Genomic DNA, 62009 nt, shown 5'->3' on the forward strand with positions numbered 1-62009 from the left:
ACCAAAATAAGAGGGATCATGCAAAACGCATGTTATTTTGTATTTAGCGCTGACCTGAATAAGATATTCACGTAAAAGACATTTGCATATAGTCCACAAAAAAAAAAAAAAAAAAAAAAGTTGCATTTATAAAAATGACCCTGTTCAAAAGTTTGTGATTTTGAGATCCATCTTTGCACACTGAGGACAAATGAGAGAGTCATAAGCAACTTTTACAGAAGGTTGAAATGCTCACTGATGCTCCAGAAGGAAATGCGATGCATTAAGAGCCAGGGGTGAAAACTTTTGAACAGAATGAAGATGTGTACATTTTTCTTATTTTGCCTAAATATCATATATATATATATATATACATATACATATACATATACATATATATATATATATATATATATACACATATATACAAATATATATACACATGTTTCTCAGACAAAATAAGTGAAACTGACCCTGATCTTCAATTTCAAAACACATTTATTGCCTTTTAATGTCGCACTGACATTACAAAAAGACAGTACAGGTAAGTGTTAATTTGGTGGTTTCAACAGCATAAACATATGCTTTTGCATTTTTATTGCTACAACAATTGCAAATTGAACAATAAAACAATATGACTGAAACCTTTTCTGAGGTCAACTAAAATGTGTGATTGGTATGAATACACACACTGATTTACAGATGAACAAAACTAAAGAACAGGATGTTCCAACTATTTTGCATAACAAACACAATGTTTTTGATAATCACTATAGAGGGAAACTGATTATTTCAGTTTTAACTGAAAATACAACTAAAACGTGTATAACTTTTGAGCCATCAAACTTTTTTTGATTTTCTTCTCTGCATATAGAGTAGGTAAAACCATCCTTACTCATCACTGTGATTACATTACAGTAAAGTGTATATGCTATTAAAATATGTATGAACTGTATACATTCACAATAATGTAACAGGTGATACAGTGAACACATGAATAACAATGGATAAACACGTAACAGTCCTGACAGCTTTAAATATCTAAATTCACTCTAAATCAAAACAATAAATAGATCATATTCAAATGAGGTCACATTTTGTTTGACATCAGCGGTTACAGTACCCTGTACTGTAATATAGTCTAAATCAGTGGTTCTCAACTCCAGTCCTCAGGGCCCACTGCTCTGCACATTTTGTATGTCTCCCTCATTTAACGCACCTGATTCAGATCATCAGCTCGTTAGGAGAAAGATCCATGAACTGAATTGAGTGTGTCAGATTCAGAAACATACAAAATGTGCAGAGCAGTGGGCCCCGAGGAGTGGAGTTAAGAGCCACTGGTCTAAATAATGTGCTTGTACATAAATAATAGGTATGATTGTTTTATGATTGTTCATCTTCACACTTTACATTCAAACCGGATTGCTTACGGTTTCAGAAGGACGGGCTTAAAAGGTATGGCTTTGTGCTTTTTATGTTTTAAGAGGACGTTTGTCCAAATAGGAAAAATCTGCAGCAGGTCTACTAAAATACTAAGAAACCGGACGGATGATTATGGCAAGAAGTGACAGCTAGCAGGACGGCCTCCTCAGGATCTTGGACAAGCAGTAAACTCGATATACTCGCCATTCTAGAGAACAAACAAAGAATAATGTAATAAAAGCACACTTCCACACTTTAAATGCAAAAACGCAATTTTCGTTGTGGAAAAAGCAGATTGCAGTCACAGTGTGTATTATGACAGTTTAACTGTCCAATATTTTAACATTCATGTAAGTTTTCAACACTATTTTCTGTTTCATTTCTGAAATATTAATGCATCAAAATTGCAGCTTATTCACCCTTCTTTTTTTTCCTCACAATTTATGAATATTAAAATGGTCATACACTGTCCAATCACAGTACAGCACAGTACAGCACGGCTCAATGTAAACTACAACTGCACCTGAACAGTTAAACATCAAGTGTGCTCAATGTTATACAGCTCAACACGCAATTTACCTCCTCCTCATCCTCCTCAAATACTGGCTGCAAGAAAAAGACGAAGGATTTTTTGTTAACTAGAAGCTGTTCATTTTTGTTGCAACTTCACTTACACACCAATCATGCCACAAAGACTGATGTTGTTATGAGCACATTCCTTTGCATCTCTTTATCACAGTGGTGAATGTTTCAATCACAAGACAGGACCATTTCCTCATTGTGTAAATAAAAGTAACATCAAGATGCCTTTCAAACTATTAACTACTGTATGCCAGAACCTGTTGTTTTTCCAATGGGAGATCAACTCACAACCCTTCCACTGAGACATGCACTTCCACATCACTCTGAAGCATGCACATTTTTAAACAGTATACTCTATCCTGTGTGTAGAGAGAGATAATATATATATATATATTTTTTTTTCACATGAAATGAAATAAATATATTGTCATTTTACTCTGAGTAAAATGACAAACTGTTTTTACCTTATTACCCTCATCTGTCTGATGCTGAAAAGTGAAGATAAATAATAAAAATAAATGAATAAAATTAATTGTAGTTACTCCATACATCATCTTAAATGTTTATATTCAGAATACTAAATATGTAATACATATCAGTCTAAATTAAAAAAATATTACCCACTTATCTAATAAATACTTAGAATAGTTCACCCAAAAATGAAAATTCTGTAATTACTCATTCTCAAGTCATTCAAAACATGTAAGACCTTCGTTCATCTTCGGAACACAAATTAAGATATTTTTGATGCAATCCGAGAGCTTTCTGACCCTGCATAGACAGCAACGATACCACATTCAAGACTCAGAATAAAGTTGATATTTTTGTTTTCTTTGCACACAAAAAGTATTCTCATAGCTTCGTAAAAGTAAGGTTGAACCACTGATGTCACACGGATTATTATATACTGATGTCCTTACTACTTTTATGTGTCTTGAACACTGTAGTTGTGTTGCTGTCTATGCAGGGTCAGAAAGCTCACGGATTTCATCAAAAACATCTTAATTTGTGTACTCCCATTTAAAATGAAAACTATGACAAAAAATGTTTGTTGACAAGCTATTTTCCCATGACTAAAACGAGATGAAGACAAAATGACAATATTGTCATTAAATGATAACTATGACTACATCAACATGCAATTTCATTGACAAAAAAAGACAAGACTAAAATGTATTAAAAAAAAAAACACTTTACCAAAAAATCCTTAATTTTGTAAAATATGCAAAATAATGGCAAAATATTACTGCAGACTACTGTATACACCTCTACTACGCAAGCTTCATGTGTGCGGTTGCCAGATATCTAAAGTTCAAATCAAGTGCTTTGTTTATTTTATGCAATCTGGCAACCAAGCGCACAAGCTTTCTCTTTATTGAGGAAGTGTCGCCACCGATGATCTAAAAAACGCCGACAAACAAGCTGGAGTTTAGCAATCTAAATGAAAGGGTCACTCAGCCAGTCTGTGTTCTCTGTCTTTTTTTTGTTTTTGTTTTTTATATAAGTTTAATCATTGTACAGCAGACCTGGGCAAACTCAGTTCTGGATGCTTCAACCCTGATTAAACACAGGTTTACTAGAAATCTACAAACAGGTCATTTTTATCAGGGTTAGAGGTAAACTCTGCAGGGACACCAGCCCTCCAGGACAGAGTTTGCCCAGGCCTGTTGTACAGCATGACGAAAATGGGACGAAGATTTTATTGACTAAAACTAGACTAAATTACTTCAGATTTTCTTTGACTAAAACTAGACTAAAATGCTGAGACTTGGTCAAAAATAGAATAGGATAAGGTTGACTAAACATGACAAAAACTAACAAGGAGATTTAACACAGAACTAAGACTGAGACTAAAATTGAAAAAATGAAAGAAGTCCACTTCCAAAACAAAGATTCACATATCATGTACTCACTCCCTTGTCATTCAAGTTGTTCATGTCTTTCTTTCTTCAGTTGTAAAGAAATTATGTTTTTTGAGGAAAACATTTCTATTTTTCTCCATATAAGGGACTGATATGGTGCCCCGATTTTAAACTTCCAAAATGCAGTTTAAATGTGGCTTCAAACGATCCCAAATGCTGTTGTAAACGATCCCAGCCGAGGAAGAAGGGTCTTCTAGTGAAACGATCGGTGATTTACATTTTAAAAAATACAATTTAAATACTCTTTAATCTCAAACGCTTCTTTAGCTTCCTTGCAATTTCTTTACAACTGAAGAAAGAAAGACATGAACATCTTGGATGACAAGGGGGTGAGTAAATTATCTGTGAATCTTTGTTTTGGAAGTGGACTTCAACCTTTAACTCCTTTAACACTAGAACGACATGAGGGTAATTAATGACAGAATTTTCATTTTTGGGTGAGCTATCCCTTAAATATATATCAGTCTGCAAAATAGTAGCCATATTTAGTGTATTTCGATTGACAAAATTCTTTTGTGGAGTTGACATGCATAACTTTAGTAATGTACATGCTATATAAACAAATTAATAATTCAAGCAGCTTTTTGCATGTAGTTTTAATGGAATACATGCTAAAAACAAAAACAAAAAAAAATCATGCCAACGAACCATTTAAAATAAACCATATATAAAAAGTTTAAATATAAGTTAAAATTTTGAAAAAGTTAAAATTTAATGACTATAAAAATGCCATGTGGTGTAACAATCAAGTAAAAGGTAACAGCATAACTGTGAGTGTTTTTTGTTTGTTTTTTTTTTATGTACTTTCTTTCTTTATATTTCAATGTAATATATGTTTTAAAAAAAACACATAGTACATGTCTGTGACATGTACTCTATGTTTGGCAATATATTAGTTTGTGTTACTTTATGTTTCATACCTGAGTTTGGTACAGAGCAGCCTGCTTTAAGAACTCAACAACCTCCTTACATCCAGTGGCTCTTGCCTAAAGACAACAACACAGAAGACACACTTTATTAGCCAGTGCACTACAAAAAAAAAAAAAAATCTTGCGACCATTCATACAGCTATAGATGTCACTGAAGGCACTAATTGCTTGGTTCTAATTCTTTATTCCATACAAATCTCCATGAACTCACCACTTCAATAGGCGTCTGTCCATCATAACTGCACATGGTCATATCAACCCCAGCTAACTGCCAAATCTCCAATGCTTCTAAGTCCCCACTCGCCGCAAGACTGTAAAATACAGATTAAAAGCTCAAACTGCCAATCAACAATCCAATCATGAAGTTTATAAACTGAAGACGACCAGTTAGGCATGTGGTCAACACATTCTAAAAAACAGATTTCCATCCATTAAACTTTATTTAAATGTACTATTTGCAAATCCACTCTAAGAGTAAGATTAGTAATAAAATTAATAATAAAAACATTGGTAACATTTTACAATATGGTGTCATTTGTTAACATTAATGTATTAACTAACATGAACAAATAACGAACAATACATTTATTGCAGTATTTATTAATCTTTGTTAACGTTAGTTATTAAAAATACAGTTGTTCATGTTTGTTTATATTAGTTTACAGTACACAAACACAACTTGTGATTTTAATAATGCATTAGATTAAATGTTTAAATTCATAAGATTAATACATGCTGTAGAAGTATTGATCATTCTTTGTTCATGTTAACTAAAGTAGTCAAAGTCCCCCTGTAGTAAACATTTTTATCCCTTAAAACTGATCATCAAAATGACATATTTTGAATGTAACTCAACCCCCCCACTACAGGGGGACTTTAACTAATGTTAACTATGAAACCTTATTGTTAAGTGTTACCAAACACTTGTGCTATTTATGAGACCTGCACAGCTCTGTTCCGGCATCCTCCATTTCTTCCCGGGAAAAATGAGCTCCAGTCTTCCTCAGCAGTTTCACAACATCCTTGTGCCTAAAGACATGGGAAAGTTACATAGTGGCTACGTTCACACTGTCAGTTGTTTTGGGTTTTGCCAACCGCATTTACTTACAGGTGTGAGTCTCGAAATGTCCCGTTCACACAGCAGCTTACAGTAGCTTTTTGAATACTGTCTGTATGAACGTGCAACAGGAGTCAAACCCGTATTCCTTACGAGTAACCATAGCATCAGTGACCAAAGTAATATCAAAGACGGCGACGTCTGTAAAACTGACAGTATTACCATTTTCTGACATGACCGTGTCCAGTCAAACCGCGAGTTCATCCATCAAATCATCATTAACCCACAGCAGCTTTTAAAGTCATAGGCAGAGCGCAAAATGGATGGTAGCGGCTCTGGTGGAGACTGGATATAAAACTTTCAGATGACAAGCAGCTCACTTCTCCGTCATTGTAAGTTATCGAAACCACAAATTAAAGCACGCAGCACACAGCAGACGCATGTTTTTGTGTGCGGCAGAGCGGCTCTCTCGCACTGTATGATGTGACAGACAACTAGTTGTCCAGTCCTGTTCCGTTCACACAGTGCGAGTTTTCTGAGAATGCGCTTGTGAGTCCTGAAAATTTACGGGTGTGAGTTCGGTTATAGAATACGGTTGTCACACCCGTAAATAACCGTACTGTGTGTGAACGCAACCATCACATACGGTCGACAACCGTATTCTGCTGCTGTGTGAACGTGGCCATACAGTCTCATACGTCTTTGTTTAACTGACTTCACTTTTAGAATTCACCTTTTGTGTTTCATGGAAGATAGTCATATTGTTTTGGAATGGAGGGTAAGTAAATGCTGTCCTAACCATGAATGTCTACAACCCTGCCAGTACAAATTGTTTGGGTTGCAACCCATCAGTTAAAAACTAGTGGTCTAGTTCATCTTAAAAACTGACTGTATAAATTACACAGCAAATAGTTAAATTAAAACTTTGAAATTATGCCAATTAGTTGTCCCAAAAAGTATTTTGGGACGATAAATCGAGTCAGCATCGATTCGAGATTTTCCGAACAACGCGTTTCTTTCTCAAATCGATTCTGAGCTTAGTTTAGAACAGCAGATGACACTGCTTGCTTTGGAAACAGCCGTGCTCCACTTGTTTCCAAATCCTTACACGCACTTGAACCTAAAATAATAGTTTATGCAATTTGAAAAGGTTAAAGCGAATTACAAGGGTGTTTACAGTTTTTACAATAATCTCGCATCATAAAAGCATTTTGAGCCGAGGTGAAATTACATGACTCCGCCAAACGCACAAGTTCTCTTCAGCACTCTTCTTCATGAGCATTTGAGTGTGCAGATAAAAACTACATAAGACCGCCATCTGCTGTTAAAATCTAAGCTCAGAATCGATTCCAAAGAAAATGACGATGCGTTCGGAAGATTTCAGAATCGATCCAGAAATCTATGCATTTTCCCATCCCTAGTATTTGGATGCTTAAATAATTTTTACCTGAAGCGAACAGCATTACGAAGAGGTGTATCACCAAAGCGATCTTTGGCATAGACGGTGGCCCCTTTACCCAGCAGATATTCCACCACGTTCAGATGCCCCTCACATGCACTGATGTGAAGGGGAGTGCGGCCATCATAATCTGCACAGCTCAAGTCAGTGCCCTTTATAGACATGAAGACATGAATAATGCTCTGTATCTTGTTTGGCACATATATATACATAAACTGACATCAGCTTTGCACCGTTAAAGAAGTTCACTTCCAGAATAAAAACGTACAGATAACTTACTCACCCCATTGTGATCCAAGATGTTCATGTCTATCTTTCTTCAGTCGATAAGAAATTATGTTTTTAGGATTTCTCTCCATATAGTGGACTTCCATGCTGCCCGCATGTTTGAACTTCTAAAATGCAGTTTAAATTCAGCTTCAAAGGGCTCTAAACAATCCAAGCCAAGGAAGAAGGGTTTTATCTAGTGAAACGATTTTTAAATGACAATTCATTTACTTTTTAACCTCAAATGCTCATCTTGTCCAGCTCTAAGTGAACTGTGTATTCCGGTTCAAGACAGTTAGGGTAGGTCAAAAAACTCCCATCCATTTCTCCTCCAACTTCAAATATGTCCTACATCGCTGCAGAAGTACCGACCCAGCGTTTACAAAGTGAACATGCAATGAAGATCAAGCGTTCTTTACGAAAAAAAAGGTAAACGGTGATGTAGGACGATTTTGAAGTTGGATAACAAAATGGGAGTTTTCTGACCTACCCTAACTGTCTTGTCACGGAATACAGAGTTCATGCAGAGCTAGATCAAGACAAGCATTTGAGGTTAAAAACTATAAATTGTAAGTTTTTTTAGAAAATGACAGATTGTTTCACTAGATAAGACCATTCTTCCTCGGCTGATATTGTTTAGAGCCCTTTGAAGCTGCATTTAAACTGCATTTTGGAAGTTCAAACACCATTGAAGTTAAATTCTGGAGAGAAATCCAGAAATGTTTTCCTTCGAAAACCTAATTTCTTTACAACTTTTAACATCTTGGATGACAAGAGGGTGAGTAAATTGTCTGTAAATTTTTGTTCTGGAAGTGAACTTCTCCTTTAATGTAAGCCAGGGGTCACCAAACTTGTTCCTGGAGGGCCATTGTCCTGCGGAGTTTACCACCAACTTTCCTCAACACACCTGCCTGGAAGTTTCAATTATACCTAGCAAGACCTTGATTAGCTGGTTCAGGTGTGTTTGATTAGGGTTGAAGATAAACTCTGCACAGAACCGGCCCTCCAGGACCGGATCTGGTGACCCTTGATGTAAGCTAATGTTTAAATAATTTTCACATTATCTGAACTATTTAAGACACACAGAAGTGTTTTTTTTAATAAGCCACAGAACAAAATTTTTCCTTTCTATTTAATAATCAGTGACACAATGACTTGCTTATCTAACCTTTCTTCACAAGGAAAAACTTTCAGTCGCTCTAAAGAATGTGTGCATATGTCCTTTTAAATGGGTGTCTGAACAGATATCAGTATCTTACCATTTCCCTTATGGCCTCTAAAGCCTCAATGTCTCCAATCTTAGCAGCAACGCAGACCAAAGTAGGCGTTAGTGCATCTCGTATGGCTTCAAGCTCCTGTGGATAATATTAATATTATATAGTAATATTATAGTTCATTCACTAAGAATAAAGGATGTAGTGATATCAAAATCTCAATACAATAATATCACAATATGATATTATTGCGTTATTAAAAAAAAAAAAAAAATGCTTCCTAATTTCTACACCTGAAAGAGATATTTTGTCAGCAATTCATACTGCACTTTTAAGCTTTTATTTTGACGTAAACAGCAGTACAGCTTTTATTTTGATGGAAACTCCAGATTCATGGAAATTAGGCTTACAAAAACGCGTCTCACTACAAATCTAGTGAAATGTTGTAATCATCTGCCACGAAAATAAAGCATAACTGATGGCCAGTGCATTCCTAAACATGTGCTAAACTCACAGTGCATGCAATAAATGAGTTCACTGCATTCATTCACTGTGAACGGAGCCGTTCTGAGGCATGGAAAACACCGGATCATGAGCTGATCGCCCGAACGAAGTGTATGCTTCGATTTGAAACACACAGCACTTGATTTGATGAAGAGATTAAGCCATGTTCTGCTTTTGGTTTTAGTTCATTTGACAGATACTGTGCCAAAGCATAATGGCCCAAACATAACTGTAAAGACTTTTTATGTTAGAATAAGAAGTTTAAATATATTTTAAAAATTACATTTTTTGCCTAGAAGACCTATGGTTTCATATCGTCATGTGACCATGATAATATCAAGACAGTTTTGCTATTGCAATATTGATAATACCGTTACATATCTACTAAGAATAAATCTTAAATTATTTGCAATTGCTAAATTAATTATTAAAATAAAGTTACAGTGCACACATACAAACGGCTTTATTTCTGAATGAATCAGCCGTTTTGAACATCCTGTCCATCTTAAAAAATAAATCCACGTAGGTTTGAAAAAAAAAAAAAAAAATCAACTTAAATGTAAAAGTTCATTTTTGTCTCTACTTTTCACTGCACAGAATATTTCTGAATATTTGTAAGAGCCAGATGTCCACAACAGGCCTAACCCAAGTAAAGTTACCAGCACAAAAACTCAAAATCAAGTCAATATCACACACCCCTACACCTGAGTGCTTGAAGTGCAAAAGAATGTTAGAAACAGAGAAACTGGAGGTTGCATTACCTCTTTACAGCTAATGCTGAGGGACTTGGCGATGACCTGAATAAAGCGACTGTCACTGAGAGAAAGCTTTGCTCCGCCCAGATCAGCCACCATCTCACCACGCAGATTACGACTCAGCATCTTAAAAACAAATAACAGCTTTAATTAAAACAAAGCAACATTAGGCAAATAGGCAACATTAGTTTAGGTTGTAATGTGTCAGATGTTGTGATCCTCCAATTAATAAATTACACTGGTTTAAAAAATTACCTTGAAAAATAAATTGAAATAATCTTAGCATAATTTACTTGATGGTTACACTGCATGACAATCATTTCTTAAAGGGGTCATCGGATGCCCATTTTCCACAAGCTGATATGATTCTTTGGGGTCTTAATGAAAAGTCTATAATATACTTTGGTTAAAAATTCTCAATGGTTGTGTAAAACCATTTTTACCTTGCCAAAATCAGCTTTGCAAAAATCATCCTGTTCTGGTCGAGGCTGCTTTAAATGTTAATGAGCTCTGCTCGCACCCATCCCTCTCTTCTCTCTGTGGAGTGATGAGCCTGTTTACTTTAGCCGCATTTAGCCCCTAAACTTGCTAACTAGCACGTTATTAGGAAAGGTGATTGCAGAGATTCATTAAAAAAATAAATAAATAAAAAAATAAAAATTATACTCACTTCTGCTATAAGTGAAGCTGGATCACGAATGATTTGTGCCAACATAGACAGGAGTAAATGATGACCACTATGTTCATTATTACATCCAGCCAACACCTCAATCGCTCAATCGGAGATATTCTTGTCTAACTTACACCCCTGCTCCAGCATCAAAACAATGGAGGTTGGACTGTGACAGCTGGTCTGAGTTAAAACGCTCATGTCAATCAATTATCGTGGGAGCGGCCTCTGTCGGTGCGACGCCACAAAGACAGGCATCTGAGAATGGCTCGTTTTGAAAAAGGGGATATTATTTTTACAGATTAATTAAAAACCACTGCATGGATTTTTATCATTATAGGATAGATTTTTACATACACTGCAAACACACATTAATGTTCAAACAAGATGAAAAAGTGAACTTAGCATCCGATGACCCCTTTAAAAATCTTGAAGTAGATTTTAAAATGTCTTTTTCCCATACCTTTTTCTTCTCTTCTGTACTGAGGTCTTGTTTTGCCAGCACATAGGAGAGTTTTGAAAGAGCAGCTTCTGGGGTCATATCACACCCAGCGACCAAACCAGCATCACTCAGAGCCTGAGAGGGAATATTAAAGGATTACACACTCCTGGAAAGACCCACATGAGGCCTTTCCCAAACAAACAACCATACCTGGCCAGTGGCGTATGAGGTTGTGACCGAGCCCCTGAGACACTGAGTGCAGTTGATCATGATGAGTCCTCTCTTGGTCGCTTTACGGAACTCATCCAGCAGGTCAGCACGGTTGTCTGGGGCGTTACCACTGCCGTACGTTTCCAATACGATCCCGTCCATAGGAGGCTGCAAGAAGGCCCTGACCTAATGAGAGAGAGGATGTAATAATGAACATGTTTATGTGCTGAATGAAGAGATTTGTCAATAACATGCAGCAAATAAAGGCAGACATTACCACACGGCCTTACAGTATCAGCAGTGATTCCTGGGAAGAGTCGCAGGAGACCCACATTACGGTTCATTTGTGTGTTGACAGTGAATTTGGCGGTTGTATTGGCTCGCCACACAGTATCCCAGTTAACTAAAGAGAAAAAAATAAAGCATAATACTCAAAATGACATGTCTGAATAAAACTAATAAGGGAGTTCACATGAAATGATATACACATTATTTATAGCCTAGTTTTTCTCTGTTCACAAAAGCGCTGCAGGTGCGTGATAGATGTGAATCATCATGTTCTGATGTTTGCTACTTTTTGCGCATGTTTAATCCCTGGAAAACAAATGTTGGTATTTTTAACAGGTCACAGACACTTATTCTTTCTAAAATAATTAAATTCTAATTTTAAATAATCTTGTCGGTTATTGAGCGTCGGTTGTCGGTTAGGAAAAAATAACCGAAATGTTTGTACTTCAACAAAATTAAACATTTCTTTAATTTTTTATTTTTCTTAAAAATGTGTGTATAGTTACTGCATGTGCAGTTTTTATATGAATTATGTTTCATATATGCAACATAATACTAATTGGAAGACAACACAGAATATTTATACTTTGAAATTAAATCTTCACAGTACAAGATCATTAAAGTGAACAGCAAAAATTAAAAAAAAATAAATAAATAAATAAGGATGACCAGTGACAGCACTTAAAACATACATTTCCCTTAAACATTCACATAAGTTTAATAACACATTTGACAGCTATCCAGTGTTGAAATTTAGATTACATCTACTCAACATTTGTTTCTCCCCATGTTTGAGATCTTCGAAGCAGTTTCAATCCATGGAATTAGGCTTACTGACAAAAAAAAAAAAATCTTTTCAAAACCAAGATATTCTGAAATCATGCGTTCTCTTTATGAAAAAAAAAATCTTTCTATTTAATAGACTCAAATGGGACTAAAATGGTGTACAAATATTGGCAGAACTGTAATTACTTTTGATGTCGACTTCAGCATTGGCTAATGGCGGCAGGTTTGGGGAGGTAAATGCGTTAAAACTTCCAGCGTCCACTTTGGTGACACGATTGCCTCTGTACAGCTTATGATGAAAATAGAGGCAAACCTGTAAAGAAAGAAAGAAAACCACTCAATGCAATCAGCTTTATAATAATAATAATAATAATAAGTATCATAAAAGTATTATATTTAGGGGTTCAAGTGCATAGCACTGAAACCCTATTGTAATTGTTAGAATGGTTACGGATCAGCGATCTCCACATAAAACTGATTGTGCAGACCAAACCGTAAGTCAAAGAGACTTGAAACTTGAGGGATGGTAGTACTTATACCGCTGACAACGTGACCCAGGCTCGCCTCAATTGGCCTGACGGGGGCGCTACAGCGATGAAAAGTATAAAATCGCTCATAACTCCCAAACCGTTGCAGACTCAAGTGTCTTATGTCGTTGGAATCCTTGGCTCACGCCAGACAGAACGGCGACGATTCGATTGCGAGCCTGGAGAAAATTTTCATGTATTTTGCATTTTTCGAAAACCTACTTTTGCAAACTAGTCCTAGGTTTTTTGCCCGACTGAAACCAAACCAGTGCAGAAAGATTCTCTGAAGAGTGAATATCAATAACTATCAAAAAAAAAGTTGAACATTCGACTCTCTGTCGCAAAGGGATGCCAAAATGTTCGAAAGGGGCAGGGACAATTTTAGTAAAAAAACTACACTTACGCAAGAGCTCAATCTGAGGTCGCAGGAAAAATATCATGGAGCTTGGACTCTTGGTGGTGCTATAAGACAGAAAAAATCAAAAATGGCTATAGCTGCGCAACCACTCGTCCTATCAACATGAAAATCAGTGTGCACGGTCTTGGTCTGAAGTGCCACAAGTGTCTGACGAAGTTTGAGCACCTGTTAGACAAGGTTAACGGAGGCCGATCGGAACGAAACTTAGTTGGCCTGTTCGACTCACCGCCCCAAAGGTCTGAGAAAAAAACGTTATGCAGTTTTTCACACATATGTGTGATATTTATATCATATGACAGAACTCTGCATTCCGGACAACTTTGCCTCTAGAAACACCGCTGTCAATCAAATCATTTGTTAAATGATTGACAAGATGTAAAAAAAAAGCCTACTTTTGCAAACTAGTCCTAGGTTTATCACTCAATGCGAAAAACAAAACAAAACAAAACAAAAACACTGTGGTACAATTCTCTGGACTCTCTAGGCCAATTACTATCAAAAATGTTGAAATGTACCCTTTGGGAAGCTATAACTGGGTTGTTTAGAGAGGGGGCCTGCCCGAATTTACCCAAAATCCTATAAAGCCTAAAGGAAACTCAAGACTCCATGATATATATATATATATATATATATATATATATAATATATATATATATAATATATATATATATATATATATATATATATTTTTTTTTTTTTTTTTTCATATTTTAAATTAAAACTAATTAATGATGAAATTATGTTCACTATTTTTAACTGCACTAAATATGTGAAAAATGTGTATCTTGCCTTTGTAGCCAAATGCAGCATGTGCAGCTCTCACAGAAAACAAAACAAAACAAAACACTCACCTCAGGGATGACAAACTGTCCTGCAATCAACAACGCCCCCAAGAGGTTGTCCCTCCCATCATTCCTCATTTCATAAATGGGCACCTGCCATATACAAGATGGTTGTGGTGAACAGGATGCTTGTTTATGGACACAAGTTCAAATGGTAAATGTAAAATGTTAGTTGGAAAAAACAGTTTGCTACCAAGAAAGAACGAATTGAGTGAATGATTTTAGGGTGAACTATCCCTTTAAAAAGTGCTACCTGTGAACCGGTGAGGATGACAGGCTTTCCCAGGTTCTCACACATGAAGGATAAGGCAGAGGCGGTGTAAGCCATTGTGTCTGTGCCGTGCAAAATGACAAAACCATCATATTGCTCGTAGTGTTTCTGTCAAAATGAGAGAGAGAGAATAGTTGTATAAATACAATCAAACACCACACAGCTTCCCACAGCAAATTTTAAAACAAAGATGATTAAAAAGGAAGCACCTCAATGTCTTTTCCAACCGTGGCCCAATCATCAGTCGTCATATTGCAGGAGTCAAGGAGGGGTGAATACTCTAAAAGTGTATATACAATCCTCTTATTCTGTTTGGACAGTCTGGGATGGAAAAAAAGAAAGAAAATGTTTTAAAAGCAGCAAAATTTTAATGATTGATGTGCAAGTCACTCAAACACTAAAGCAAAACTTCTTATTTAAACCAGCAAAGGCCAAACACGCGTTAGTTAGCTGGATCAACTAAACTAAGCAAACAACAAATATTTTTTACTGGCAGCAAGAGTTTGGCAGATTTCAAGGGCATCTCCCGTAGTTAAAACAAAAACTGTATGTGCGTCAATAGATGAGTAAATGTTATGAAGCAGCAGATGTCAGACTTTGCTCATCACTCTAGGGGCGGCTCAAGGTAACGAAGAGGGCAGTGCTGGGGGATTTACCACATATAGGAACCAAGAGTGTGCAGATTAGCATGGCCTGTCTTAATTAGAACCACATACAAATTTATGTTGCCTGGTGCTGTTAAAAAAGAAGTCCACTTTTCAAAGTACAAAGATTCACATATAATGTACTCACCCCCTTGTCATCCAAGACGTTCACATCTTTCTTTCTTCAGTCGTAAAGAAATTATGTTTATTGAGGACAACATTTCAGCATTTTTCTCCATATAATGGACTGATATGGTGCCCCGATTTTGAACTTCCAAAATGCAGTTTAAATGCAGCTTCAAAGGATCCCAAATGCAGTTGTAAACAATCCCAGCCGAGAAGGAAGGGTCTTATCCAGCGAAACGATCGGTTATTTTCATAAAAATAATACAATTTATATCATTTTTATTGTCAAATGCTCGTCTTGTCTTATTCTGCCTGTTTTCCAGGTCATGTCACTTAGGGTATGTCGAAAGACTCCCATCTCATGTTCTCCCTCAACTTCAAAATCGTCCTATATTGCTGTTTTACCTTTTTTGTTAAGGGTGTTTGATCTTCTTTGCATGTTCACTTTGTAAAGACTGGGTTGGTACTTCTGCAGCAATGTAGGATGATTTCGAAATAAATAATAAAATAAAATAAAATAATAAATAAAAAATAACTTTAATGAATCGTTTCGCTAGATAAGACCCTTCTTCCTCGGCTGGGATCGTTTACAACCACATTTAGGATCATTTGAAGCCGCATTTAAACTGCATTTTGGAAGTTCAAAACTGGGGCACCATATCAGTCCATTATATGGAGAAAAAATGCTGAAATGTTTTCCTCAAAAAACATAATTTCTTTACGACTGCATAAAGAAAGACATGAAGATCTTGGATGACAAGGGGGTGAGTACATTGTATGTGAATCTTTGTTTTGGAAGTTATGAGTTATAAAGCCCATTAAGATTGGTAAATATGGAGGAAAAAATGTTATATGTTTTTATTTACATTTCTTACAAACCTCTGCAAATATCAGAACAGGGAGAACCATTAAATTACGGTATTTGTAGAAGTAACTTGATTTCAGGTTTGGCATACAAACATTACACATGAGAGTATGTCAGAGATGCACCAATGTAAATAACACATAGCCAGTACAGCACATACAGTCGAGATCAGAAGTTATACACCTTGCAGAATCTGCAAAATGTAAATTATTTTACCAAAATAAGAGGGATCATACAAAATGCATGGTATTTTTTTTTAGTACTGACCTGTATTTTTTTTGAGGAAAACATTTCAGGATTTCACTTCATGTAGTGGACTTCAATGGTGCCCACAAGTTTCAACATCCAAAATGCAGTTTAAATGCAGCTTCAAAGGGCTCTAAACGATCCCAGCCAAGGAATTAATTGTCCGAGGAATAAATCGTCCTACTTCGCTGTTTTACCTTCTTCCGTTTTCCATTCGGCCATTTGACCTTATTTACATGCTTTGTAAACACTTGGTTGGTACTTCTGCAGTGATGTAGGACGATTTTAAAGTTGGAGAAAATGAGATGGGATTTTTATATTGTATTTATTGTGTTTGTGAATTGTGTTTGTAAAGAGAGTGCAGTGTAACGCTGTTATGCAAGAAAAATTTTAGATTTAAAAAGAAAAAAAAAAAATGTATCAATATCAAAGTTAACTGTCTTGTCTTTCAAATTGTGGGTCTCTCTCTTATTAGATCATAAGGGGCGTTCGCATATCTAGTCTCAGTATGACAGCCGCAGTGGACAGATAGGCTACCAAAACGCAAACCAGCGATCTGAATCAATGGCCTCAAGGGTCAGGGATAGGTGACCAGACAACTCGTTTTTCCCAGAACGCTGTTTACAAACAAAAAGGTACAACGATGTCGGACGATTCTGAAGTTGTAGGAGAAAATAACATGGAGTTTTTCAACATACTCTACCTTTTTGAGCCGGAGTACACAGACAATAAACTTGTGGTGATCTGAAGACATGATTTGTAGCAGTGATGGGAAGTTCGGATCATTTTACCGACTCTGACTCTTGAGTCTCGTTCAGCAAAATGAACAAATCTTTTTTCGAGTCTTTCCGTTCATTTTAGCAAAATCAGCGTCACGTGACAGCCCCATAAGATGAACGAATGACTCGAAAAATCCAAAGACTCGAAACAGGTGAATTAATTCCAGTACAGAACCTAATAGGATGCTGCGCATACGCGAATGAACGAATCACTCCCCGAGACGACTCGTTCTTCCCGAGTCACATTAAAGATTCGTTTAAAATGATTGAATCGTTCAAGAACGACCCGTGGACGTGTATACATGAGCTTTTGTGCTTAAAAAGTATACAAATTTTTATTTTTCAAAAACAATGACAGAACGTTTTGCTAGATAAGACCCCCTTTGAAGCTGCATTTAAACTTCATTTTGGAAGTTCAAATTCGGGGCACCAATGAAGTCCATTATATGCAGAGAAATCCTGAAATGTTTTCCTCCAAAAACATAATTTCTGTACGACTACAGACAGAAAGACATGAACATCTTGGATGACAAGGGGGTGAGTAAATTATTTGTAAATTGTTGTTCTGGAAGTGGACTTCTCCTTTAATTTGTATCTCTACACAGAAATGAAAATTGTCATAATTTATTCCAGTTTTGCCAAATTCAATCCTTGATTCAAAATTTGATTCAAAAGACTGAAGTCCACTATATGGAGATAATTCCTGAAACGTTTTCTTTAAAAAACAAAATTTCTTTTCAGCTGAATAAAAAAAAAAAAAGCATGAACATCTTGGTTGACAACGGAGTGAGTACATTATCTGTAAACTTTTGTTCTGGAATTGAAGTACTCCTTTAACTTAAGACTACCTAGAAAGTATATAACACAAATCATGCCAACATATGCAAGTACATATACATCCCACAAGGGCAAACATTATGCTTCCAGTACTACAGCACCTATGCAATAGAGGATCATCTGAGCAAGTGGGCTTCCTGTCAAAATAACACACATTTGGTCGATACATTTTGAGATGTGTAAAAATGAAATAGATAGCATCCTACAAGACACATTTTTTTTTAAGAATTCCTTTTTTATATGTATTTTTAGCCTTTTTTTTTGTTTTGTTTTGTTACACATTCTTCCAAAAATAAAAACATGTGGGCGAGTAAATAATGACTGAACTTTTATTTTAAGAGACAAACCTGTATTTTTGTACATAGTTAAATACAGCTAGTGTCTAGGATAACACCTTCACAAACTTCTAACCTGATCACATAATTGTGTGCACAAGTGTGAGAACCTACGGCAGCACCAGCGTGTTCTCCGGGGGCTTGTAGTATTCATACAGTCTGGTCTGTTGTGCATACAGCTCATCATGAAGAATGGGGAGTTTGCGTAGAGTTTCAACAAGAGCATTTGGTTCTGGAGACAGAACTGCAAATATAAAGAAAAGCCAAATGTTATGAGCAAAGCCATATACACACCGTACAAACTGTCACTAAAAATCTCTTTTAGAAAATTTCTGATGTCCAGAGAGGTAAAACCAATATTGCATCATGCACACCTGTAATGACGGCAGGTGTAAGGCTACAGAAAAAAAGCAGCAGCCTGTCTCTCATATCCAATGATAGAATTTTGGAACAATTTGTGGGGCGAGAACAGGACTTTTAAACATCACCTGACCTTGCAGATCCTGACCTTGAACTTTGATAAACTATTTAACAGAATGGAACTTTTTTGTGTTTGTCTTTCCAAACTACTTAAAAAGCACTATCATTTTTATCAGTGTTTATTTTAGATAAGCTTCTTTTTTTTTTTTAAAGATAAACACTCAAGTTTGTGAACCTATTCAAGCAGTGTTGCACAGGAAATGGTACTAAAGCCCAGACTCAGGAAAGATGAACTACATGTTTACAGAAGGCAAATATTTGAACATACTAAACATAAAATTACTAATAAATTCATAAAAGATGATCTGCTTCAGACCACCTCTGCTTGAATACTGTAAACAAAACTACTATTGAAGCACTCTGCTCATTCCCATTAATTACTTTATATAATCAAGTCAGCATAAATGCATTATGCAGACTTTCAGCTGTGCAATTCATTATCATTTGGATATTTATGTGTGTCTGTGTATAAAAAAAAAATATTTGTTGGTGTTTTTCTATTATAGAAAATGCACAGTTGCAGTTTTAAAAACTTTCAAACCCTTTTCAGTCAAAACCAAAATGTACTACTGAAAAGGTCAAGTTATGAAGTTATATAATTTGCTAATCAATAAAACTACCAGTTACTCCAAATCACCCACCAAATGTATTTATAACATGTTAATGACGAATAGCACGGAATATACAATCTGCTAAATACTTTATATTTAATTCTGGCATGAAAATAAGTAAATAAATAAATAATCCCAGACTACATCAAAGATTACTTATGTAAAGAGAAATTTATTGGTGCACAACCAAGTTGCATTTCCTTTAAGGTAAACAACCACAACAAAAAAGTTAAATAAATAATATATTTTAGTTATAATACACTACCGGTCAAATGTTTTTGAACAGTAAAATGTTTTACGTCTTTTAAAGAATCTTCTGCTTACCAAGTCTGCATTTATCTGTTCCAAAATACAGCAAATAACAACTGCCTATTTTAATACATTTTAAAAAGCAATTTATTCCTGTGATCAAAGCTGAATTTTCAGCATCATTACTCCAGACTTCAGTGTCACAAGATCCTTCAGAAACATTGTAATATGCTGATTTGTTGTTCAAGAAACATTTATTATTATTATTATTATTATTATCACTATTTAAAACAGTTGAGTACTTTTTTCAGGATTATTTGATGAATAGAAAGATCCAAAGCATTTACCCAAAGCAAAATTAGCATTTATCTGAAATACAAAGCTTTTGTAACATTATACACTATACCATTCAAAAGCTTGGAGTCAATATTTTTTTTTTGGAGGTGATAAAGACAATTAAAAACGTTACAGGAGATTTCCATTTCAGATAAATGCTGTTCTTCTGAACTTTCTATTCATCAAAGAAAACTGAAAAAAAGTTCACTCAGCCGTTTTCAACATAATAATAATAATAATGATAATAATAATAATAATAATAATAATAATGTTAATAATAATAATAATAATAACAACATGTTTTGAGCTGCAAATCAGAATAATAATAATAATAATAATAATAATAATAATAATAACAACAACAACATGTTTTGAGCTGCAAATCAGAATATTAAAGTGATTTCTTAAGGATCATGTGACTGGAGTAATGATGTTAAAAATTCAACCATGAAAGCACAGGAATAAATTACATTTTAAAATATATTCAAGTAGAAATCAGTTGTTTTAAATAGTAAAAATATTTCAAAAAGGTTCTGTATCATTTGTTTGCAGATGCCACAGATGATATGTATCACACATAATAGCATTAATACATTTTATGAATAAAATATCCAAATCCATTTAGGGCCACTAAATATTATCATGTGTGTACCCTCACTACTTAAACTGCTGCCCCGACTCTTCATCACTGATGTCGTTGCTGTTTTGAAAAGTGTGAAACAGCATAAAAATAAACCAAGAAACGTGTAATAATATAATTCCGTGTATAATGTGACTGTAGTGTGCAATATCAGACATCATATTTGAACTCTTAAGCAGTCAGGTGCGCGAGCGATGCTGATAGAGTTTACCGTTATTATGATACATCATTCCAATGGTTCCGCCGGTGTTTATGACAAGAACCCTCGCCTCGACATTTGGACTGATGTCAGGAGACTCCGAAGTGCTCGAGAACCTCCTGCGAAACTGACCAGCCGCGCTCCGGCTCAGAGATTTCTGCGACTGAAACGAATCTGGCTGATTTAACCTGGTCAGAGAAAGCGCTCGACTCAGCGAGGTCATGCTGCTTGAGGACGGAGCCGACATAGTGTGCTTCCATTCCGCCATATCTGACTCACGTAACTTTCCTAAAACCCAGCGACGCAGTTTCTTAAAGAGACAGTGTGTTGATATTGGACACTGATAAACGTACAGATGCTGCAGACGTACAAATCAGCTTACACTACCAGTCAAAAGTTTATGAACAGTAAGATTTGTAATGTTTTTAAATAATTCTCTTACAAAGTAAAAACAGTTATATTGTGAAATAGTTGTACTATTAAAAATAACTGCTTTCTATTTAAATATATTTTAAAATGTAATTTATTCCTGTAATCAAAGCTAAATTTTCAGCATCGTTGATTGTCTTCACTGTAACATGATCCTTCAGAAATCAATCTAAAATGCTGATTTGCTGTTCAAGAAACATTCATTATTAATTTGGCTTGAGAAAGCCAACTTACTGATCTACTATTTAAGAATATTATTATTATTATTCTTCAGAGCCAAATTTCGGTATCTATCTCCTCCTAGAGATTTCAAGCTAGAACCACCAAACTCGGCCCAGACCTTCAGACTGGTCTGACTCGGTGTGCTGTATCTTTTCAGACTGATCCGGCTTACGGTTTTCGTAAACCAGACTATCAAAACCACCAAAAATCCCATAGACTTACATTGACAGACTGTTCAAATGAGCCAACACTCTTCAAACTCCAACTGACAAAATTCAAATCTAAACTCCCAGAATCCCTTGAGGCTCAATCAAGCTTCCCTTCTATGTACTATTTCTAATCCATTTAGACTCATTTAAGCTTCCACTCTAATATTTCTAATATTTCTAGCTATCTAAATCATGCCAGCAACATGCTAGTAACATGCTAATCATGTTAAGAACATGCTAATCATGTTAGAAACATGCTAGTAACATGCTAATCATGTTAGAAACATGTTAGCAACATGCTAGTAACTTGTTAATCATGTTAGCAACATGCTAGTAACTTGTTAATCATGCTAGTAACATGCTAATCATGCTAACAAAATGCTAGTAACTTGGTAATAATGCTAGCAACGTGCTAGTTACATGCTAATCATACTGGAAACATGCTAACAACAAGCTAATCATGCTAGCAGCATGCTATTCATGTTAGAAACATGCTAACAACATGCTAATATAATGCTAATTGTGCTAGCAACATGCTACATGTTAATCATGTTAGAAACATGTTAGCAACATGCTAGTAACTTGCTAATCATGGTAGCAAAATGCCAATCATGTTAACAACATGCTAGTAATATGCTAATCATGCTAGAAACATGTTAACAACATGTTAATCAGGCTAGAAACATGCTAGTAACTTGCTAATAATGCTGACAACATTCTAGTAATTTGCTAATTATGCTAACAACATGCTAATCATGCTGACAACATTCTAGTAATTTGCTAATTATGCTAACAACATGCTAATCATGCTAGCAGCATGCTATTCATGTTAGAAACATGCTAACAACATGCTAATATAATGCTAATTGTGCTAGCAACATGCTACATGCTAATCATGTTAGAAACATGTTAGCAACATGCTAGTAACTTGCTAATCATGGTAGCAAAATGCCAATCATGTTAACAACATGCTATTAATATGCTAATCATGCTAGAAACATGTTAACAACATGCTAATCAGGCTAGAAACATGCTAGTAACATGCTAATCATGTGCGAAACATGCTATCAACATGCTAATCAGGCTAGAAACATGCTAGTAACTTGCTAATCATGCTAACAACGTTCTAGTAATTTGCTAATTATGCTAACAACATGCTAATCATGCTAACAACATTGTAATCAGCCTATAAAAATACAAGCAACAAGCTAATCATGCTAAAACATGTTAACAACATGTTAAATCATGTAAGCAATGTGTTAAATCATGCTAGCCGCTTTCATACCTTTACAACTGCTTCAAACTTTCAGGCTAGGCTTTCTCAAGCCAACTTAAAGTTTGTTCTCAAACTTTACTCATCTAGTTATTATTATTATTATCAATATTTAAATCAGCTGAGTATTTAAATATTGAATTTAAATATATTGAAATAAAAAGCTTTGGAGCCAGTATATGTTTGTTGTTGTTGCTGTTTTGTTTAGTTTTTTGTTGTTTTGTTTGTTTATCAAGGATGCTTTAAATCGATCAAAAGTGATGATAAAGACATTTATAATGTTACAAAAGATTTCTATTCCAGATAAATGCTGTCAGTTCTTTTGAACTTCCTATTCATCTAGGAAATTCTACTCAGCAGTTTTCAACATAGTAACAATAATGAATGTTTTCTGAGCAACAAATCAGAATATTCTCTGAACTCTGAAGGATCACGTGGCTGGAGTAATGATCCAAAAAATTCAGCTTTGAATTTACAGGAATAAATTACATTTTAAGATATATTCAAATAGAAAACAATTATTTTAAACAATAAAAATATTTCATGTTTTGCTGTACTTTGGATCAAACAAATGCAGGTTTGGTGAGCAGAAAAGAAACATTCTTTAAAAAACATTCAAAATCTTGTTCAGAAGCTTTTGACTGATAGTGCATGTGACACGAGACAAAAAGGTGTTGTTATTAGCACAATTAATTGCAAATTAATATGAAATAAACCTAATAACAACAATAAATAATAACACTTGTTTTCTAAAACCTTAGACTTACCAGGTCATAACTATCCATTGTAGCTAAAGTTCATTAATGAATTACCAACTTTTATTCATCTAGCCTCATTGGCCTTGACCACACACACTTAAATATTATATTTACACTCTTATTTGTTGCCATATTGCAAATATGTGTTTTCTGACCAATAAGAGAACACCACATAACCAACCATTGGTTCCTTAAACATATTGAATATTTTATTATCTGGTTCTCAGAACACTGGTTCTGAGATTCATTTTTGATTAGCCAGTTGCTTTTTCTTAATCAGATCTTAATATGCCTGTTGTATGTTATTCGGGTAATTCATTGACTTTGCTGAGCAGCAATCCAACAGTGTTCATATTCAGACAAACAACACTAGGACTTTTTATTGTTTCTCTCACTGTCCGTGTTTGTGCCAGACTGTATATTAAATGTAATTTATTATGGAGGTTACATTGTTACACCAGTAGGTGGTGACAAGTGACTGTCTTCAGAAGTCAATATGGGTCTTAGTAGGTAAGCGTTATTTATTTATTATTTATTTATATGTATGTATGTATGTATTTGCTGGAAGTCGGTGGTCACAAAAATGGTTTGGTTACCAATACACTTAAAAATATATTCAGTTGTGTTTCATAGAAGAAATAAAGTCAGTTTTGTAATGACATTGTGTTTGGAAATAATGACACATAAACTATCCCATTATCACTTTCATGAGCACTGTCGACGGTTTTTATCTCAATTCACAACAACCATCTTACAATTTATTGGCTGAGATTTTTTTAAATTCACTTTTATCGTAAATTTGTCATATGTTATTGCTGATAACAGTACAGTAACAACTAATACTGTCGCTATTGCCCCCTTTTTTAAGTTTTGGATCGTGTGATATTGACTAATACATGTGTATTTTAAATCTGTTTAACAGTTAATGACGTTTGCCAAGACCTTTATTATGATAGTCGGGCTGCAACGGCCATTTCCGCTGGTTCGCGTTGACGTAGTCAGTTTCACACTGAACTCGGCTGATTTTAGGAGTGAACACCGGGGTTGAGACTGCTAGAGAATGGTGGGCCTCCGCAGGTAACTAAAACGCATTTAGTCTTTCTAAAATGAATGAAAAGAACCTGTTATTGGTTCTATTTTACATAACCTGTCGAAAATATGTGTAAAAAGTGTGTGGTGGCGATTTTCTGTGGGTTGTTCGGCCGGCTAAGCTAGCAGGCTAAGTTGCTCTTTTCTGGCACTCCCTCTGAGCATCTCTTGTCTCTCAGGGGCACGTGAGACACTATTCGAATTCAGGACGGTTGAAATCGACGCGGCTCCGCTTCAGACGGTCCAGATGACAGACCCACCGGCCGGCCAAATGAACGCTTGTCCGCCGAGGCTCTGAACGTCTTCAGCTGCTATCCGGTTACATTTTGGGGGAAGGACGTGAAAGAGCCCCCGAGACGGACATTCACACGCCAAGAGGAAGTCTTGAAAGACCGCAGGCTCTTAAAGAGGCCTCACAGCACTTAGCAGACACACAGGAAAAGCGCTGAAAAATCGCTGCTTTTGTCGCCTTTCTGTGGATTATTATCGAGGGTGGCGTTTTTTAAAGTGGTACCACCCTACAACTGAACCAAAAGCCGTGAAAATCGAGCTTTGACCTTTTCAGCTCTACTGAAAGTTTTCAGTACTGTCATTTAATCAGCAACCAAGTGACTGTGTTGGCTTGGAACTACGTTTTATTCACTGTGACTTTGTGGTTATACACGTGTTGTGTTTACTTTCAAATTTGACATTTCCACAAAGCCTTTGTGTTTCACTTTTCAAACCCTTATCAAACTTTTTTTCTTTTTGGAGGGAAGTAACCATTTATGAACAGTATACAAGATGGGGAAGATGCTGTCAAAGATATTCGGTAACAAAGAGATGAGAATACTGATGCTCGGACTGGACGCCGCAGGAAAAACCACCATCCTTTATAAGTTGAAACTCGGCCAGTCCGTGACCACCATCCCGACGGTGGGTTTCAACGTGGAGACGGTCACCTACAAAAACGTCAAGTTCAACGTGTGGGATGTGGGCGGACAAGACAAGATCCGTCCCCTCTGGCGACACTACTACACGGGCACGCAAGGGTTAATTTTTGTGGTGGATTGTGCCGATAGAGATCGCATAGACGAGGCCAGGCAAGAACTCCACCGCATCATCAACGACCGTGAGATGCGGGACGCCATCATTTTGATTTTCGCCAACAAGCAAGACCTGCCGGATGCCATGAAGCCGCACGAGATCCAGGAGAAGCTGGGACTGACGCGCATCCGGGATAGGAATTGGTACGTGCAGCCGTCGTGCGCGACCACCGGCGATGGACTGTACGAAGGCTTAACTTGGTTAACATCTAACTACAAGTCTTAATGACACTGGCACTGACTGTTTAGGACAAATGAACTCAACATGGGGGAAAAAATCACACTCTCCAGTGAATATTTGTGCTGTTTTGATTTAGAGTTAACATTTATTTTTGGCTCGTTTTCAAACGGCCCTCTTTGAAACGGCGTAATGGGTTTGGCTTGCTTTTAGTTTCCTTTGTACTGTGACATACCCGTGTCACACACCTTGGACTGTTGCTTAACATGATAAAGCATTCCTGAATGAAGATTCTCATTTTTTTTTTTTTTTTTTTTTTTTTTTTTTTCCTTTGATTGTAGGTTTTCTATATTTGTTTTCTCTTCTTCAGCTTCTTTCTTTGAGATTACAGAGTCAAAAAATGGAGTTCATCTCCAGCAAACGATCCAATAGTGTGTTAAAGGCATTTTATACCGAGATGTATCAAAACTGTCCAGGCATCCACTGTAGCAAAGCACAGTTTTGCTGAGGAGGTTGTAGCATACTAATTGTAGGTAGCTATGTGGTGTAACAGGTTTTAAACTGTGCCATAGTTATGATATCACTGACATCCAATGATAATCAACATGTAAATGAGTCCATGGAACATTTTATGCAAAAGTCTAATCGTGGAAGGCGGGGCTTACCACAGACATAACTTATAATCACACAGCATAATCGAACCGACTGATGTCTTGTGCTCTCGAAAGCTTGAAAAACCACAGAAAGATTTTTGTCTGCATCGCAGTGTAGCCCAAAACAAGAGACTTCATTTTTAAACATGGAGGGATGCCTTTTGAAGCCCTTGCACCATTTAGGCTAAACGCATTGATCAGATTGTCTTTGACTCACACTCATGTGTCTCTAAAATGTGGGATTGTTACATTCTTGCATTTCAAGTGTAGTGCTTGCGATAGAGTGGACTGGATTTGTCATTTTGGAGAGAAATGTTTCATCCTATTCATTTCCTCCCTTTGCTTTAATCATTTCGAGAAACATGTACAGAAACAGCTATGTAATTGTAACTTCAAAATTAAACTTAGTCATTTTAATGCTCTTAGTTCATTCTTGTTCTGACCAATTCATGTCGTCTTTTGATGCCTATCGACGCACGGGAGTTTCCACCGTCACTTACCAAGCCAAACCAAAGTCAGATGGAAAATGAATTTAGCACTGCTTCAAAATTTTTGTTCTAGGTAGCACACACGGAAAATCTTTTCCTGCTTTCCCAGCCCGTTTGCACAATATTTTCCAAACGCAGGACTCCAAGCACTTTGGAATCCGTAGCAGATAAGATTCTAAAGAATGTGTGTTGGGTTTAATGTTTGACCTCTTCATGTGTTTGCACACCTTTCTAAAGAAAAATGAAAAAAAAAAAACAAGTGAAAATGGCACGTTTTCAATTTCTAAAAGCCCTCCGTTCTTTAGCAAGCAACGTTGCTACGTCTTATCGCAAATTTTTGTTATATGAACATTTTGGTTTAATCTTCCAAAATAAGCTGTGTCAGGACTGTGCTGTTTTGAAACAGGTCTGCTCCACCCCCCCACCCCCCAGCAAATCCCACTGTAAAAACAGGATGTCTCCCTCTTGCTCTCTAAAGGCCGCACAGCTGCTAAACTGTTGCACACAGAGAAAAGTAATGGGCGGCCCGCGCTGGACGGCACAAATGCTGCTCTTGCTGACACAGCTGTTAATAACAAGTGCTGTGATCACTTGTTGCTTTGCGCGCCATCTTGAATGATTGTTAAACCGCTAGGCTGTTCTTATCCCTCGCACGCCGGTATTCAAATCAGTCGAAGCCACAAGGGCCACATCAGCCGCTCACATTGCCGGAAATGAGCTTGACTGCTGACATATTGACGGTTGTTTTTTGTTTTTGTTTTTTTTCTCAGTTTTTACTGAAGTTTGGTGCACTTCCTTGAGAAGTGAGAAATACTGTACTAGAAGTGGATACAGATGTTCAGACTGTAATCAGTTCTGAGGGATCAAGCAGGTAGTGCCAACTTGTTGAGACCTGCTGTTAAACCATAACAGAAACTTTTGCATGTTTGTTAGTCATATTTACAAGGTCAAAACTGTTTGAATTACAAAGCAGGTGATTGTCACACACTAAGTGTTTATGGCTGCGTCTTATCTTTCTCATTTGGTATGTAGTTTGCCGCATACGAGTTTATGAATAACTGTGGAGGTCAGAAGTGTGAATGATCTCATTTATTCCCTCTTTATATATTTAGCTTTTTTAACATTTTTAAAAGAAGCCTCGTTCTCACTGAGCATTTAATTAATCAAAATACTGTAAAAATGGTTATTACAATTATAAATGTTTCCCAATTTGAATATGATTTAACCTGTAATTTATTCCTGTGATAGCAAAGCAGAATTTTCAGTAGCGATACTCCAGTCTTCAGTGTTACATGATCCTTAGAGAAAGCTGATTGGCTACTTAAGAAACATTGCAGTCAATTAAACCGTTATGCAGCTTCTGTTTAATGATTTTGATCAATTAAATGTGTTTCTGATAAAAACTATACATTTCCCCTTCGATTTTATATCAGCAGATTTTCATCACATTCTCAGTATGTGTGTGTTCGCCCGCTCAGGAACTTTTAGTGCAGAGCTAGTTTCACTGTGATATCTAAAAGGGAAGTGGTCAGTGTGATGTCAGCCTGACTGTATTGTAGGAGTTTGGGTGGTGCTCATGTGGATCTGCTGATGGTGGCGTTCAGCTAATGACACACATGCTATTAATAGTCTCCTCTTGTATGTGTAAGGCCAAACAAAATGCACACCTCAGAACACTTGTGTAGCCCATGTGGGCTTAATTAAGAGACTTGTTTTTCGTAAAATTTGGATTCAGACACACTTTCTATGCATTGCTTCTGCCTTTGAAAGCAAAACAGCGCTTCTCGAGTAAAAAAAAAAAAAAAAAAAGGATGACAAACTTGTGCAGGCCAAGTGTCATATTGTTCACCCATTACTCACCCTCAAGTCCTTACAAACCTCTGTGACTTTCTTTTTTAGGGCATAAGATATTTTGAGAGGTCACCTGAACTGTTATCAAAATATCTTCTGTGCTTACAGTCAAACGCAGATAAATTTTATAGAAAACTGATGTCAAAGGCGGCATTTAAAGCTAAACGCAGACATTTAAGTGGACAGACTATGGATGAAACCTGCTATGATTACCCCACTTAATAGCATAAATTTGATTTAAACAATAACATTTACATTTGCAGTTCATAGGGTCCATATTATATTACCTCTACAATTGCAGCATGAAATACTATTTAAATCTTTAACATTTTGCATAACATTTACCTATTTTATCTCACATTTCTGACTATTTTTCTCACAAATGTAAGTTTTTATCTTTTGAGTCAGATTTTATGACTCGATTTAAAGCAGTAGTGAGTTTGTCAATTCTGAGGAAAAAAGTCAGAAGTGTGGGATATAAACTCATGATTCTGAGACGGGAAGAGAGAATGGTGAGTTGATTTTTTTTTTTTTTTTTTTTCTTTCTTGTAAAAATTGAGATATAATCTCAGAATTTTGAAATATGAACTCAAATTTACCTTTTTTATTTCTTAATTCCATGGTTTCCATAGACTGCTACTTGAAAACCATAATTTTCTGCTACCAGATAAGCTCCGCCCACAAAAAACAACGCTGTTTGCAAACACAAAATTGGTCTATTTACTGGTTGTAGAAAATATTTTTAGTTTTTTTTTTATTTTTATTTTATTTTTAGTCTGACCCTCCATAGACAGCAATGCAACGTAGACATTCAAGGCCCAGAAAAGTAGTAAGGACATGGTCATGGTACTCTCGTGAACATGCGCCGAAGACTGACAAGGAAGAGAAGAAAGTATTGAATAAATTTATTTTTCTTCTCGCACAAAAAGTATTCTCGTAGCTTCACAAAATTAAGGTTGAACCACTGTCACGTGGACTATTTTAATAATGTCCTTACTACCTTTCTGGGCCTTGAACGTGTCAGTTGCATTGCTGTCTATGCAGCATAGGAAAACTCTCGGATTTCATCAAAAATATCTTAATTTGTGTTCCGAAGAGGAACAAAGGTCTTACATGTTTGCAACAACATGAGGGTGAGTAATTAATGACACAATTTTCATTTTTGGGTGATCTATCTCTTTGAGTAAGTAGTACTGTCAAAACCTGCTTATAGAACTACAGTGTTGATTCATTGTTCTTTTGGAATTAATTGATCATGTCAAAAAAAAAAAAAAGGTTAATGGCAAAGGCCTGTTCAAGCAGGGTGCAAAAATAAGGATTTTAGTTAGTTCAGTTTTGTAATTACTCCACCAAAAAAAAAAAAAAAAAAAAAAAAAAAAAAAAAATGTAATGGAATAGGGGTGTGTTTACTGTCTAATATTAAGTTAATACTAGATAAAGTCTGAGTTTTATGTTTATTGTAGGTTATTAATTTTGTGGCGAAACGTTCCTAAAAAGCACACGATTACATTCTGTGCATAGTCATATGAACAGAATAGATCATAACTGTGTCCATCTGGATAATCTTATCAACCAATCTAACATACTAACCTCTCAGCCAGTATGAGTAAATATAATTGTTTGTACAGCTTGACTGTAGGCAGCTGCGTGAACTGTAGGCAGTTTCTGTAGGACAGGTTTGGTAACTGCAACACCTAACATAATGCTTAATTGGTATATAGGCACTTTTTACTATTGTTATGCATCTGTGTAAAACAATTGCGCTATTATTATGATTTTTATATGATGTTTGTATGACAAGTTATTTTTATACATAATTTTGGCAACAAGAACAAAAAAATGTAGTAATTTTTCTTATTTCTTTGTTTGGCTGCTGTAGAGTATTATAGGTGTGATGTATTTTTTATAGGCCAAAACCCTGAAATTAGTTACTTTTTTAATAGGTTTGTGATTAAAATGCCTGAAATAAGGCCTGTGGTGAACACAAGCTCAAGATAAGATAAAACAAATGGCTGCTGGTAGTTTGTTTATAGCCTACATTTAGCTTTTTATTTAGGTTGATTGTATCTAGACTTGTGAAGATTATCATGATGAACAAAACGTGAGAACCTAACTTTTGTTTGTCACAGTGCTTATTTCCTGCAATATTCTGAAAGCTAATGGAAAAACCCTATTGGGTGTTTGTCGCTGGAACCAGGGTGAAGCTAACTTCCGGCCTGCTGTACAAAAATATGCAATACTTAGGAAATCTTTAGACATTAGTATTTGCTAAATTTCTCCTGTTGGTATCAGTTTTATTTTTGTCAGATTGGATGAGAAGTGACTGAGCTTATGTGTTATGCAAAAGGATCCTGGTATTTTGTTTTATTTTTACATATTACAAAAAAATTAATTTGAATATTTCATAAAGGCACTAAACAGGATTGGTCATATATTAGAAGACTGGAAGTATAATGGCGCATGTTTTTCTTCCAAATGTTTTTGTTTTGACAGCAGGAAATTAGCACAAAGATAAACGTTCACACATATTAATTTAACAGGAACAGAAGTCTGCTTCACATGAGTTGTGCTGAGTACAGTGATGTGTTAGTGGCTCTGTGCAGTGTTTGCATTTTGTGTACTCTGACCCTTGTGAACCTTAGCTGCAGATGTTCTCAGATAACACTGGATACGGAAAAGCGAATGGTGGGAGAGGTCAAAGGCCAACCTCTAGAATCAATATTAGCAATGATGACATAGGGAACTGCCAATAGCACCAACTCAACTCTCAGGAATCTACCGAACGTTTTATGACACAGTCCCCCAAAACCCTTAAAGACTAAACTCCCTAAAACCAAGCCCAGCGCGTACACAGAAACTCGGTTATTGTTCATTCAAAAAGGAAAACCAGTCACCATCCTTTCCTAAACAAGCTTGTTAGCAGCCTTGCCTATGGGATTGGTCACATTATGCAACTTTTTCCTTTCATTCTTCTTCTCATAATTTGTCTGACTTATGTTGTGCAGCTGGAGGAATGTTGGCTGGAGGAAGCATTCCTATGGGAATATTTGGGATTCTGTAGCTGGATTTCCTGAGAGGAAAATAGGCAGAGGGAAAGTAGATGAATGGGAAGGTGGAATGTGAGAATTGTTGTTTCACTGTTCAGACATGATGGATGGATTACGTAACCAATGGGGTGCCTCCCATGATGACTCATTGATAGCTCTGTTAACCAGTGAGAGTTGAACACAGTCATTCATATGCCTATGTGAGATAACTGTTTCCTATGAAAGGCCAAAAAAAAAAAAAAAAAAAAAGAAAACGTAATTGACTTATCTCACATTTCAGAACTGCGAGATATAACCTCGCAATTGTGAGTTACAAAGTCAGAATTGGAGGATATAAACTCAATTGCGAGGAACAAAGTCAGAACTGCAGGATATTTTCTATAGCAATTATGAGTTCTTATCTTGCAATTCTGACTTTTTATCGCAAATGCAAGTCATAAAGTTTAATTCTGAGTAATAAAACTATCTTACAATCGCTTGTTGTAAGTCAAAATTGTGATATATAAATTCACAATTGCAAGAAAAAAGTCAGAACTGCAAGAAAATGTTTAATGTGAGACACAGTGCCCTCCATTAATATTGGCACCCTTGGTAAATATAAGCAAAGACAGCTATAAAAAATAAATAAATAAATAAAGCTGCACTGTTTATCTGTTTGATCATTCATTTAAAAAAATTCACGAAATTCTAAACTTTCATTGAAGTAAAACTTCTTAAGCACACCAGGGTGACTAGGATGCATTGCATGACTTCCTGTTCCACAGAATTATAAATATGAAGAACTCTAAAGCCAAACTCTCTTAATCATCCATCACAATTAAAACCAAAGAATATAGATCTGATGTGCAGAGCAAGATTCTTGAGCTTCACTACATTGAAAGTGGCTGTAAGAAAATCTGAAAATCCCCATTTCCACCCTCAGGGCAATAATTAAGAAGTTCCAATGAACTAAACAAAAAACAAACTCTAGCATATTCAATTATGACTGAAACTTCAAACAGGGTTATATGGTCAGATGAAACTAAAAAAAGAGGTTTTTGGCAACAGACTCACCAGATTATAAAGTACCCCATAACCACAATTAAATATACTGCTGGATCTTTAATTTTGTGGGCCTATTTTTCTGCCAGAGGTCCTGGACATCTTGTTCAGATTTATGGCATCATGGATTCTGTCAAATACCAACAGATAAAAAAAATCTAAACCTGACTGCCTCTGTTAGAAATCTTATAATGGGCCGTGGTTGGATCTTCAATCTGGACAATGATCCAAAACAACCATCAAAATCAACACAAAAATGTGTCAAAGAGCACAAAAAATGAAGCTTCTGCCATGGCCACCCCAGATCCCTCAGCTGAATAGACCCTACAGAAAATAAGAGGGTGCACTGAAGAGAAGAAGCACCAAAATGGAGCTGGGAATCTGAAGGATCTGGAGAGATTCTGTATGAAGGAATGCTCTCTGATCTCTTGTCAGGCGTTCTCCAAACTCATCAGATATTATTGGGTGCCAATAATTGTGTCCAACATGAGCTAGAGAAAAACATTTATTTCATAAAGATATTTTTTATCCACTTCCCATTGTTTTACTTTAATGAAAAGTTAGAATTTTGTGATTATGTTTGTTTATTTATTTATTTTTTTGAATGAAAAATCAAAAATGCAGATTTATTTTCATAGCCACATTTGCTCATATTTACCAAGGTTGCCAGTGTTAATAGAGGACAAAGTATAAAAGCAATTGTGAAAAAAAAGTCAGAATTGTGAGGTTACATCCTACAATTTTAGGGTCTTGAACATAATTTCTTTACGACTGAAGAAAGAAAGACATGAACATCTTGGATGACAAAGGGGTGAGTAAATTATCTGTAAATTTTTGTTCTGAAAGTGAACTTCTCCTTTAAGGCTTTCATGGAAACAAATAGCCATTGCATACTTGCATAATTTTCCTACCTCTCTGTGTACAGTCTTTACAAACATGATGTGTTCATACATATGAGTCAACTCACTGATTCAAAGTACGTCAGTGAATTTCGGTTGCCATTTCTTTCAGTTGTAACTCACTCTGGTAAAAGGGTGTAACCATGGGCACAGCGCAGACCCACCCATTGTACACTAGAGTACAGCAGACAAACTCACTCAAAGGCCTGTTTGATTTTCCTGTTGCTGTGACAACAGCCTTACGAGGCCCTTACCGTAAAATGTGAGTATGTCTGAGTCAGATCTTTCTCTTTCACTCCGGTGAAAGAGCTGATCAAGACAAACCTGTCCCACTGAGTCTACCCAGTTTGTGTCACATGTGGTCATCTGAACTGAAACTTCATATAGTACATGCTTTGGATTGTATAGAGGTAATATCATTTCTCTAACCTTGCTGTTAAACATGACTGTGTGCATTATTACAGAAACTCCTTTACTCCACCTTTTATCATAGAGACTTGGGTGAGCTCTTTTGCTAGAACATACAACCACATAGCAACACCCTGGAAAACACCTAGAAAACCTCAGTGTGGTGGTGACAGACCAGACCCTATCATCTTGTTGTTTTAACATTTTTAAAGATCCTATTATGTTTTTTTTTTTTTTTTTTTTTTTTTTTTTGTTATTGAATTCTTGTTTCTTTGAATGACCCTATCATGTTTTTGCTTGTTCGGTTGGTTGTTTTTTGTTATTTTTAGTCCAGTTTCGTTATTTTTTTTTTTTTTTTGAGACCGAGTCAATTTTTATTTTATTTTATTATTATTTTTATTATTATTATTATTATTTCATTAATTTTATTTTATTTATTAATTTTATTTTATTTTATTTGAGTCTATTTTATTTTATTTGAGATTAGTTTAGTTTAGTTTAGTTTTTGTTATTTAATTCTTGTTTCTTTGAATGACCCCATCATGTTTTTGCTTCTTTGGTTGATTATGTTTTTGTTATTTTTAGTCCAGTTTCTTTAATTATTTTTTTTTTTTTTTTTTTTTAAGACCAAATCAATTTTTATTTTATTTTATTTAATTTTATTTAATTTTATTTAATTTTATTTGAGTTTATTTAATTTTATTTGAGATTATTTTAGTTTAGTTTCGTTTTGGTTATTTAATTCTTGTTTCTTTGAATGACCCTATCATGTTTTTGCTTGTTCGGTTGGTTGTTTTTTGTTATTTTTAGTCCAGTTTCGTTAATTTATTTATATATATATATTTTTTTGAGACCGAGTCAATTTTTATTTTATTTTATTATTATTTATTTTTTTATTATTATTATTTCATTAATTTTATTTTATTTATTAATTTTATTTTATTTTATTTGAGATTAGTTTAGTTTAGTTTAGTTTAGTTTTTGTTATTTAATTCTTTTTTCTTTGAATGACCCTATCATGTTTTTGCTTCTTTGGTTGATTATGTTTTTGTTATTTTTAGTCCAGTTTCTTTAATTATTGTTTCTTTGTAAGATCGAATCAATTATTATATTTTATTTTATTTTATTTTATTTTTTATTTTTTTATTTTAGATTATTTTAGTCCAGTTTCTTTAATTATTGTTTCTTTGTAAGACCGAATCAATTTTTATTTTATTTGAGATTATTTTAGTTTAGTTTAGTTTAGTTTTTGTTATTTAATTCTTGTTTCTTTGAATGACCCTATCATGTTTTTGCTTCTTTGGTTGATTATGTTTTTGTTATTTTTAGTCCAGTTTCTTTAATTTATTGTTTTTTGTTTTTGTTTTTTAAGACCGAATCAATTTTTATTTTATTTTATTTTATTTTATTTTATTTTATTTTATTTTATTTTATTTTATTTTATTTTATTTTATTTTATTTTATTTGAGTTTATTTTATTTTATTTGAGATTATGTTAGTTTAGTTTAGTTTAGTTTTTGTTATTTAATTCTTGTTTCTTTGAACGACCCTATCATGTTTTTGCTTGTTCGGTTGGTTGTTTTTTGTTATTTTTAGTCCAGTTTCTTTAATTATTGTTTCTTTGTAAGACCGAATCAATTTTTATTTTATTTTATTTTATTTTATTTTATTTTATTTTATTTTATTTTATTTTATTTTTTATTTTTTATTTTAGACTATTTTAGTCCAGTTTCTTTAATTATTGTTTCTTTGTAAGACCGAATCAATTTTTATTTTATTTTATTTTATTTTATTTTATTTTATTTTATTATTTTTTTTTTTTATTTTAGATTATTTGAGATTATTTGAGATTAGTTTAGTTTAGTTTAGTTTAGTTTAGTTTAGTTTTTGTTATTTAATTCTTGTTTCTTTGAATGACCCTATCATGTTTTTGCTTGTTCGGTTGGTTGTTTTTTTGTTATTTTTAGTCCAGTTTCTTTAATTATTTTTTCTTTGTAAGACCGAATCAATTTTAATTTAATTTAATTTAATTTAATTTAATTTAATTTTTATTTTTTTATTTTAGATTATTTTAGTCCAGTTTCTTTAATTATTGTTTCTTTGTAAGACCGAATCAATTTTTATTTTATTTTATTTTATTTTATTTATTTTTTAATTTTTTTTATTTTAGATTATTTGAGATTATTTGAGATTTAGTTTAGTTTAGTTTAGTTTAGTTTAGTTTTTGTTATTTAATTCTTGTTTCTTTGAATGACCCTATCATGTTTTTGCTTCTTTGGTTGATTATTTTTTTGTTATTTTTAGTCCAGTTTCTTTAATTATTGTTTCTTTGTAAAATCGAATCAATTATTATATTTTATTTTATTTGAGTTTATGTGAGTTTATTTTATTTTATTTGAGATTATTTTAGTTTAGTTTAGTTTAGTTTAGTTTTTGTTATTTAATTCTTGTTTCTTTGAACGACCCTATCATGTTTTTGCTTGTTTGGTTGATTGTTTTTTTCATTTTTAGTCCAGTTTCTTCAATTATTTTTTCTATGTAAGACCGAATCAATTTTTATTTTATTTTATTTTTTTATTTTATTTTATTTTATTTATTTTTTAAATTTTAGATTATTTTAGACCAGTTTCTTTAATTATTGTTTCTTTGTAAGACCGAATCAATTTTTATTTTATTTTATTTTATTTTATTTTATTTATTTATTTATTTTTTTTTTAGATTATTTGAGATTATTTGAGATTAGTTTAGTTTAGTTTAGTTTAGTTTAGTTTAGTTTAGTTTTTGTTATTTAATTCTTGTTTCTTTGAATGACCCTATCATGTTTTTGCTTCTTTGGTTGATTATTTTTTTGTTATTTTTAGTCCAGTTTCTTTAATTATTGTTTCTTTGTAAGATCGAATCAATTATTATATTTTATTTTATTTGAGTTTATGTGAGTTTATTTTATTTTATTTGAAATTATTTTATTTTATTTGAGATTATTTTAGTTTAGTTTAGTTTAGTTTAGTTTAGTTTTTCTTATTTAATTCTTGTTTCTTTGAACGACCCTATCATGTTTTTGCTTTTTTTGCTGGTTGTTTTTTTGTTGTTATTTTTAGTCCAGTTTCTTTAATTATTGTTTCTTTGTAAGACTGAATCAATTTTGTTTTGTTTTCAATCCATTTTTTTAGTTTAGTTTAGTTTAGTTTAGTTTAGTTTAGTTTAGTTTTTGGCCAAATTACAACAAATGCAACAGGTTCAAGGCAAATCATGTGCTGAAATATGTTATGTTGTACATGTATTATATCTTTAACTTTATCTTGATACGGCCATAAATATGCACTGCATAAATCAGATTAGATATTTCACTTGACATCTGTATGCAGACATGGCTTCAACCTGTTTTCGGAGTAAGTGTCTTTGCCCTGCTCAAGTGTTCATAAACACTACATACCATTGCTCCTCATTTGACACAGGAAGTGGTTTATAGTTAGCGCTCTTCCTGTTGTGGTTCAGAAGACTGAATGGAGCCATCTGTACTCAGTGAAACCCCGTAGCAGGCCATAGTCATACTGAGCTGTTACTGATTTGAAAGAGGAGTTAGGGCTAGATCTTTCACGCCTAACAACTCATAATTACAGACCTTTAGAAAACTCAAACTAATCCACATGCAAAGGCAAACACTGAGATCATTTAAGCCCACGTGTTTCCTTTCATGTCAGAATATTTTAAGTGCAAACTGGAGGTGTTAATGCAAAGGATGTGTAGCTTGGGGCGGGTTAAAAAGTGGAAGAATTTATTAAAAAAGAGTATCTGAAATGGTCAAAAATGATTCTATGGTGGCACATTCCTGTCTGGTACCCATGCAAACATAACCCAGTTTATAGACATTGATATATGCCAAAAGTCATCCACAAAAAGCTTAGTTCAAACAGAAGCCACAGACAGGAAGGGAGAAGGGAGTTGACTCTTTGCGCCGACCTTAGAGATGCAGAGGGAAAGAGTATTGAATGGTTGGCCTAGAATACAATATTTTTATTGAAATTCTGTTTTGGCCAAGGCCTTGAGAAAAGCGAGCCCTCTGCTGCCAAGTATTTGTGGACTATGAATGGGGAAAACCGTATCCAGTGGAGTTTTTTTTTTATTTTTTTTTTTTTTTTGTATGCTGTGCACTGAAAACAATTATCAGCGCTGTCCATGACATTCGAGAGCTCTCACATGAAAAGTCTTTTTGAGTATGTATATACACTAATAAAATACCTCATCAAATCGTAGCACATTTAGATCACACTTAAATCACATGGTAATATATGACCTTTACAGTTACTTTTTAACCAGCAGATCTCAAGGTTATTTTTGGTGGTTTTATGAACTCAGTTCCTTTTAAGTTCACACAGGTGTCTACACTGTAAAAAATAAAAAACACAATTTGTTGAGTCAGCTTAAAATAATTTGTTACCCTGCTGCCTTAAAATGTTAAGTTTAGTCAACTAAAATAAGTTTATTCAACTTGAAATCTTAAGTTGTACTAAGTAACAACTTAGATATTTGTGTTTGCTAAACTTAACAGATGAGTAAGTAACCCAGCTGCCTTAAAATTGAAAAGAAAAGTTGATTCAACTCAAATATCTAAGTTGTCACTTAGTATAATTTAACATTTCAAGTTGAATAAACTTTTTTTGAGTTGACTGAACTTAAAATTTTAAGGCAGCCAGGTTACAAATTATTTTAAGTTGACTCAACAAATTGTTTTTTACAGTAGGCAGAGTAACATGTTCCATTAACATTTGACAACTAAATGCATGCTGTTTTTTATTTAAGACTTATCAAACATCTTTCTTTTCTTTTTATTATTATTTTTTTTAATTAATGGTCCTTGATTTGATATTTTCTAACAAAACATTTATACACGTTGCTTGTATGTACATGTATGTGTCTTTGAGGCTACTGTAAGTGTAAACATGCCAAGCAATTACACTGTTCTTCAGTCAGAAAGCACAATTGTCTTTCCCCCCCGTAAAAACTAGGAAGAGAAACTGAGTTTTATTTCCCCTTATGGACATGTCATGTAAGTGATGTGTTGGTCAACCTGCAGGTGGAATACAGGCAAATTTGAGCTGTAAGTCCCTAAAGGAGAACACTGATGAGTCACAGTGCCAAAAAAAACAACAAAAAAAAAGCCCTGCAGTTAAAGTGTGTGTCACATTTGCAGTGGGGTTGTCAATCAGTTAAAAATGTTGTTAAATTAAATATATTGTAAATTGATTAATCAATATAGCATATCTTGATATGTGTTGCAAAAAAGGCCTGTGAACGAAGATAATTAAGGGCATTATTTTTGTATTATTATTCATTATTATTTTGGCAGATTGAAACACTGAATTACAAAAAGGAACGGTCCACCCAAAAATGAAAACTGACTCACCCTTAGCCATCACAAAAGCAGATAAGTTTTTCTTTATCAGAACAGATTTTGAGAAATGTAATATTGCATTACTTGCTCACAAGTGTAGCGAATGGGTGTCGTCAGAATGAGAGTTCAAACAGCTGAAAAAACATCAATATAATCACAAGTAATCCACACTAATCCAACATCTTGTTTGTATAAAAGAAATCCATCATTAAGGCATTTTAACTTCAAACTGTTGCTTCCGGCCAAAATTGCTGTCCATAATAACACTTCCTCTAGTGACAGTGTCCATCCCCCATTGTCCTCTCACTTTATAATTTACAGACATATTTGTGTTCTGGACTGTTTTGGACTGTTTCTGCTTGTAAAAACTGCTTGTATATCTCTCTTCTGATTCTGCGGCAGCATTTTGGTGCCACGTTAAAAAATGAATAAATACAAAAAAATCTAAGATTACGATTAAAGTCGTAATATTTTGAGAAAAAAGTCAAAATGACAAGAAAAAAAGTTGAAATATTTTGAGAAAAAGGGTCAAAATTACAAGAAAAAAACTTGAAATATTTTGAGAATGAATTAAAAATTACAAGAATAATGTGATATTTTTGAGAAAAAAAAGTCAGAATTACAAGAATAAATTTGAAGTATTTTGAGAAAAAAGTAAAAAAAAATTACAAGAATAAAGATGTAATATTTTGAGAAAAAAAGTTTAAATATTTCAAGAAAAAAATCAAAATTGCAAGAAAAAAAGTTTAAATATTTCAAGAAAAATGTCAAAATGACACAAAAAAAGTTTAAATATTTTGAGAATAAAGTCAAAATCACATGAATAAAGTCGTAATATTTTGAGGGAAAAAAGTCAAAATTACAGGAGTAAAGTCAAAATATTGTGAGAATGAAGTTGTTATATTATAAGAAAAATGTCAAAATTACAAGAAAAAAAGTTGAAATATTTTGAGAATAAAGTCAAAATATTGTGAGAATAAAGTTGTGATATTTTGAGAAAAAAAGTCAAAATTACAAGAATAAAGTTAAAATATTGTGAGAATAAAGTCGTAATATTTTGAGAAAAAAGTCTAAATTACAAGAAAAAAAGTTTAAATATTTCAAGAAAAAAGTAAAATTACAAAAACATTTTTAAATATTTTGAGAATAAAGTCAAAATTACACAAATAAAGTTGTAATATTTTGAGGGAAAAAAAGTCAAAATTACAAGAGAAAAAGTTGAAATATTTTGAGAATAAAGTCAAAATATTGTGAGAATAAAGTTGTGATATTTTGAGAAAAAAAAGTAAAAATTACAAGAATAAAGTTAAAATATTGTGAGAATAAAGTCGTAATATTTTGAGAAAAAAGTCTAAATTACAAGAATAAAGTTTAAATATTTCAAGAAAAAAGTAAAATTACAAAATATTTTTTAAATATTTTGAGAATAAAATCAAACTTACACAAAGTCGTAATATTTTGAGAAAAAAGTCTAAATTACAAGAAAAAAAGTCTAAATTACAAGAAAAAAAGTTTAAATATTTCAAGAAAAAAGTAAAATTACAAAATATTTTTTAAATATTTTGAGAATAAAATCAAACTTACACAAAGTCGTAATATTTTGAGAAAAAAGTAAATTACAAGAAAAAAGTTTAAATATTTCAAGAAAAAAGTAAAATTACAAAATATTTTTTAAATATTTTGAGAATAAAATCAAACTTACACAAAGTCGTAATATTTTGAGAAAAAAGTCTAAATTACAAGAAAAAAAGTTTAAATATTTCAAGAAAAAAGTCAAAATTACAAAAAAAAAGTTTAAATATTTTGAGAATAAAGTTAAAATTACAAGAATAAAGTCAAAATATTGTGAGAATAAAGTTGTGATATTTTGAGAAAAAAAGTCAAAATTACAAGAAAAAAGTTAAAATATTTTGAAAATAAAGTCAAAATTACGAGAATAAAGTTGTAGCAATAGGAGAATAAAGTTAAAATTACAAGAATAAATTCTAAATATTTTGAGAATGAAGTCAAAATTACTATAATTAAGTTGTAAAAGTTATAATATTTTGAGAGTATAGTCTATATTGCACATGCAAATGGCCCAGATTGGGGGCACAGGGAGAAATTCTGGTGGCCGGGCAACTGATTTGAATATATGTGGGATTTTTAGCAGAAATCATACCATGTGTCATATACTCGCAGGGACAGTATTGAAAATATTATTTTACATCTTGCATTCATTATTTGTAGTGCGGCAGTCACCCAATAATAGCAATAAGCTTTGTGCTTTTGGTTCTTAATTCTTATCATTTATTTTCAAAATATTTCAACTTTATTCTCATAATTTCAGCTTTATTATAAAAATATTTTGATTCTATTCTCGTAATTGACATTATTCTCAAAATATTCCAAATTATTTATTTTCATAATTTTGAATTTATTCTCAAAATATTTCGATTTTAATCTCGTGATTTTAACTTTATTCTCAAAATATTTTTATTTTATTTTAAAAATATTTCAATTTTGTTCTCAAAATATTTTGACTTTATTCTCAAAATATTTCAATTTTATTCTCAAAATATTTCGACTTTATTCTCGTAATTTTAATTTTATTCTCAAAATATTTTGACTTTATTCTCAAAATATTTCAATTTTATTCTCAAAATATTTCGACTTTATTCTCGTAATTTTAATTTTATTCTCAAAATATTTTGACTTTATTCTCAAAATATTTCAATTTTATTCTCAAAATATTTTGACATAATTTTAATTTTATTCTCAAAATATTTTGACTTTATTCTCAAAATATTTCAATTTTATTCTCAAAATATTTTGACTTTATTCTCGTGATTTTAACTTCATTCTTATAATATTTTAACTTTATTCTCATAATTTCGACTTTATTCTCAAAATATTTTGACTTTATTCTCATAATTTTGACTTTATTCCTGCAATTTTGACTTTATTTTCAAAATATTTTGACTTTGTCATTGCATTGCTACGACTTTATTCTTGTAATTTTGACTTTTAATTTGAAATATTATTACATTAATCTTGTAATCTTGGATTTTTTAAATTATTATTATTATTTTTTTTTTTAATGCAGCACTAAAACACCATCATATGATTCAGACTAGACAACATTTTCACTAGAGAAAGCAATATTATGAATAAAGTATTTTAGCTGTACTTATTATTGTGATGTTTTCATCAGCTGTTTGGATACTCAATCTGATAGCACCCATTCACTGCAAAGGAACTATTAGTGAGTGATTTAATTATAAATTTCTCCAAAAATATTTCAGTTAAAACAAGGTCATTTTGGGCAGAATATTCTTTTAATATATTTCATTTCCATATAATCAAACATCGCTTGCCTGCAGTCTACAGCAATCCATTGTGATTAAAATGTAGATTGACACAGGAAGCATTTTTTAATTCCATCTGTGCTTTTTTTTTATATATATATATATATTTGTTGGTCAACATGTTTGACATGTTCAACATGTCTCTGCAATCGTGTCTCACTGTTTTTATCCCATAACCTGTATATTGTACAAAATGATCACACTGACAGCCCTAGTGTTGCATTGCATTTTAGCACAATTGAATTCAAAACTGACAGTTGAAAATTACGGTTTTGAGGATCTATCAACCACTTCCTTCAGACTGTGGGTGAAGTTTCATGGTTTGATTATAACTGCCTTGCCCCCACGCTCTCACGCACACAGAGCATCATCAGGGTTTGACAGGCCAGAGCATACTTCCTAATGTTACTTCACACACACACACACACGCACCAACAGCAGTCTGTGCGTGACAGGCGCTTTAGATCTGTCTGCAGGCCACCCACCGACAGGCATATGTAATGCCACACTGCCGACGCCATCGCTTTGTGAAGTCAGCTGCATGCGTTTTGCCTCGCAGAAGTCTGTAAATTTGTTAGCACTGCCTTAATTTTAGTCATTGTGCTCGTCTAGTATGCAGTCTAACTAACTTATCTAACTTATTTCTTTCTTTGTAGGGCTACTATTATGAAACTGACACCACCTTCTTTTTTGAAGGTTGTGTCCTGAAGCAAGAACAATGGATTAGAACATTTTCTCTACAGTAAACAATTGCTTCAATGTTATCAGACTTGCAGGCAGCTTGGGGCTTTGATGCCCTTACTGCTAACCTAAGGCCGATGTAACTGTTTTGGGCATAACTGCAATGTTGCCATGTATCCTCATCATAAGCAACTTTTTTTAGCTTGCTTATTTTTTTCGGTAAGATCTGGCAACACTGCATAACGGATAAGGCCCTGTTTGGGTGTGGCTACATCGACTGCGGTTGACAGTCAAGTCAGTGTTTGGGTGGATAAAGATCTTGATCAAAGCTTTTTCTCATGTTGTTTTTGAGGTGTACTTGCTGCATGTTTCACTCTTTATTGAGTGTATTAGTGCTGCTTGCTAATCACTATTACTTTACTACACTGTAGGAAAAAAAAATCAGTAACACTTTAGTGTAGGGATCAATTCTTACTATGAACTAGTTGCTTATTAGCATGCATATTACTAGCATACTGGCTGGTTATTAGTACTTATGAAGCACATATTAATGCCTTATTCTGCATGACCTATTATTAATAAGCAGCAAACTAGGAACTTATTCAAGCAATAGTCATAGTTAATAGTTAGTTAACAGTGAGAATTTGTCCCCAAACTACAGTTTGACTAAAATCCATAGAGAAACTGTAAAATGTAGACTGTAAACACTATTATTCTTAAGTTGTAAATAAAACATTTTATTATTAGAGTACAGTTTACAAAAAATACTATCTATACACTGACCAAAATTATAAACATTTTTGTTTTTGCCCCCATTTTTAATGAGCTGAACTCAAAGATCTAAGACTTTTTCTATGTACACAAATGGCCTATTTCTCTCAAATATTGTTCACAAATCTGTCTAAATCTGTGTTAGTGAACACTTCTCCTTTGCCAAGATAATCCATCCACCTCACAGGTGTGGCATATCAAGATGCTGATTAGACAGCATGATTATTGCACAGGTGTGCCTTAGGCTGGCCACAATAAAAGGCCACTCTAAAATGTGCAGTTTTATCACACAGCACAATGCCACAGATGTCGAAAGTTTTGAGGGAGTGTGCAATTGGCATGCTGACTGCAGGAATGTCCACCAGAGCTGTTGCCCATGAATTGAATGTTAATTTCTATACCATAAGCCGTCTCCAAAGGCGTTTCAGAGAATTTGGCAGTACATCCAACCGGCCTCACATCTGCAGACCATGTGTAACCACACCAGCCCAGGACCTCCACATCCAGCATCTTCACCTCCAAGATTGTCTGAGACCAGCCACACAGACATCTGCTGCAACAATCGTTTTGCGTAACCAAAGAATTTCTGCACAAACAGCCAGAAACAGTCTCAGCGAAGCTCATTTGCATGCTCGTCGTCTTCATCGGGGTCTCAACCTGACTGCAGTTCGTCATCGTTACTGACTTGAGTGGGCAAATGCTCACATTTGATGCCGTCTGGCACTTTGGAGAGGTGTTCTCTTCACGGATGAATCCCGGTTTTCACTGTACAGGGCAGATGGCAGACAGCATGTATGGCGTCGTGTGGGTGAGCGGTTTGCTGATGTCAACGTTGTTTATCGAGTGGGCCATGGTGGCAGTGAGGTTATGGTATGGCCAGGCGTATGTTATGGACAACGAACACAGGTGCATTTTATTGATGGCATTTTGAATGCACAGAGATACCGTGACGAGATACTGAGGCTCATTGTTGTGCCATTCATCCACGACCATCACCTCATGTTGCAGCATGATAATGCACGGCCCCATGTTGCAAGGATCTGTACACAATTCCTTGAAGCTGAAAACATCCCAGTTCTTACATGGCCAGCATACTCACCGGACATGTCACCCATTGAGCATGTTTGGGATGCTCTGGATCAGTGTATACGACAGCGTGTTCCAGTTCCTGCCAATATCCAGCAACTTTGACACAGCCATTGAAGAGGAGTGGACCAACATTCCACAGGCCACAATCAACAACCTGATCAACTCTGTGTGAAGGAGATGTGTTGCACTTCATGAGGCAAATGGTGGTCACACCAGATACTGACTGGTTTTCAGACCCCCTCGAACCCCCCCAATACAGTAAAACTGCACATTTTAGAGTGGCCTTTTATTGTGGCCAGCCTAAGGCACACCTGTGCAATAATCCTGCTGTCTAATCAGCATCTTGATATGCCACACCTGTGAGGTGGATGGATTATCTCAGCAAAGAAGAAGTGCTCACTAACACAGATTTAGACAGATTTGTGAACAATATTTGAGAGAAATGGGCCTTTTGTGTACACAGAAAAAGTCTTAGGTCTTTGAGTTCAGCTCATGAAAAATGGGAGCAAAAACAAAAGTGTTGCATTTACAATTTTGGTCAGTGTATATAAATTATTAATATTAACACAGCACAGCATGCCCTATTTTTGTGGATGTTTCTTGGAGTATACTATTGTATACTTTGTTTTTTTTTTTTTTTTTATAAACCCTAAATATTAAGCATTACATAATTGTTATTGAGTTATTAATGAAAAAAATGGGTTCAAAAATGGGCTCAATACAAGTTAAGATCAATCAGCAGCATGTGTGTCATAATGTTGATTACCACTATAAAAAGCATAAACTGAGCCCTTACAAACAAAATAATTTCTATGTCCATTTCAGGACATAGAAAGTTGTAAAATCATCAGTAAAATCACAGTTATATGTGGCTTTTTTACTTTTAAACAATATTTTCTGGTAGTCAACATTATGCTACAAATGTGACCTTGGACCACAAAACCAGTAGCACGGGTATATTTGTAGCAATAGCCAACAATATATTGTATGGGTCAAAATGATTCATTTTTCTTTTATGCCAAAAATCATTAGGATAAGTAAAGATCATGTTCCACAAAGATATTTTGTAAATTTCCTACCGTAAATATATAAAAACTTACATTTTTGATTAGTAATATGCATGGCTAAGTACTTCATTTGGACAACATTAAAGGTGATTTTCTCGATATTTTGCACACTCAGATTCCAGATTTTCAAATAGTTGTATCTTGGACAAATATTGTCCTATCATAACAAACCATACATCAATGGAAATGTTTTTATTCAGCTTTCAGATGATGTATAAATCTCAATTAAAAAAAAATTGACCCTTATGACTGGTTTTGTGGTCCAGGGTCACAAATATCCTGTAAAAAGACTAATAGAGTGTGTAATGTGTTTCTAGATGCATTTTTTCAGTCCTACAAAATTAATTACTTTTTTTTTTTTTTTTGCACTGTAAATGTTTGTGTGCCTGCACGTTTTTACACCTGCCATCAGCCAGTCTGCTGCAAAACGGAATAGAACCACTCCACATGATGTCACTGTCCACCAATCAGAGGCCCTGATGGCCATGATGTAAAACAGTATGTCACAGATCCTTCCTGCTGTGCTGAGTAATCTCATTAGAAGTCATAGTGTCAAAGCCAGCCAACCTGTTGGTTTGTATTATTAATAATTTGTTTCCAACCTATTAGTTACCTTCTTGATAGCCTTTGTATACACAGTCTTTCAGTAGTGAGTACTGCATGCATGTAAAAGGATCCTTTTATTGTTGTGCTTCTCAGCAGTCAGCAGTTCTTGGTTCATGTCTAATGATCTACGAGGCACAGCTTTCACCCTATTAAGGTCATTGCCTTCAGCTAAGTGTGTTTTAGATCAGAGATACTCAGAAGTTCCAGTAAATGTGGATTGTATTATATAGCAACATTTAGCACTTTCTGCTATATGTGACCCTGGACCACAGTCATAAGGGGTTATTTTTATTTTTATTTTTTAAAATGAGATTTCTACATCATCTAAAAGATAATAGAGTGCAAATAGACAGTACAAAAAAAAAAAAAAAAAAAAAAATCAAAATATTAAGAGAATCACCATTAAAGTTGTCCAAATGAAGTTCTTAGCAATGCATATTACTAATCAAAAATTAAGTTTTGATATATTTACGGTAGGAAATGTACAAAATATCTTTATGGAACATGATCTTTACTTAATATCCTAATGATTTTTGGCATAAAAGAAAAATCGATAATTTTGACCCATACAATGTATTTTTGGCTATTGCAACAAATTTACCCGTGCTACTTATTGTGGTCCAGGGTCACATATATTGTATGTGATTTAACAATAAAAATAACATTAACATTAAAATGTGTGTAATATTACAGCCGTATAACAATGTCTTACTTTTGACATAATCTGTTCTGATATTGATGCAATGAGCTGAAATTCAACTGTAATCAGATATTTTTAATTACTTATTCATAATTACTAAGAATAGTTCATAGTAGTATTTTCATGTATTAAATAATTAATCATTGTTTAATTCATTTGACTTGAATACATCTGTGTCCTACATTTTGTGTACAGTCCTTTTATTACTAACATTTGAACCCTTTTTACATGGTTGGAAGACAACTTAATTATTAATTCTTACAAATTATGTATTGTGACTATTGTTTTTGTATTTTTATTGTGTTTAATGAATTAATCAAGCTTAACTATTCAACGCCATTACACAAGTTACTGTAGAAAGTCTACATTTTCAACCATGTTACTCATTCCAACATTGCATTGTGGGTTTCGTGTGTTTGTTTATTTAATATTGATTTAATATTTTAATATTTCATATTAACCTGTTTATTTAATAATACCTTGTCACTCTTCGTTTGTTTAAAAAAAACAACTAATTAGACTATTTTAAGAGTTTCAATCCCTATTTCATACCCTATTTGTAGAAAGTGCCTTTGACATCTGGCATGATTAAACCAGAGAGAAAGAGGAAGTGTGAGTTTCCCATAGTAACTGTTGCAGGGGAAGTGAGGCATCTTCTGCGTAAAAATGTGAGCTGTTATTGTTAAAAATGAGAACTGGTATTGAGCCATAGTCATTTACATGAAACCAGAAAATTTCACTCTGAATTTGACCTTATTTTAATTTTCCAAAGCAGTCATTCATACGTAATTGAGAAAAATTCTTTAACATTTAAAAATTTATTTTTTGTTGCCTCCTCACTCTTGAGGTGCACGTGCACTACTCTAGTCTGTACAGTGCCACCTGATGGTTGCCTTGGGAAAAGCATAAGGAGTTTGATTTTATACACAGTTTTATCCATAAGGGTATTGTATTTATTTATTTACAGTTAAAGTCAAAAGTTTACATACACCTTGCAGAATCTGCAAATGTTAATTATTTTACCAAAATGAGAGGGATATTACAAAATGCATGTGATTTTTTTTTTTTTTTTAAGGTTCAAACACTCACTGATGAAGGAAACATGATGCATTAAGAACCAGGGATGAAAACTTTTTGAATTTGAAGATCAGGGTAAATGTAACTTATTTTGTCTTCTGGGAAACATGTACGTATCTTCTGTAGCTTCTGAAGGACAGTGCTAAATGAAAAAAATATATATGATATTTAGGCAAAATAAGAAAAATGTACACATCTTTACTCTGTTCAAAAGTTTACACCCCTGGATCTTAATGCATTGTGTTTCCTTCTGGAGCATCAGTGAGTGTTTGAATCTTCTGTAATAGTTGCATATGAGTCCCTCAGTTGTCCTCAATGTGAAAAGATGGATCTCAAAATCATACCGTCATTGTTGGAAAGGGTTCAAATACACAAAATGCTGAAAAACCAAAGAATGTGTGGGACCTGAAGGATTTTTCTGAAGAACAGCAGGCAGTATTCATTAACTATTCAGGGCAAACAAGGGACTCATGAACAACCATCACTAAACAAAAAAAAAAAAAAAAAAAAAAAACAGCTGTGGATCATTCAGGTAACAACACAGTATTAGAAAGTGTATGTAAACTTTTGAATTTTTTATTATTTTCTCTTGTGGACTATATGTAAATGTCTTTCATGTGAAATATCTTATTCAGGTCAGTACCAAATACAAAACAACATGGATTTTGTATGATCCCTCTTATTTTGGTAGAATTAACATTTTGCAGATTCAGCAAGGTTTATGTAAACTTTTGTCTTCAACTGTATTTACACCACTTACATGTGTTATGTACGTATTTTGTAATTTTTTTTTTTTTTAGGTATGTGTTGCAATGTTACCAAAATGATCTCTATTATAGTTCATATTTAAAAGCATAGTTCACCCAAAAAATGAAAATTTTGTCATCATTTACTCACCCCAAGGTGTTCCAAACATGTATGAGTTTCTTTTTTTTCTTCTGTTGAGCACAAAAGAAGATACTTTGAAGAACGCTGGTTACCAAACAACTGACAGCAGCCATTGACATCAATAGTATAGAAAAAACTAAAAAAAAAAAAAAACTATGGAAGTCATTGGCTACTGTCAACTTGGGTGAACTATCCCTTATGTTTTAACAATTTGTTGCATTTTTGTGGATGCACATTCTTCTATGTGAATGGATAAAACATACAATCTGATGAAAAATAAAAGATGGAATGGTTTAGCCAGGTTTAGTAAATAAGAACGTCTGTACACATGAAGTGTCTATAGATGCAACAGAAGCACTAAAACTTGAAAGGATACGTTTATGGGATTACACTAAGAATCAGCTGTGGTAACACAGCACAGATGGCTCCACTTGGGCTTTTAATGGGGTTTAACCCCAGCAAACTCCATGACCTGGCAGTTCTCTGCAGGGTGCAGAGAGAGTTATTAACAGCTGATATCCAGCAGTAAGAGCCTGAGGGCTGACCAGTCATATTCTGAAGCAATGTGGAAGGCTACTAACCGGTCCTATATTTCAAGGGCCCAAAGACAGGCCCTTTTAATGCATGTTTTATGAAAGCAACACATAACATAAAGCACAATATTAAAATAAAACTTCATTGTCATTATAATCTGTAAATGGGTTCCTAAATGCAAAGTGGAACCTTATTTAAATTAAATAGTGTACATGCTAATTTAAACTCAGAATGTCTCTCCAGTCAAAAGTACTAAAAAATAACATGTGACTGTATTGGGTGTCACATAACAAATAGGTAGCTGCAGCCCTGCTGTATCTATCTTACCAGTTTCTTCATGAAGCTGGTCTGGAAGTCCTCATTTGGATAGATATCCTGCTTCTTGTGCTTGTGTTGTCAGAGGAGGTCAAAGGTCATTGAGATTATGCTCCGAGGTCATCCGAGGGTCAAACTTTCTAAAGTGACACCAAGCAAGGGACTAATCAAGAAAAGTTCAGTTTTCTGGGAAAAAAAAACAAGTGACTGACTAATAAAGGTCCTTATAATTACAAATTACATTAAATATGACAGAAAACTGACTTAAAATGCAAACATGAAAACAAGTAAAAACGTGCAATGGCTCAGTGTGCTTTGTGTGTTATGTCAACATACACATGTTGTGATTGTATTAAGTGACTCATGCATGCAAACAGAGGCTTTAGGTCTTTAAACCATTATCTAGTGTTTACATACACCCCTTACACCATCGTCTGGACTAGAAAATATATATTACCCCATGATAATTTTTAATAAAGTCTTAATATTAATAATAATGATTTAATATTCATTTTGTATCATCTAGTTCTTGTTCCTTCTAACACCCCATTTACACCTGGTTTGACACTTGGGACCATATAAGATGATGCAAAAGTAGACAAAGGTAACAAAGCCCAAAATGATTTGTGATCAGAAATGTCCATTTTCAAGCCCTTCCAAAAATGACCTATTATTGATTACTTATCTACTATGAGATAATACATTATTTAAATTATGTAAATGTTGCATGAAACATTAAAGTACAAGACTACTTCTGAATTGTGTTCATGTGAAAACACATTTTTGACATTAAATGCGAAGTCCACTTACAGAACAAAAATTTACAGATAATGTACTCACCCCCTTGTCATCCAAGATGTTCATGTCTTTCTGTCCTCATTTGTACAGAAATTATGTTTTTTGAGGAAAACATTTCAGCATTTTTCTGTATAATTGTTCTTCAAACGATCCCAAATGTGGTTGTAAACAATCCCAGCCGAGGAAGAAGAGTCTTATCTAGCAAAACGATTGGTTAATTTCAATTGTCAAATTGTCAAACGCTTGTCTTGTCTTACTCTGCCTGAACTCAGTTTTGTTCCGGTTCATGACAGTTGGGGTATGTTAAAAAACTCCCATCTCATGTTCTCCCTCAACTTCAAAACTGTCCTATATCACTGTTTACCTTTTTTTGTTAAGGGTGTTTGATCTTCTTTGCATGTTCACTTTGCAAAGACTGTCTTGAGCCAGAATACACAGAGTTCAGGGAGAGAAAGGCTAGATGAACATTTAAAATTAAAAAGTATTTAAATTGTATTTTTTAAATGAAAATAACCAATTGTTTCGCTAGATAAGACCCTTCTTCTTCGGCTGGGATCGTTTACAACTGCATTTGAGATCGTTTGAAGCTGCATTAACCTGCATTTTGGAAGTTCAAACATGGGGCACCATAGCAGTCCATTATATGGAGAAAAATGCTGAAATGTTTTCCTCAAAAACATAATTTCTTTACAACTGAAGAAAGAAAGACATCAACATCTTGGATGACTAAAGGTGAGTACATTATGTGTAAATTTTTGTTCTAGAAGTGGACTTCTCCTCCTACTGGAGGGCAGAGTAGTTCCAACCAGCTCCGAAACTAGCCTGGAAGTTTCTAGTGAGTTTGAAGACCTTGATTACTTTGGTTAAGGTGTATTTAATTGCTGCTGGAGCTTATCTCCTCAGGACAGTGGCCCTGTGACCATAACCAATCTCTAAACCCCAGAAACACTTTAATTCAGTGATGATTTCAGTACAAAACCAGAGATGTGCCCCTGAAATCCGACTCGTACCTGGTCAGCCAAGGAGACGCATTTGAGACTCATGTTACAGGTGTACACAGCTGTACTTCTCCGCTGACTGCTTGTGATTGGATCACAAGAGACGGACCCCAGCACCAGCTGTATCTCCTGTTTCTTTGTTGAAAAGTCCATTACTTATTTTGTAAACTGCTGCCCTCTAGTGTAATAAAACCATAACTACAGTGTTACAGTCCACTTATCCCTCCACTAATGTTAAATAAATAACTGGATTTGGAACAATATGGTTTGTACAAACTTTTCCCGCTGTCATTAATGAGTGCTTGCCGTCAGAAAACCAACCTCACAGACGTTGTTGTCGTTCGCCTTTTTGCAGAGAATTTGTAGTAGCGTTGTTTCGGCACCGCCGCACAAGCGAGTTGCTCTTATATAATAACAAACAACAAAAAAACAAAACAAAACAAAAAAACCTGACATTCGAAAGAAAAAAACAACTACTGTTTAAATTAAAGATCTGAATGAAATGTATGTTTTTATTATTGTTTGGTGTTGTACATTTCAGAATCGTGTCGTATATTCATCTACATACCCTTTTTTCTTTTCTTTTTTGTAAACATGCTTTTCTGAATGACCATGCACTGAAATGGCATTTACAACTGTTGGCAATTTTTATGTTACTGACTGACCTGACCCATACACAAAGCATGGTAACATTGATTTCACAGCTCACAGGTGAACACAAAGAAAAAGAGCATAACTAGCTTGGTCTGCTCCAAAACCCATTTGAGTGGTTACAGAGGTCAAAAATCTAGACTGGTAAACAAGGTAGCAGGTTCAAAGGAGGGTGTAACCATGAACTATCACAATGCTATTTAAGCAAGACATATAATAACCTTATACATATGTCATTGCAGGTTTCTTTCCTTTTTTATGGGATTCAGTCTTTGTGTAGATGGACAGCATGAATTTTGCAGACTCATTAGGGCGGAAAGTAGCAGGTACAATGAGATACTCTCCTGGTTCAAGCTTGAAGAATTTCATCACATGTCTTGTATTGATAAAGTTGCCACTATCTTCCACAGGACGTCTGCTGTAGAAAAACTTGGCAGGGAACTTCTCATCTTTCATCTAAAGAAGAGTGAAATATTATCAGTTTATTTGATAAATATCAAATTATTTATTTATTTATTTACTTTTACAACACAAAACAAATGTGGTTGTAGAGTTTAATACTATTAAGATTGAATTGTATTGTACTTGCCTCTGGTGGTATCTGTTAAAGAAGAAAAACACAGAACACACACCATAAAATAGTGGAAACCAAAATTACTGTATTCAGTGAGATCCAGTTATTATTAATACTGACCCGATAAACACTGAAGCCGATGCTGTAGGTTGAAACAAGACTTCTGTATCTCTTCTCATGGATCTGCATAAGGGACACCAGTATGTTTTCAGGACACTGGCCACTGGCACATTCTGCATCAAGCTCCTCAATCCTCACCCGAAATTGAGGGTTCATCCAAAAAAGATTCTGCAAGACATCCATTGAATCAGACCTTTGTAGTACATAGAGTATACACATAAAGAATACACAGACAGACAATATGGCCAAAAGAATGAAGGCACTCAGTAGCACAGTCATATGTTTGCTTGTTCAACATTTATTTCAAACACCCCAGATTGTAAATTTCATGTTGCATATGCATGCTGCATCTAATATTTGTATTAATAAAGTTTGTGTGTTAGTTTACAATTGTATGAAATGATCACTTGCACCTCATCATTTGAGCTACCTTTATTATTGATGCAGCCACCAGCTGTAGTCCCAGATTCCCAGCTGCCATTGTAGCATGTTGTTGTCCAGCTACATTTAGAGGAACTGTCCAGAAAATCAGGACTGAGGCAGCAAATATCAATTTCTTCAAAGTTTTTGGTGAAGTCCTCCATTGACATCCTAGAATAAAAATCTGTTACTGAAAACATTTTATTATGTTTAATGTAGAAAAAGGTCACACCTGAAACTACAGTTAATGCCTACCAGAATTCGCCATCATTGGCCAAAGAACGACACATGGTTTGCTCCTTCTCACTCACTTTGCTCCACAATAATGACCTGAAAGTAAATTTATTAAAATATTATATTGGAGTTTTATATATATATATATATATATTTTACCCAATCATTTTAGAAATGAATATGGTTCCTTTGTATTTTATTTCTCTAAACGGTTATAGCTTTGCAATGTCACAGAAATAAGCATCATGTCAAAAAAAAAAAAAAATAAAATAAAAAATAATAAACTTAGAAATTGTATCTCAGGGATTGGTGGTTAGAGTGGGATTGGTGATTGAGAGTTAGCTTACTGTAGATGAAGCTGTTGAAGTCAGTTTTAGTATTGTTTCACAAGTTCACATGCCCATTCAGTTTTAATGTTAAACAAACTTGTTTTGTTGTCTTCAAAGAAAACTTGATCCCAAAGCTCAGTTCAAGAGTATCTGGTTCAAAAACCAGAAACCAGATTTTTTGTTATGCCGGTTCCTGATAGCAATCACTAAGTTAAGTGGTCTAAATACATTTATATGTGTATTTGTTAGTGCTGTCAAATGTTTAATAAAAAAAAAATAATAATAATAATCACACATTTTTTTTAAAGATTCCCATCTAACATAAACATTTTTAAATATACTTTTATTTTGCGATAATTTCACATTAAATGTTTTAATAAGTCTGAATGTATCACTGATACCAATATTACTGAAGTCTCTAGGAGTCTCCCCTATTATTTAACATTTTATTTAACCCTATTATTTAATGGTGATTAACAGACGTCACAGCAGGTAAATTAGTTTTTACTGACATATAGCCTGACAACATCTCATCTGACTGAAATAAATGTTGTTCTATGAAGCTCCTAGTCATCTGTACCTTTCCCGCACTCGTTTGACTAGTGGCTGGCACTGAACTGAAGCTAAAGTGCGTGTCTGAAAAGTCTCCCTTTTGACGTGTTCATAAAGATGTTTTGCATCTAAAAAAACATACATCTTGTCAAGAAAAAGAAACAGAAGCAGCAGTTGTGAGTGGGGTGGCCAACAGGCAATTTTGACAGCACTAGTTTTTATCCCTTGGTCCAAGGCCTATGATAGGCTGTCATACCTGACTGTCAGTGTATGTTTTTGCATACCTCTACACACCCTGCTCACGCAGACATGATACGTTCCAGACCAAGAGAGAATGGAAGGAATTCTTGTTGTAGTATCATGTGCTTTGTACTGTAATGTTTTCTCATGGGTGAATGAGACATGAGGTAATCTGACAGCCTTGCATTTAACCCTCTACCAACTCTCTCTCATCTTGTCACTAGTTAGCCTCTGGTCTGTGCACATTCCTGTGTTTTGGAGAAAGATTTGCAGGAAGGGTGGGATCACTACAGAACTGGCTTCCGTATGATAAAGGGAAAGACTATTTCAAAAGACTGACTAAAGGCAACCAGTCACAAATGACAACTGAAAAAAGTCATTCATTCAAAAAGTCATTCAGTGAATGAGAGTTGATATGAGTGACAGTGACAGTTGGTCATGGAACTTGGTGATGTTGGTTTTTCATGCAGATGAAAACAAACAAACAAACCCAACAGCGCTTGGCAACACGTTCTCACTCCCAACTCGTCACATATTGATGCTTGGTCAGGACCATTTGGTGTCGGTTTCTGACGCTTAAGGTACCCCTTTTGCGTCACTTTTGGACGTGCAGTGTCCTCCATTGATTTCAGTTGTTTGCCTTAATTTAATGGTTTGCATGTATTTGTAAAAAATATAAATGATTTTATATAAATTTATACTTTCATTGGAGCAACCCCTACCCTAAACTTACCCACTTCTGAACAATATAAAACACATTACAGGCAAATATAAGTACAGTCACAGGTATTTATTGCAAAACATGACCATAAAAATGTAAAGAGAAGAGTAAAGCACAAGGTATAATTGCTGAAAATGATCCTACTCAGGGTTGCCAGGTTTTCACAAAAACCAATTGCTACTCAAAACTAGCCCAAAAGTAGCCCAATCGTGTTTCCCCCATTAAAAATCGTGTTCCGGGGTGTAAAATACTCGTTTTTTGGCGGGGTTCATCTGGTAAAATTAGCATTCCCGGCGCTAAATATTATGTTATTGGGGCGGCTTCAGCCCGCAGACTTGAAAAACAACCCTCGGCAACAGTGTTAAAGTAGCCCAATTCCGCGGGAAAACCACGGACTTGGCAACACTGATCCTGCTCCACTAAAAGAGAAGTCCACTTCCAAAACAAAGATTCACATGTAATGTACTCACCCCCTTGTCATCCAAGATGTTCATGTCTTTCTTTCTTCAGTCGTAAAGAAATTACATTTTTCAAGGAAAACATTTCAGCATTTTTCTCCATATAATGGACTGGAATGGTTCCCCTGATTTTGATCTTCCAAAATGCAGTTTAAATGCGGCTTCAAACGATCCCAAATGAGGTTGTAAATGATCCCAGCCGAGGAAGAATGGTCTTATCTAGCGAAATGATTGGTTATTTTCATTACAAAAATACAATTTAAATACTTTTTAATCTCAAACGCTCGTCTTGCCTTTCTCTCCATGAACTCTGTGTATTCTGACTCAAGACAGTTAGGGTATGAACATCTCGGATGACATTTTTTTATTTGTAAATTGTTGTTCTGGAAGTGGAGTTCTCCTTTAACGCACTCACATCTCATTCAAAAGATACTCCCGAACATTGGTATGACGCAATCTATCACGAGACACGCAAGAGCCAATGGCATTTCACAACCAAGACTTACGTAATGCTTCTTCTGGTGGCATTTTTTTAATTTACGCAGACTGAGCTTTGTCGCGTGTCTGTTCCTCTCTTAAATCAACCGTTTTGCCTCTGAAGACTTGAAATATTCGTACTTTTTTAATAAATAATGACTGTAGCTGTATCTGCCTGTTGTATCTTGTGTTTTGTTGACAAATGGTAGGTTTAGGGGCCGGAGTTAGGTTATGTGCTCGTAAATGTGTAAATAATGTAATGTAAATAAAACTGTTGTGACTGTTTACATTGAAAAATCACACCCCAACATATATGCAATAATGGCAATATTATTATCTAATATATGTTAAATCATGACGATAAAATTCCCAGTGCCTTTTGCGTCAGCATTATGATGCCAAAAGTTTCTTATTTAAAGCAATGAAGGACCCTGCACGTTGAAAAATGATGCTAAAGGGTCCTGACCAAGCCTCAATATGTGATGAATTGAGAGTGAGAATGTGTTGAAACACTACACTAAAACCTAATACAACTCTCAAACCTCTTCAAAAATATAATTAGCAAAATAATCATGAAGTATCCAGTGTTACAAAAAAACAATACGACTTAATCAATGTTGTGATTAGTGAGTCTTTATAGTATCATGTTCAGTCTTACTTGTCACTCCAGGCACTGTTCCACTCGGCCATTCCCCATGGATTCAACAATCTCACCAGTCTCACTGGTTTTCCTTGGCATGTTACCTGTTACAACATGACACTTTTTAATTCAAAAGTCTTATAATAAAACTCTTTAAACCCTTATCAAGGGCTGCTACTAATTCTGTGGGGTGGCACCACCGCAGTGTAAACCAAGAATATGCCACACTGTAGGTATTTCAACACAGAACTGAACTGTCCATACGCACTGTTTTGAGTTCACTGAAGTACAAACATTATTTCAAACTTCTCTTGCAAAATCACAGACTTGACGTAAGAGAGAGCCTACAGAGGAATGAATACAAACTGTACAAAGGACATGCCACAGGGTGGGGCTCATCTGTAGCTAAAGGCAATTAAGTAAATAAACACTGGTGTATGCTGTTACAACAGTGATTAACATAAGAACAAAGCGAGTATGTTGTTGCTAAACACCTTTTTTTTATATTATACGCCTGTCAGTATGGATGGATTATAATTATAGATTATGCTATGAAAACTATGAAAATGAGCCTTATGCTTAATGAAAACATTCATATTACAAGTGAAGACAGGTTTTAGAACATAGCCTTGAGGGCACTACTTGGGAACTCAACAAAAAGTAAAGTGCAATCTATCTATCTATCTATCTATCTATCTATCTATCTATCTATCCTTAAATACATTTTTTGAAAAAGAAATTGTGAAAAATGTCAACGTTGAATATGCAAATGGCTGAAAATGACTTCAGTCTGGAATACATTACATGATTTTTGCCCTGATTTTCTGCTGATTTACAGTCTGGAGAAGTTGATGGTTGTTGCCGAAAGACAAAGTTCCTTTGTTACAATTTTTAAAGTCGTGTAGTGTATTCCAGGCTTTAGTTAATTCTGAATTGTAGGAAATTTTAGGAATGTGTTCCTAAAATCAACACTTGAACATAGTTGATGTAACTTGCTACAAAGAACCTGGGTTATTTTGAAAGCTATGTAATCTGATGACACTGTGATCTGACATTTAATACTATGCAGACTTACCTTAAAAACCCCCGTGACTGTATATGCATGGCCTTGAACAATACCATTGGGTAATATATTCTCAGATTTTTCCTGACATGGTATGAAAAACAGACATATCATATTAGCAATGCTGCCAAAATGAAATACATAGCAGGTAATATATGTATTACATTGTTCCCTACATCTTACATTGTTCACAAAAAAAGTTCATTTAGATTCAGTTACACTTTGAACTCTTTAAAGCAAAACCTAACAAAATGCCTCATAGTGATTTAAATGGTCATGATGATTATATCTTTTAAAGTAATGAAGGATCACGCCTGAGGTCACTGCTTACCCCTTGACGGGAGCCACAGGCCATCAGAACCTGTGTTTTGGCTGCACGATCCATCAGGCTCCACAAATCAATAGCTGGTTTTTCTAGTTCAAAGTTTACGTGGACGCCACCAGTGAAGTCCAAGAGAGCCTCAGATACATGACCAGCGTGCATGTCAGCGTAGGAGCCACAGACCCTGCAAAAGGAATTCTATATATCAAGTATATACTACAGTGGACCAAACATGCTGTTGTAAAATGTAATGACAAACGCTTTTATCTGTAAAGCAACTTTAAAATCAGGTTACATGCAAAACATGTACTAAAGGCCATAAAGTTTTTTAATAAACAACTATATAATTTGAAACTATAAGAAGAATAATTTTACCACAACATGCTAGTACCTACTTGGCATAAGCTTTCTCCAGTAATGCAGGCCAAAACTCATTAGATGTTTTTGAATGAACAAAAATGAGCTTTCCATCGATTGTTGGAAGTTTGTCATCAATGACAACATCAATCCATTTCCCAAACCGCCAGAACTATACAAATTAAGCACAACATAAGGCTTAATGACTGATGTCATTTTAAACAGTATCCAGTCATACTGAAAAGATCAAAGAACTCACTCTGAAGTGAAATATCCCTGCATAATCTTTACCAAATGACTGGTCAACTGGCATAACCTGGTCCACGATTTCATTCATAAATGTTAAAGCCCCAACTGAAGCAAGAAACCAGCAGTTTCCTGAGGTAAAAAAAAAAAAAAAAAAGATGATATATATAAAGTGACAATCTAAGGAGAAGTTCAATTCCAGGACAAAAATTTACAGAAAATTTACTCACACCCTTGTCATCCAAGATGTTCAGGTCTTCTTTCTTCAGTCGATAAGAAGTTATGTTTCTTGAGGAAAAAAAATCAGGTATTATCTCCATATAATGGATTTCAATGGTGCCCCCAAATCTGAACTTCCAAAAGGCAGTTTAAATGTAGTTTAAATGCAGCTTCAAATGGCTCTAAACAATCCCAGCCGAGGAAGAAGGGTCTTATCTAGCAAAACGATTGATCATTTTCAAAATAAATTGACAAATTATATACTTTTTTGAACCTCAAATGCTCGTCTTGTCTAAGTCTGCGTGAACTTTTTTCCCGGTTCAATATGGTCAATACAGTTAGGGTATGTCGAAAAACTCCAATTTTGTTTTCTTCCCCAACTTCAAAATTGTCCCACATTGCTGCAAAAGTAGTTTACAAAGTGAACATGCAAAGAATATCAAATACCCTTCACATAAAAAAAAAAAAAAAATTTGACGGTGAAGAAAAAAATGAGACAGGAGTTTTTCAACATACCCCCTAACTGTATTTACCCGAATTACACAGACTACGCATGCGCATCACAGAGACGAGACAAGACGAGCATTTAAGGTTAAAAAATATATAAATTGTCAATTTGTTTTGACCGATCGTTTTGCTAGATAAGACTACTAGACAAGCTGCATTTAAACTGCATTTTGGAAGTTCAAATTTGTGGGCACCATTGAAGTCCACTATATGGAGATGATACCTGAAGTGTTTTCCTCAAGAAACATAATTTCTTATCGACTGAAGAAAGAAAGACATCTTGGATCACAAGGGGGTGAGTAAATCATCTGTAAGTTTTTGTTCTAGAAGTGAACTTCTCCTTTTAGGGGTAGATATCATTCAAAAGCCAGTGCCTACTGGAGCATGTATAGAAATGTATAAATAAACATACCTAAATAAGGTCCTTGGGAATAGTCAAACCTGGACACCCCCTGTACAATGAGCTGAGGGTCTGACACAATTTTCTAAACAGAGAAAATACAATGAAACTTGGCCCAAGGATTTGGGAATACTAGAAAAAATACATTTCAGATTCATATAATGCACTTTGGGTCTGCTTTCAAGACACTTGCAGTGTCTTGCCACAGTTGTAAATCAAAAATGCTGGAAAATGTGACAGGTGAACCTGTTATAACAAGCCCTAAGAGACATTTTGCAGTACTTTGACAATGCTTCTTTTAAACAAGTTACTGAAGGTCTGAAGATGGAAAGCCAATACAGGTAACTTACTGATGGCCTCAACCACTCAATTTTGTCCAGATCCAGTTTAAGCTTCTTATTTGGGTCAATGGAGCTGCTTTCTGGGGGGAACTTGTCATCAACAAATCTCTTGTTATTGGTGATGAAGCTCTTCTTCAACTCCTGGTAGTCCTGATTCAAGAATTTAAAAGGGTCGTTGAGAGTGCCCGTGTTGTCTTTTGTGGTGGTTTCATTCCTGGGGTTCTTGTTTACACGAGGTGGAGGCATTTTGTTCCGTTGCAAAAGTGGTTTCTTAGGATAAACTATAAAGAAAAGCAGATAAAGATGTCACGTCTGGTGAGATATCACAGCACTATGTTATGCTATGTTTTGTTT

The 62009-nt window shown here is 34.4% G+C and overlaps 3 protein-coding genes across 13 annotated transcripts in view; 1 reads left to right on the top strand and 2 right to left on the bottom strand.

The window, feature by feature from the left end:
• Positions 1-459: 459 nt before the first annotated feature.
• On the bottom strand, positions 460-21174 carry aspg (asparaginase homolog (S. cerevisiae)). 11 transcript variants are annotated; one of them, XR_007829527.1, is made up of 20 exons: positions 20904-21174; positions 18491-18620; positions 18143-18178; positions 14754-14865; positions 14527-14652; positions 14283-14366; positions 12673-12799; positions 12474-12533; positions 11703-11815; positions 11413-11598; positions 11224-11337; positions 10097-10216; positions 8877-8972; positions 7339-7502; positions 5777-5863; positions 5046-5145; positions 4826-4891; positions 2448-2471; positions 1981-2342; positions 460-1609 (listed from the first exon to the last, which is right to left on the bottom strand). XR_007829527.1 is itself a non-coding variant. In XM_051133183.1 (20 exons), the coding sequence occupies exons 1-20, from the start codon at positions 21157-21159 to the stop codon at positions 1568-1570; spliced, it is 2070 nt and encodes a 689-aa protein (XP_050989140.1). In that variant the 5' UTR covers positions 21160-21174; the 3' UTR covers positions 460-1567. The 11 variants fall into 11 exon arrangements, 7 of the variants coding, with proteins under 7 accessions (XP_050989140.1, XP_050989144.1, XP_050989142.1 ...); XM_051133183.1 differs by having other exon boundaries at positions 1981-2007; XR_007829528.1 differs by lacking the exon at positions 18143-18178.
• A 3546-nt stretch (positions 21175-24720) lies between these two features.
• On the top strand, positions 24721-27204 carry arf6b (ADP-ribosylation factor 6b). Its single transcript, XM_051133201.1, has 2 exons — positions 24721-24859; positions 25051-27204. The coding sequence occupies exon 2, from the start codon at positions 25655-25657 to the stop codon at positions 26180-26182; it is 528 nt and encodes a 175-aa protein (XP_050989158.1). The 5' UTR covers positions 24721-24859; positions 25051-25654; the 3' UTR covers positions 26183-27204.
• A 26059-nt stretch (positions 27205-53263) lies between these two features.
• LOC127179220 (calpain-1 catalytic subunit) overlaps positions 53264-62009 on the bottom strand; it is a 17020-nt gene continuing 8274 nt past the window's right edge. The window contains exons 2-13 of the mRNA XM_051132512.1: positions 61665-61936; positions 61327-61399; positions 60202-60320; positions 59981-60114; positions 59595-59769; positions 59276-59347; positions 58219-58304; positions 54805-54879; positions 54543-54720; positions 54130-54297; positions 54025-54036; positions 53264-53891 (exon numbers count right to left, since the gene is read on the bottom strand). Of these exons, the coding sequence (XP_050988469.1) occupies positions 53658-53891; positions 54025-54036; positions 54130-54297; positions 54543-54720; positions 54805-54879; positions 58219-58304; positions 59276-59347; positions 59595-59769; positions 59981-60114; positions 60202-60320; positions 61327-61399; positions 61665-61901 (1563 nt within the window). The 5' untranslated portion in view covers positions 61902-61936 and the 3' untranslated portion in view covers positions 53264-53657. The remainder of the gene's footprint in view (positions 53892-54024; positions 54037-54129; positions 54298-54542; positions 54721-54804; positions 54880-58218; positions 58305-59275; positions 59348-59594; positions 59770-59980; positions 60115-60201; positions 60321-61326; positions 61400-61664; positions 61937-62009) is intronic.

Source organism: Labeo rohita, chromosome 17 (assembly GCF_022985175.1).
Source record: "Labeo rohita strain BAU-BD-2019 chromosome 17, IGBB_LRoh.1.0, whole genome shotgun sequence".
Taxonomy (NCBI): domain Eukaryota; kingdom Metazoa; phylum Chordata; class Actinopteri; order Cypriniformes; family Cyprinidae; genus Labeo; species Labeo rohita.

Excerpts from the sequence above, each read along its gene's own strand:
- arf6b (XM_051133201.1), top strand. The coding sequence starts at position 25,655 with ATGGGGAAGATGCTGTCAAAGATATTCGGTAACAAAGAGATGAGAATA.
- aspg (XM_051133182.1), bottom strand. The coding sequence starts at position 21,159 with ATGGCGGAATGGAAGCACACTATGTCGGCTCCGTCCTCAAGCAGCATG. Across the intron at positions 11,338-11,412 it reads CCTCATACGCCACTGGCCAG|GCTCTGAGTGATGCTGGTTT; the intron begins GTATGGTTGTTT and ends ATTCCCTCTCAG. Across the intron at positions 4,892-5,045 it reads GACAGACGCCTATTGAAGTG|GCAAGAGCCACTGGATGTAA; the intron begins GTGAGTTCATGG and ends TGTTGTCTTTAG.